The sequence below is a fragment of the Sus scrofa genome, chromosome 6 (genome assembly GCF_054392235.1).
Source record: "Sus scrofa isolate SSC_HxYL_T2T_F1_AM1 chromosome 6, Sscrofa_HxYL_maternal_Yorkshire_Landrace_v2.0, whole genome shotgun sequence".
In the NCBI taxonomy this organism is placed as follows: domain Eukaryota; kingdom Metazoa; phylum Chordata; class Mammalia; order Artiodactyla; family Suidae; genus Sus; species Sus scrofa.
In genome coordinates, this window is record NC_139388.1 from 130,044,297 (window position 1) to 130,116,385 (window position 72,089).

Consider the following 72,089-nt stretch of genomic DNA (forward strand, 5'->3'; position numbering starts at 1 on the left):
GATGCTAGAAATAACAATGCAAAAGTGAGATGGCTTGAGAGATGCAAACTGACATAGACTGATTCCTCAGAGGCATCTAAGACAAGGTCCAGTCTCATCCTGAGGCAGCTCAGGATTAGCATCAAAGGTCATAAGTAGAATACAAGTGTCTTCTCCCAGAAATAAGGTGGCCAAGTTTTTCTAGTTCTGCACCTTTGGAATGAGCCTGAGCCCATAAAATGAAGATTCCTGGAACCACAGAATGAGGAGACAGAACAAGTTCATGATGAAAATACGGCTGTCCTTTCTGAAGGGCTTTGGAATTTGTTAGTCAAATGTACAGTTTCCACTAATATTAGGAAATTTACATCCAGGGGAGAATGCTAAAAGATGAGAAGGCTAATCTCTCATGCTGTGTCTTTCTGCCCATTATCGCATTTGACAAAGAGTTGGAATTCATGCAGAAAGCATATGGCCAAATAGGGTAAGACAGAAATGAAACAATGGCCTTAAGAGTTAGCAAAAACAAATCTGAAAGGAAAAGTCACAGGTGAGGTTCATTTCATATTCCGGAAATCAAGAGTGAAGCCCAGACAAAAAACTGTTTGATTTTTCTGTTGAAACATTTGAGCGATTTATATAGTACTATTTGCCATCACTTATTGATGTAGGATGAATACAGCATACAGCAAAATGGGGCAGGGGTGTGGATTTGAAACCCTCTCTTGGCTTTATGAAGTTGTGTGTATAGAGACACCCATTTCCACAGAGAAGTAAACAATTCCTTATTGCACATGCCATTTCTACAGACATTTATTTAGCCACCACATACCAACCACAGGAAAAGTAGAGAGAGAGAGAACAGCACTTCATGGTCAAAGTAAGTGGTCTGTACTCATCCCAGAGAGCCAGCTGAGAGCAGGATGTGCATGGGTCATTTCCAGTTTTCTCAGAGGCAAGAAGGTTTAAGAAGTGTATATGCCCTTAATGGCTGCACCTGTGGAGAGTGGATATTCCTGGGCCAAGGATTGTATCCAAGCCACAGCTGGAACCTACGCTAGATCTTTTAACCTGCTCTCCCAGGACTGGGATCAAACCCCTGCCTCCGCAAGAACCTGAGCTGCTGTCATTGGATTCTTTTTTTTTTTTTTTGTCTTTTTGCCATTTCTAGGGCCGCTCCTGCGGCATATGGAGGTTCCCAGGCTAGGGGTCGAATTGGAGCTGTAGCCTCCGGCCTACGCCACAGCAACGCGGGATCCGAGCCGCGTCTGCAACCTACACCACAGCTCACGGCACACGCCGGATCGTTAACCCACTGAGCAAGGGCAGGGACCAAACCCGCAACCTCATGGTTCCTAGTCGGATTCGTTAACCACTGCGCCACGACGGGAACTCCTGTCATTGGATTCTTAACCCACTATACCACAGTGGTAATTCTGGGTATGTACCCTCTTGGAGAATCTATTCAAATATGTTTTGACCAACACTGAAACAAGTGTGGAGCTGTCACTAGTAAGGTAACATTAGTTGTTCCAATAGATTCCTAAAATTCATTCAGGGAGAAAAAAAGAAAAACCCAACTTAAGTCAGCTGAACTCACTATTTTAAGTCTTTGGTATCATGGCATTCAGAACATTCAATTTCTTTTGAACAACAACCTTTCTGACTCCCACCACTCCCTTAGATATTTCTATATGCTACCAAAAAAAAAAATCAGCTGTTTTGGAAATATGACAAAGAACAAAGAGACAAATAAGATCGAGAAGTTGTATAGCCTATCACTAATTAAAGAAACATCCCCACTCAGCAATGTCTCTACATGTTAAATAGAAATAATCTCAAAGATCAAAATAAGAATAAGTAAGGAAATACAGAGGGACTGGAATCATAGTAGTTGGCTGTTGGTTCTTTCATTTTTCTATTTTCTCACTTATAATCTTGGCTTTCTAAATTCAGCAGTGTGAATTCCAATAAAACAAATCCTGCCTAAATGAAGGGGTAGATGGATGAATGAATGAAGGAATGAATGAATCACATGTAGTGTTCTCGTTGCTCTATCTAGGCAACTTAATAAATTTGAGTTTGAAACATGATCCCTGTTTTAGACTGTTCAGCCATCCTCCCTCCCCCCGCAACATGTGACATATCACTTAGCATGTAATAGTGCCCAGGCTGAGACACATAATACTGTACAATATTTATCAAGCAGCACTATGACCCCTTAGGCTATTATCACCTGGCAATCTGGGTTTGGGCTAGCTTTGATTTCCACCTTGTATCCTAACCTCCAAATCAATTCCAATAAAAGAGTCCAATATTAAACACTGGACACTGTTCTGGATAGCATGGTTTCTCTCACCTTTGAACACAAGTGGTTGATGAGTAGTGACCTTGCTGCCTTCCAACTCACTGGAAAAGAACAGGCCCCTCTGGAAGCAATTACCAACCCTGGTGGTCAGTAGGTAAGCCATAGCTCCTGTTCCCAGACCTGTATTCAACAATATGACCAAGCATCTCTTCTCTGTAAAGCTGGTCATCTACTGCACGCCTAAAAGAGAATACTGCAATAAAGGGAGTATCTAATAACCTCCCTAGCTGATGAATCTCCAAATCGTCAATATGACATTTGAGCAAAGTCACATCTGTACTCTGTAGATTTTCTCAAGCTCAGATTCCTGCTCATGGGTTTGAAGCAGGTTTACTGTGTCTCAAACCTCTCTTGTACTTTCCCATTTTCCCAAACACTTTATAATCATTAGTATCACATAATAACACCACTTTTTTTCTGGACAACCAATGAAAGAAAACTCCTATAGTAAGTTGTGACAGCTATTTCTTCCAATCTTCCACTTTGCCATCCAGAGAATTGAGGAGATTTAGGGCAGGTGTCAATGGCTAGATAATTATGAAGCTTTAATTGATTTATTTCCAATCCAGCTGCCACATCTTCCTTTGCTGGTAAATATATTAAATTTCATTCATATTCCTCCTGCTCAAGGAACAATGATAGAGACTTAGGGAAATAAAAATTTACTTTTACTTAAAAAAGCAGTAGGGATTGATTGATTTATGAATTGATCAATTTATTTATTTTATAATGAATACAAAAAAAGGAAGGAGGCTTTTTTGTTCTTTTCTCATGGCCCATTATATCTGCATCTTTATTTATTTATTTGCTCTTTGTTTTTACCTTTTTTTCCCCTACTGCAGAGCATATGGAATGCTACTCAGCCATAAAAAAGAACAAAATAATGCCATTTGCAGCAACATGGATAGAACTAGAGACTCTCATACTGAGTGAAGTAAGTCAGAAAGACAATACCATATGATATCACTTACATCTGGAATCTAATATATCTCCATCTCTAAAACAGGAGCCTCAAATGCACTTGAGAGATACTAGTTTCTTTTACTGTTTTAGCAGTTCTCCCACCAAGATACTTTTCTCCCACCTGTGATTGAGAGAATAGCAGGATTATCTTCAGCAGATAGTCACCTTATTTGGATGATTTAAGAATAGGTGGATGATTCATGGCTAACAATTGTGTCATGGCCATGCACCTCAATTAAGAAAATAAGTCCCAGATCTCCACTGTGGAGAGCGGTAGTCTTAGTAAAATGCAAACCCGACCCTGGCCATTTTCCATGGATGCTACCATGGATTTGATGCTCAGGGGAGGCCCCTGGCCCCTCACAATCTGGCTCCTCCCTGCCACTCTGTTCTCATGGCTCAAGTTTCCCCAAACTACCTTCATGAAGCAGAACACCAAGCTGCAAGTAATCTACTGTTCCTCCAACACTCCTAAACTCTGCAGTACCTTCCATACACATGACGTCACCACTCACAAATATATCTCTGCCATGATAAACACTCCCTTTGTTCTGGTACACTCTGAGCTTATTCCAGACAAGCAGTGATAATGCATAGCATATTTTCTGATTTATATGATTCCTGATTAAACAAAACCAAAACATAGTGTCATAAGGTTTTCATTAAAAAATACCAAAGCCTGTTTACATATAAAGTTGAAGTTTCTATATCATAAGGATTTATAAATCAAGGAGGTTTACTATCCCCCTTGGTAAAAGTTTTTCTGTGTGTAAAACTCTAAACAAATTTTCCCAGACCACAATTTGTAGAAACAGGTGTTTGAAAGTTAAAAAAAAAATCTTCGATGGAAGATCATTAAACCATTATGTTTTCCATCTAAAATATTTAGTAAGCAAATCACAGAGCCCAGATCCAAAAGTATATGTTCCCTCAAAAAAAAAAAAATCTCACAGTCAAGTCAAGATGAAATCCTTGTTAATTATTATATTATAATATGGCATAGGAATGATGTATAAACAATAAATGTAGCTGGAAGAAATACAAAGGAAATTTAATGTTACAGAATGGAAGAATGACTGATTTAGAAGCATTCCCTGGTAGCCCGATAGCATTTGTGACTGAGGGAGATGAGTTTAGTATTTCAATTGATCTAACTAAAGAGAGGGCTTGTGTTGGAAAATGATGATGGTAAGTCTGCAAAGCAGAAACCTCGTAGCTTCTGTCTATTTCATACTGACTCATATTTTCATACATACAAGCACTACATTCAAGATGATTTTTTATTACCCTTTTGTCAATTTTTGACCTTAAAATTCACTTTCCCACTTGTATGTGATTGTTTAGGTATGGACCAACTGTTCATTAGCTAGTGACTCTGCATCATTTGACCATCAATAAGGATGAAGTTCATCATGATTAAGCCATATGAAAGTCTTTTGCATCACAGCACAATTCAGGAGGCGTAAATGCCAACAACCTCTGACCTTTGCGTAAAGGAAAAAGAAGGAAGGTGGTGGATTTTTGTCTACTGATTGTGAAAACTTAACTTAGAATCAGAAACCCTCTATAATCTAAATGTAATCAAAATCTAAGTAACATATATTTACATTTTTCTGCAAATATTGTCATCTAATAATCATTGGCCACACTAAAAATATGGAAAGTACAGAGCCAATAAAAAGTGGAGTTCCTGACGTGGCAGGGAGAAATGAATCCGACTAGGAACAATGAGGTTCCGGGTTCAATTCCTGGCCTTGCTCAGTGGGTTAAGGATCCGGCGTTGCTGTGAGCTGTGGTGTAGGTAGCAAATGCAGCTTGAGTCTGGCATTGCTGTGGTCTGGCGTAGGCTGGCAGTAACAGCTCTGATTAGACCCCTGGCTTGGGGTCTAATATGCCCAGGACTCCATATGCCTCAGGTGCAGCCCTATAAAGAAAAAAGGCCAGAAAAACAAAACAAAACAAAACAAACAAACAAAAAAACCCACAAGTGTTATCAGTGGAATGTCTTAAATTAATAACTTCCTATTCTATGATTAGACTAAGAATAGGAAGCTAGCATCCATATGATTATGTATTATTTGGTATCTACAATGTTTAAGTTACATAGAAGTTTCTTAGTTTTTAATTTTACTTTTTTCACCCTAACAGCCTTTAAAAATATCATATCATGTTTCAAGATATTACATTTAAAACTCTCTTCTTAAAGTTTACAACAGTTAGGCAGAGAGATGTCACTCTTGGAATACTCTTTCCATTATCCCATTTTCCATTTTCCGGAGCTACTTCACATCTCGGCTCCTTAAGATTACTTTTAGGTACACAGTAGAAAGACATTCTTGAACTTGTCCACAGCTATTTCTAATTTGTCTGATCTTCATCAGTCAGTTTAAAGGAGCATAAAATGTCATCTGCCTCATCTGTCACTGTGTGTGTTTATGTATTTATCTGATTCACTTCCCCTGATTTGTCTAAGCTTGATGCAGTTCTGAATCTTTCCCATCTCCTAATTTATTTCAGTCACTCCTCTGGTGTACTGGAGCTGAATTTCTCAGGTAGACGCGTCTGAAAAGATGCCATGCTCTGGCAATTCAATAAGCAACCATCATCCTAATAGCCCACAAGTTCTTCTTTGTATATTCACTACTGGTCTAGTGCCAGACAGAGGTCCATTTCCCTCTAAACCCCTGACCTGGGGCTTTCAGGAAGTTCCTCAGTGGAAAAATGATTATTTGGCTCCTTTGGGAACCCTGGAGATGGTTAATGATGCTGTTTGTATCAGTATGCAGGGCTTGTATGGACACGAACAATGACATTTGATGGCAGTATGGCCGCAATTGCTACTTTTGAAAAATTCAGCTCAATCTCTTGTAGCTGACGTGGTGGAACAGCATGGTAGGGTAATTTCATTATCAGTGGCTCAGAGCAGTGTCAGAAGACCTTTATTCTTTGTCACCACCACCACCATCATCGTGATTGCTTCAGAATCTAACATCATCATGATTACTTCTGAATCTAAATGCAGATTATGTTAGGTCTTATGCATATTAAGAAATAGAGTGATGTCATAAGGAAAATGTTAATATAGGTAGCAGGTGTTGTTTCTCAGGTAAATAATACCGGTTACAAATGTCACAGGATTCCAGAGCGGAATAGGACAGTCAGAAGAGACATCAAGATACCAGGCAGCTATGGAACATGAGCTGGGTCTAAAGGAGAAGCATGCGCATGGGTTTAGGAGATTGGAGAATGACCAATGATGTGGCTATCATTCTGTGTTGGGCATAATATCCAGACAAACCACTGATGCCAGGGGCTTAAAGAGAAGGACTTTGAGAATTAACATTGTATAAGTAAAAATTCAGGTTATGGAATGTTTGAATTGGGGAGTATAAACTTTGTTTTTGGCTAGAAGAAAAGAAGAAACAGGCACTCAAAAAGCCTCCTCTCCCTGGAACAAATATGTCCCTGGTATGAAAGAGTCCTAGAAGATGCCTCATCTAATCTTTTATTTATTCACCCAGCAAAAGACTCAGGTGCTTACTCTCTGCGAGGAACTTTAGTAGGTGTCAGGCTTACAGCAAGAAACAGAACAGAAAACATCTCTCTCATTATGGAGTGTATTAACTTGCTAGGGCTACAAAATACCATAGGCTGGGTGGCTTAAAGAACAAAAATTCACTCTTTCACAGTTCCAGAGTCTGGAAGTCCAAGATCAAGGTGTTGGTAGAGGCAGTTTCCTCTGAGTCTTCCTTCTTTGTCTTGCAGATGACCACCCTCTTGCTGCTTGTCCCTCTGTTGTATGTCTCTTCCTCTTCTTGTAAGGATACCTGCCATATTGGTTTAGGGTCCCACCTTAATGGCCTCCTTTTAACTTACTTATTTAAAGACTTTATGTCCAAATGTTGTTATAGTTGTGGTACTAGGGATTGAGAGCCCAACATATGAATATGGTGGAGCACAACTCAGCCCACATCATGGTGTAATATTATAGTGGTGAAAACAGCCTCATATCATCAAAACAAACTCCCTAAGGGACCTCTTCGGGCTTTTTCCATCACACCCCATAAGCCTGAACCCAGGAGTGCACACAGTCAGCACTCAGATTGAGCCTCTGTTGCCCACACACTCTAAGCCCCCTCTTCAGGCACCACACAAGCAAAATAAGGGGAAGGGTGAGCATTCACCTCTTGCATAAAGTGCCTGCTGTGACTCATTCTCCTTAAGGGTTCTCTTGATATCCACTACAACCTGATTCCTCTTGAGAGTGATGGAGACAAAGGACTAACACGGTGAGATTTGGCTTTGGATCCATGTACAGAAGGGATGGCCCTAATCACAATGCTCACATAAGAATATAATGAGAGAAATGCTTTGAAAATAAATACTCTATGTGTAAACTGAATTTCCTAGTCTCAGTAGCTTTTGGGTAAAATGAGTTCACATTAATATTAATAAAACATCCTGGACTTTAGCCACACCTGAAGAGCTACAGATTCTCATTCTTCATTCCCCTGGCCCACACTCCAAGGTCTTCGATCATCTCAGTTATTTCTAGGAGGCCACAAGGTGAATCTCATCTAGTGTTTATTCAGGAACAAATTCACACTGCCCTTCTTCTCTCAGGTCTTTGACCAGGACATTCAGAGTAGCACCTCTCTACCACAATTGATGACGTCTTCTGAGACAGTGTTCCCTTCCTGCCACCCTACTTCACCTCTCCCCAGGTTCCCCTGAACTTGGCCATGTCATCACTTGAAAACATGGAAAGAATATCCTCTCTCCAACTCAGTTTGCTCTCCCTCACCTCTGCACCCAGGCATCAAAGCTGGTGCCCTAAGTCTCAACCATCTTTTCCAAAGTGTCATTCGAAAGTAGAGAGGAAGTTGCTTTCTACACCAGCCTCCACCTCAATCCCCAAACACAATCCCTCAAAGATATCAACTAGTGAAAACAGATGGATACAGTATGGACTAGAGTGCAGGGTTAGGCATAACCTGCCCTCACAGACCCAAATTTAATTTCAGCCCACCTCATCTTATCTACACTACCATATACAAGAAACTAAAATTTCGTTTTTTGTGCAGACGCAACAATGTTTGTATCACGTATTCTATTGTTTAGACATTCGTTAGTTAATTTCTGCCGTGTGTGTGTGTGTGTGTGTGTGTGTGTGTGTATGGGCACCTGAAGCATATGGAGGTAACCAGGCTGGGGGTCTAAGCATAGCTGTTGCTGCCAGCCTATGCCAGAGCCACAGAAATGCCAGATCCAAGCTGTGTCTGTGACCTACACCACAGCTCACAGCAACGCCAGATCTTTAACCCACTGAGTGAGGCTAGGGATCGAACCTGCAACCTTATTGTTCCCAGTTGGATTCGTTTCCACTGTGCCATGACGAGAACACCAATTTCTGCCAAATATTTTATATCAAGAAAGAAAAAAATATATTTAAAAATTTTAGAACAAGTGTTTAATCTATCTCAATCATGAAATATTTTTGAGCACCAACTCTTTGGAATGTGTTTTGCTAGGAGAGTTCATTGGTCAATGTTCTATAAGAAAATCCTCCTTTTTAAAATAAGTATTAATTTATTTCTTTTTGCCAAGTATCTAGTGGCAACTAATTTTGCATATTCTTCTATACACAAAGAATAACTCTCTTCCCTTGCCTCAAAGTTAGTAGAATCAAAGATAAATGAAGTATCTAAACTCTACACATGGATTCAAGTCATGTCTTGATGAAAAAGTGAAGAGACATATATCCAGCCTATATAACCTACACCCTGGATCTCTATCAGCCACCACTCAAGTGGCCCAGAAGTGATCAAATCTAAAAATCAAACACTGTACATCAACTATACTTCAATATATCTTTTTAATTTTTAAAAAATTTAAAAACTTAAAACTCAGAGACAAAATGTTTTAAATAAATGAAAAAGAATATCAGAAACATGTGAGTCAGTATCAAGAGATCTAACTTACATATAACCAAAGTCACTAAAGAAGAAAAAGAAAATAAATGGAGAACAAGGCTGAAAAATATTTGAAGAAATAATGGCAGAATTGGTATTAAAAAAAAAAAGTCAAGTTACTGACCTAGGAATCTGTGTGAATCCCAAACATCATAAATATAAAGAGAACTACACCTAAGTACAATCACAGGAAAATGGCTGGAAACAAAGAGAATCATAAAAGCAGCCAATGAAAAAAGGCACATTGCATAATACAAAATGATGGCTAACTTATTATCAAAAACAGTGAAACCCAGATGGTAATGAAATGATATCATTAAAGTGCTTTGAAAACAAGAGTCCATCTAGAATTGTATATACATTGAAAATATCTATTAAAAATAAAGATGAAATGAAGACATATTCAGATATGTAAAAGCTGAATTGTTGTCAGCAAATCTGCACAAGAAATGCAAAAAAGTTATTCATCTTTAAGGCAAATGACATCAGATGGAAACACAGATTTATATAACAGCAGTAGGAATGGCAAATATATGGGTAAATATAAAATTTTATCATTTTTCTTTCCTCAATTTCTTTAAAATATAACTGACTGTTTACAATAAAAAGCAGCGTTTCACTGTAAGGTTTAAAATGTATGTAGGTATGAAATATTTGACAATAATAGCATGAAGCATGGAGTAGGGGAGGGAATATATGATATAATACTATTGTTAGGTTTCCTACATTTTTCTTGAAGTGATAAAATGTTAATTTTAAGTAGATTCTGACAAGTTAAGGAACATATTGTAATCCACATCAATCATTTTTAAAATATACATTGATATAAATAAAAAGAAAATTCACAATTACATGCAGTATAGTGGATTAGACTTTCACGGGTATGTTTAACCAATTTTTGACAGAGTCTCAAAGACACTTCAAAGAAACAGTCTCAACAAATAGTACTGAAACAATTGGATATCCATGTGTAAAATTTTGTATAAAAATTAAAAAGGAACCTTGAGGTACAAAAATTAACTGAAAATAAATCATAGACCTAAATGTAAAATCTGAAACATTAAAAAAGAAAGCATAAGAGAAAATCTTTTTGACCTTGGTTTAAACAAGTATTTCTTTGTTTATTATCACAAATTCACTCTTCATTTTTTAAAAAGTGGATTAATTTGACTTCATCAAAATTCAAAACATCTCTTTGAAAAACACTATTAAGAAAATTAAAAGACAGGCTATGAACTGAGAGAGCATATCTTCAAACCATATATGTGATGAAATGTTTAAATCCACAATTAATAAAGAATTCCAAAGTTCAAATATAAGAAATAAAACAACCCAATACAAAGGCAGGGCAAATAATTTCAACAAATATTTCAGCAAAGAACATTCATGGCAAGAAAAATCACATGAAAAGTTGTTCAACATCACTAGTCACTAGGGAAACACAAATTCAGCAATGAGCTATCACTACACCTCTATTAGAATGTCTAAAATTAGAAATATTTCACATGTTGCTGAGAATCCAGAGCAGCTGTAAAATACTTCTGATGTGAATGTAAAATGATAGAGCCACTTTCGAAAGTCTGAAATTTCATAAGTTAAACATGCAAGTTAAACATGACCCCATCATTCACTCCCAGGTATTTGCCACAAGAAAAAAACGAACACACATATCCATAGAAAGACTTGCACACAAATGTTCAACGTAGTTTTATGTGTAATAATCAAAAACTGGAAATGACTCAAATGCCCATCAAAGATGAGTGGGTAAACAAATTGTGACTTATACTAATGGAACACTACTGAGCAAAAAAAAAAAAGGAATGAACTATTGGTACACACAACAGCATGAATGAATCTCAATGTAATTAGGCAATAGGAGTTCCTGTTGTGTCTCAGCTGTTAAGAACCCAACATAATGTCCATGAGGATGTGGGTTTCATCCCTGGTCTCTCTCAGTGGGTTAAGGCTCCAGCATTTCCACAAGCTGCAGCATTAGGTTGCTGATACAGCTCAGATTTGGTGTTGCCCTGGCTGTGGTTTAGGCTTGCAGTTGCAGCTCTGATTCGACCCCTAGCTTGGGAACCTCCATATGCCACAGATGTGGCCATAAAAAAGAAAAAAAAAAACAATAATTAGGCAGAGTGAAAGAAGATAGGAAAAAAAAAATGGTTTGTACTATATGATCTCAAAATTCTAGAATATGCCAACTAATCTACAGTGACAGAATAGAGATTAGAGCTTGCCTAATAATAGGGCTGTTATAGGAAAGGGAGCAGGGAAAGAATGCCAAGGGGCACAAGGAAACTTTTGATTGTGATAAGTACTTTCTTAATCATGATTCTGATGTTGGTTTTATAGATGTATCCATATATCAAAAAACTATCAAATTGTACACTTTAAATACATGTATCTTTATACTTTTTATTTTATGTCAATTATACACAATAAAATATTTTTCGTAAAAGAATGTTTATAGTAACACTGATTCTTAAAGCAAAATCAAACAACAAAGTACCCCAATAGTAAAATAAATATGTTTTGTATTAAATTTATTATCATATAGTAATAAAAAATGGACAAAAATCCTTCAGGTACCTGCAAAAACATGTATGAAACATTAGAACATACATATGAGTAAAAATAGAAAATCATAGAATTATAAATAATATTATTACAGTTATGAAAATCAAAAATATAGAAAACTAAACAATATATTGTTTAGTAATTAGCTGCAGTTGTTATAAAATGATGAGAAAAACATAAAAGAGAAAGTAACATGTAATTCTGATTAGTGCTTCTGGGCAGGTTGGGCAAGAATAAAATGAAGGCAGGGCACATAGGATGTCTCAAATTTAATGATGATTTTAATTTTTAAGCTGGCAGTGGCTAACCTGTGTGTTTCCTGTATCGTTATTCTTTGTACTGTAGACATATTTCATAGGTATCTTTTTTTTTTAATCAGTATTTAATAAAATATATAAGCAAATCTTAAAATTTAAACACTAGATTTAAAAAGTAAGGATTATCATACTGGATAAACAAAGTATGACCATGGTACTATCTAGAAAAGGTGCAGTTAAAATAAAAAGACCAGCGAGATTGAAAGTCAAAGGATGGAAAAAAGATAAAACATGAAAACAAGTAGCATTAGAAAACAAATATTGTCATGTCAATATCAAAGTAGACTTCCAGACAAAAGTATCATTAAAAAGAAAAAGGAAACTTCATAATGATCAAAGGATCAATTCAACAAAGTGATACGGAATTAGCGAAATAATTATCTGCAAACAGAAGGCCAAACTGGTTGAATAACTAGAGTCCAGAGAGTCCTTTGGTCTCTCCAAAAAGCAGAGTCATGACCAGGATGGATGCAGCTTCAGGGACACATCCTTTCAGTTTTGACCCGCCTTTTTCCAGAATTCTTTTACTTCATATTCATAAACCTCTCCTGCCATAAAGAAAAAAAGAGAAAAAATGCAATAACAATAAAAAAGGAATGAAAGAATGTGGAGGTATTCATTAATCAATTGATATTAAAACTATTAGCTTTTAATAATTAATTACAATACTGATACTTTATAAAATTCTAAAGATAAGTTGTTTAGACTGAACTTATTTCTGCCTCAATTTTCCACTTGTTATTTTGCTTGGAGATTTCTTTCTCTCTTTGATTTTATGTTTGCACTTAAATCAGAAATATAAATATAGAACTTATAAATTGATAATAGTGGAACCATGTGTGATCAGAAAAATCAAAATAATTTTTCTTTTCAGAAAAAAATATTAAAATGAATTGCCATCCTGGCTAAGTAGAGACATTACAGTGACATGAGTAATCCAAGTTGCTGCAAAAGGCTGCAGTATTTGCTGATCACTCTATGGTGACTGTGTCAGAAACAGAGCTTGGGGACAGATTTCATCTTCTAAAATTATTTTCACTGAGGAGGAGAAGCTGGCACCTTGAGGACTGTCAGAAAATAAAAACAAACAAACAAAAAAATAACTCAGGCATCTGAATTATGCTGGGGACCAGCACAAATTATCAACTTCACTGACTGCTGTCTATGTGGTCTCCTCTTTTAATTTAGCCATTGATTTATACCAGGGATGGATTTATCCACTTCTTTTCCACAGATCACACTTCAGACTTTCAGATTTGGATTATTTTCCCTCATTCCTACTCTCTAGAGAAGAGACAGATCCACATAACCTGAGGTTCAGTTACAGAGGGATCCCTTTATCTGCAGAAATCTCCTTGCCTCCAGATGTTATAACCATGACAATCTGAATGGCTACACACCACAAAGAGGTTGATCAAAACTGAGGATGCTGATGAAACATTAATGTTATTTCTGTGTTATGAAAATATAGTTATGCAGGCAAATATAGTCTGTCAGTTGAGGTGTGTCTGTATCCATTTGTGTGATTTGCATAAACCATACACTCAAATCCATCAAATAATTTAGTATTAGTATGCACATGTGTTCACATATGGAGAGGAAGTTTAGCCAATACAAATATTTTCACCATTCATCATTTCAACAAATGCATCATTAAATATTTATAGAGCACCTATGATGTACCAGTCCCTGAATTAGAAGCTAGGGAGATATAAAGAAACTCTCCTTTAAGCAGCTTATAACCCAGGGGCAGAAATAAACCAAAGATTCAAAAATGTTACCTCCAAGGACATGATCTATACCACAAGAAGACAAGGAAAAACAGCCAAGGGAGCACTTTTAGGGGGAGCAATGAAACAGGGAGACTAATTCTGAGGATTCAACTATAAAGAAGAGAAATCTAATAATTAGGGATATTGAGCATTTTTTCATGCACCTGTTGCCCATCTGTATATCTTCTTTGGAGAAATGTATTTTTAAGTCTTCTGCCCATTTTTCAATTGGGTTGTGTTTTTTTTTTTTTTTTTTTAGCTATTGAGTTGTATAAGTGTTTGTATATTTTAGAGATTAAGCCCTTGACAGTTGCATTGTTTGAAATTATCTTCTCCCATTCCATAGGTTGTCTTTTTTTTTTTTTAAGGTTTCCTTTGCTGTGAAAAGCTTATCAGTTTGATTAAGTCCCATTTTTAATTTTTGCTTTTATTTCTGTTGCTTTGGAAGACCTAAGAAAACATTTGTAGAGTTGATGTCAAAGAAGGTTTTGCCTGTGTTCTCTTCTAGGAGCTTTATGGTGTCTTGTCTTATGTTTAAGTCTTTAAGCCAAATTTTTATTGAAAAAGATGTGTTCACTCCTATGTTCATTGCAGCACTAGTCATAATAGCCAAGACATGGAAACAACCTAAATGTCCATCGACAGATGATTGGATTAGGAAGATGTGGTGTATATATACACAATGGAATGCTACTCAGCCATAAAAAATAACAAAATAGTGCCATTTGCAGTAGCATGGATGGAACTAGAGACTCTCATACTACATGAAGTAAATCTACAGAAAAGAAACTCATGGACTTGGAGAATAGACTTGTGGTTGCAAAGGTGGGGGGAGTGGGATGGACTGGGAGTTTGGGGTTAATAGATATAAACTACTGCATTTGGAGTGGATAAGCAATGAGATCCTGATGTATAACACAGGGAACTATATCCAGTCACTTGTGATGGAACATGATGGACGATAATGTGAGAAAAAGAATATACACACACACATGACTGGGTCACTTTGCTGTAGAGAAGAAATTGACAGATTGTTATAAATCAATTATAATGGAAAAAATAAAAATATTTTAAAAATTAAAAAATAAAACATCAGAAATACAAGAATAAAAAAATAAAAAAAGAAACATCTAGAAATGCTTTTAAGAATATTTTTGAAATGGCCCATCTAGGAGTTCCCTGGTGGCCTAGCTGTTAAGGATCAGGCTTTGTCACTGCTATGTCTCTGATCACTGCTGTGCCACAGGTTTGACTCCTGATCCCTGGCCCTGAAAATTCAGCATGCCCACAGGCACAGCCAAAAAAAAAAAAAAAAAAAAAGAAAAAGAAAGAAAGAAATGGGCCCATCTGGTCAGATTTCAATAGGGGAAGCTGTTGGAATTTCTTGTGCAGATCTCTAGAAATAAGAGAGTGGGTTCGTTAACAAGCATGTGCATCTGTCTAATTTGAATAGAGCATAAGGAAATAAGAGTCCTGAGAGATAAAGCCTTGGCTACAGTGGTTCAGAATAAATGTGACGGTCAATGAGGATATTTTCATAGAAGTTGTGTATGGAGATGAGAAGCACTGAGAGGTAAGTTTCTTGTCTCTTTTATTTATTTCTTCTCAATGCCCAGCCGAGACTCATGCACTTAATGTGGGCCCTGTGAAAAACGATGTTTATGGCTTACATTTACTGAGCACTTATTATGTGCCTGGCCATGTTCTAAACACTTGACACATAGAAAGTCATTTAATTCTCACTGCAACCTGATGAGGTTTTTGACATAATTATCTCTCTTCTATAGATGAGGGAATTGAGATGTAATATTTAAATAAAAAACTTAACCAAAGTCACACAGTTTTGGTTTTTTTCTGTGAATTTTTAAATTTTTTTGAAGTTTTATTGAAGTATAGCTGATTTACAATGTTGTGATAATATCTGCTGTTCAACAAAGTGATTCAGTTATACACATATGCATATGCATATTTTTCAGATTCTTTTCTCATATAGGTTGTCAACAGAATATTGGGTAGAGTCCCCTGTGCTATATAGCAGGTCCCCATTAACCAAATCTTTTCTGCAAGAACTTAAACTGAAATATCCTTTGACCACTGCCTAAAAACCAACACAAACAAGCATACACACCCACACAAACACACATAGACACACACAGATTCATTATGTACTTTAATGCTTACAAAACCCTCTCATCTACAGCACCTCATTTGAACTCCACCACCACTCTATCATATAGGTGCTCTTCTTGTCTCCATGTCAGAGATGAAGAAATGGGATTAGAGCATTGGAATGACTTGAACATGGCCTCTTAGCCACTAAGAGTTGGAGGGGGATTTGACTTGGTGTGAAGAACTACAGTTGTTAAAGAAGCATGAACATAAAGGTGCTGAATTAATTTAGATGAGGGTATGTAACATGGTGGCAAAGTGATGCCAGAAGTTTAGACACACATTCCTTCCATAAGTGTTCTGTATTACTTTCCTATTGCCTCCTTTAAAAGTACCACACACAGAGTGGCTTCAAATTTGCACATTAATTATTTACCATTCAGAAGGTCAGATGTCCCACTGGGCTAAAATCAAGATGTAGGCAGAGCCTCGACTGGTCTTCCCTCTTCAAAGATGCCAGTCACATCAATCCAACCTCTGCTTCTGTCATCACATCTTTTCTGACTCTCCTGCTTCCCCCTTTCCTTTTATAAGAATCCCTGTGATAACAGTGTGTCCACCAGATAATCCAGCATAATCTCCTCAAAACCCTTAATTTAATCACATCTACAAAGTACATAATCCATTTTGCAATATATAATGTAATTGCATTATATTGTAATATATCCACATATTCCAGGGATTAACTAGTTTTCTCTATTGCCTCTCAAGAGATAAATGTTTGTTAAAGAAATAGATACATGTAAAGACTATTGTTCTGCCTACCAGTTTTGATTTTGTTTTCTATTTGTTTTTGTTTGTTTTGTTTTGTTTGTTGCCCTTAGCAGTGCATGTCACTGGGCTTCAGTCTTTGGTATTTTTCTTTTCTATTTTTTTCCCTCCCCTCCTCAGCCCTGCATCGTCACTTTTCCTCAGAGATACCATAAAGGATCTGAGATAACTCTAAGGGGTAAGCTTACCTAGTGAGGGAGATACTGTGAGGACACTTGAAAGAGGACATTGATGACATGGTCCAGGTTTACATTTTTCAGAGCTTTTCCCCCCTTTAAACCCCAACTTGGCAGCTCTTCACCCTCAAATTCTAAAAGAAGCCCACATTTGGGTAAACACATTCTGAATTATTCCATTTGACACTGTAACCTTCCCAAAGGACAGAGACAATAACGACCTTCTGTCCTTCCAGAATTTTAGCCTTGTATTTAAGCCTTGGATTTAGCACATATGAGTTGCTTAATAAACCAGAATACTTATGTTTTGGTCACATGTATTCCTATAGTCATAGCCAAAGAAAAATGGTGATAAAGAAAAGATTTTTATTATCTTTTCTTTTACCCTCTAAAATCTAATTCAGAGCATGGAAAGAAATGCCCTCACAGAGCCAGATTTCATTAACATAATTGGACATTAGTGTCATAACCACCTTCTCCCACTCCACAGCAAGAATGACCCTCTTCCTGTATTATTATCAATAACAACACCGTGATGGCCTAGCTGGGACTGACCAGACGGTAACCGAGCTCTGGGTCCCTTGGGCAACAGGGTGATTTTTATTTACAGTGACAAGATGATCTTTACACTTGTTTCTCTTTGGACTGTACACACAGCTCTATCCATAAGCCAAAATACAGCCAAGCTGGCTCTTTCCGCTCTGCACTTTACTTAGCTGACTAGGTGTCAGCATTAATTTCTAGACTGTAGGTAAGTTTCATCTCTCTTGCCGCAGGGATGTTTTCTTGACCTCCCCAGTCCTGTGATTGGGAACAGTTTGGTCTTTTCTCATAAGCTCCAAACATTGTCTTTCTTTTCCATTGCAATTATTATCTCCTGTGACATTTACAAGGACCCATTCTGCTGTAGCTAGAGCTATAAACATGCAGGGAGCCTCAGAAACCCAGAATGCTTTTCTGCTTGAACATGCCAGGTAATAACTACTGAAGCTTTCAGAATGAATTTATGATTTGAGCCTTCTGAATAAGTGTCCAGCTTCAAAAGCAGCCTACCAACAGTGCCTTTCTCAGCTGGGCTCTTCACAAATATATTTGAAAGAATTACAGTTAAGTATAATTATGTAAACGGAACAGTTAATTATTCAACTCTACAAAAACCCTCATTTGAATAAAAAAAGTAAACGGGAGTTCCTATTGTGGCTCAGCAGTAAGGAACCTGACTGGCATGCATGAGGGTGTGGGTTCGATCCCTGGCCTCACTTATAGGGTTAAGGATCCAGCATTGCCATGAACTGGGGTGTAGGTTGCAAACTTGATTCAGATCTGGCTGTGGTGTAGGGTAGCAGTTGTAGCTCTGATTCGACCTCTGCCCTGGGAACTTCCATATGCCATGGGTGTGGCTGTAAAAAACAAAAAAAATAAAATAAAATTTTAAATGTAAGTGAATGAAAGTCATACAATGACTGAAAAGGAGTTTGTACTGGAGTTGGTTCTGAGACTCAGGGCAATGGTGGGAAGAGTACCAGGCTAGACAAGAATTGAACTCAGAACATTACTGAGCCACATCACCTGGGACAAGTCATTGACTTCCTTAGAATTCTATTTCCTAATTTGCAAAAGAAAGTTATTAGCATAGCTCATCCCTGAGGTCTATTTTACTTCTGATATTTGGAATTAAATGAAGAACCACACAGCACCTTTCAATTTGTATTAATATTTTTCTGTGGGATTGCTCGTTATAGTTGAAGAATGAAACAGGCTACCCTTCTGTGTTGTGTCCTGCTGACCTCCATGCTTGCATATTTTCACTACTCAACCAAAGGCAAGAACAAGCTGGGGCCAGCAGGTGTTTGCCCTTATCCATGGGGCAATTCACTCATTCATTCACTCAGAAGTTTGAAGGGGAATGAGAAGAATGCCCAGTTGGTCCTCATTTACCAAGGTGCATTCTTTAAGGAACAGTGACTTTGGAAAATATTAATATTCTAAAGATATTTTGATTAAATAGTGTTATCTTTGGAGAGTAAAACTTTGTTCTCAAGCAAAATAAACACTATTTGTCAATGGTATCACAGCTTTCCATTTTCAAAAGGTCCACTGAAGATTTCTGTCACTATTTTTTCTTAGATTCTCCTGAAGTTAAAACAGAAATGTGCCCTGTTTTACATACAGAGTTTGCCCACATAGAGAGTTTGGACACACGCAAACTCAGAAGTGTCCCCCACTCCTCAGGTCATAGATGTCCTGTCCATTGTTCAGGCCTGATGAATTAGTGACATATTTCCACTCTGATCCCTAGCCTCTGAGAACCTCATACTGGCATTTGGTTTTTGTTTGTTTGTTTCATGGTTGTATTTGTTGCATGCTGCAAATTATTGTTACAGGACATGCACCATTCAACATAATTTCTGACTTTTTAAGAATCTCACATTTTAAAAATGTATCTCCTCAATCAGATGTTGATGCCATTGTGAACAGAAAACATGCTGTACTCCTTCTACTTTGGAAATAGTAAGTAAATAATTATTGGATGCTTTATAACTTCTATCATATTGAAGGGATAATCACAGGTAAATTGGGGTCCATGTTGTTCTCCAAGTGGAGTCTCTGAACCAGAAGTATCAACATCACATGAGGGACCTTTTCAGTCCCCCTCCCAAACTTATGGAATTGGAAATTCCAGGTGTGTGACACAGCTCTCAGTGGTTCAAGGATCCTCCCAGGAGATTCTGATAAATGTTAATGTTTGAGCATCACAGTTATAGAACAATTTCTGAATATATAGATGGCCTCTCACCACTAACTCAAACATAACACAACTTTGTTACTTATAGTGGAAATATAAATGAATTAGATTGTGGTTTCATTAATTCATTCATTTGTTGTAGTGATTGTTTCATAAGGATGAAATATTTGCCACCCAGGCCCTCATTTGCCAATGCAGTGTATATAGCAGGCATTAGTAAAGGTTTTCAAGGAAAATGTTCATTGTTCTTACAAATAAAAAGCATTGATAATATTATTATCTTACTCTAAATTAATTTTTGGTCACTTAAATGTGGTTAAAGGCCAGCATCTGAGGCTATTCTGTGGGTCACTCTATGGACACGGGCTGTTTCAACTGATTTAGCTGGAGGGGAGATGTTCTCTCCTTTATTTCTAGTTCTGAGATTTCTATAAACTAGGCACTCTGGAGAGAAGACAGGACATGTACTTGCCTGTGAAAAATCCCAAATATGATCAAAATCCATCATAAGAGAGAATTTGATTTTCTGGATTCATACTAATGACGGGCTACATGTAATCTTTATTGCTTAATTTTATGTACTTATTTTTGCTTTTATTGTTTTAAAGTAAAGATGATCTGGTTTCTGCCAGTGAATCTTTGCATATGTATTATTTTGATGAATAACCTGAATAATGAGTATAGCTACAAACAAAGAGGCCCTGAAAAGGTGTGGGTTTGTGTAGTATGTGTGTTTGGGTAAGGACAAACGTTATTACAGGAGAGAGTGAAGAGAAAGATTTATTCTCCTAAAATACACCACCAAGATTCCTGAGAATTAATTACTTTTTGGAGCAATTAGTCCTGCTCTATCACTAGCTTACTGACAGGCAGTGATTGCCTCTGGAATACACCTGGAAACAATTGCCTTCAGCTGCTTACCTGTGAGTCAGGTAAATATAGGCGCACACACACCATAGGAGTATGAGCTGTTACCTAAAGTTATACACATGCCCAGGCAGCGTGAGGCACAGAATGCTCGAGAGATTCAAGAGGTTCCTTAGAAAAATCAATTCAGTAAATCAATACATAATGTTTAAGTACCTCTTCTCTTCTTATCCCATGTTAGGCAGACAACAGATGCATGCTTCCCTGCTGCTTTGGGAGCATACCATCTAAACTGGGAGTTCAGACACTGGAGAGGAAGAAAGGAAGGATGGAAGAGAGGGAGAGAAAAGGAGGGAGGGAGGGAGGAAGGGTGGGTAAAGAAGGAGAAAGGAAGATAGATTGGGAAAAGGAAAAGATATTAACAGTGGTACCTGATTGTATAGAAACGATCATATATAAGAATTCAGAGAAAGAAGAGTTTGCATGGGATGAATAAACAAGTAAAGATTCTTAGAGAAGTGATACTTGAGTAGCCCTAAAGAAGAATATGTGGCAAAGAAGTGTTTCCTACAAAACGGACTTCTCTAAGAATTCATTCTCTTCTGACTAGGCCTGAAAATGAGAATAACAGATGCAGACCTCTTTTATTTAAAGCATCCTGACTATTTAGCTCCTGTCAGTGAACAGATAAATTATATTGCCACTTATCCCCAATCTCCCAGTAGCTTTCGATACTGCAGAAAGGACATTTTTACTACAGGCAAATTAATCCATTCCTTTTAAAAAAATAATAGACTTCTATTGATATATTTAAAGTGTCAATCCCTGTGCAAACTGCCAAATCATGTGTTAAATTTAAAAATAGAGCTGAACACTTAAAACTCATCAGACTGTAATAATTGAGCTCAGCCTTGCAAAAGAAATCTGAGGGAATGCAAGGCACAAGAATGAAGTTAAAAAGATTCCTCCAATTTTGTGGAATCCAAAGAGATCAGAGACATTTTATGGAATTAAAACTATCCACTAGGCAGTGCTATGACTGGAACACTATACAGTCAATAAGATATTTCCTTAGTAATTCTAAGATAGATAGAAATTGCAAATAAGAAATTAAATGAAACCTATAGTTCCCATTGTGGTACATTGGAAACGAATCAGACTAGTATCCATGAGGATGCAGGTTGGATCCCTGGCCTCGTTCAGTGGGTCGAGGATCCGGAGTTGCTGTGAGCTGTGGTGTAGTTTGCAGACATGGCTCAGATCCATGTTGCTGTGGCTATGGTGTGGCCAGCAGCTATAGCTCCATTTTAACCCCTAGATTGAGACTTCCATGTGCCATGGGTGCAGCTCTAGAAGGCAAGAAAAAAAATTAAATGAAATCCTTTATCTTTAATAGTGGTAAGGGACTGTGATAATCTACTATAAAGAAGCAGATGTTTCAATATTTCCAAGATCTTTGGAATATAATTTAGCAAATTAGACTTCAGAACCATCTACAGTAGAATTTTAACTTGAAACCAACAAGTTAGTCAATATTACATTTCTTTCCTCTATCCCAGTTCATTGTGAAGTTACTCCCTCCTCACTACCTGGTTGATAAGATGACAAAGGGGTTAGTATTTCATTTGGTTTTTGTTTGTTTTTTTTCTTTTTAGGGCGGCACCTGCTGCATATGTAAATTCCCAAGCTAGGGTTCAAATTTGGAGCTGCTGCTGCCAGCCTATACCACAGCCACAGCAACATGGGTCCAAACCATAACTGTGACTTATGCCGCAGCTTGGAGCAACACTGAACCAGTGAGTGAGGCCAGGGATCGAACCCTCATGCTCATGGATATTAGCTGTGTTCTTCACCTGCTGAGCTACAATGGAAACTCCCTAAAGGTTAGTATTTTAAATTAGTATCTTAGTTCTTTAAGAAACAATAACCTGTGCTGCTTTATAATCAGTTGCTAGTATCCAAGGACATAACTTAACTCTCAGATCAACTAACACAGTTATCAGATGCCCACTTTTGTACAAATCAGGTGGTTATTAGACACAATCTCCATCTTCATGGGATTTAAAATCTATGTAAGAAAGGTGAATACCTATGAGACATATCACAAGTTAAAATAAAATTCAGCAAAATTTATATGTCATAAAATATGTCACTTAAAAAGGTAAGTGACAATACAAGGGTTTTTTTAGCATCCCATATAAGGCTTTGAACACAATATGTACTCATTAAACATGTGTTGAATGAGAAACAATACCAAGAAGGATAATAATACAAAGGATATCAATTTCTAAGTAAGCTAAAATGATCAAGGGAGGCCTCATTAAGAAAAAATTACTTAGACTTAAAAAGAACAGTTTTTTAATGAGTCGAACTTAGAAAGACAATAAAGAATCAGAAAAGGTATCATAGATAAAAGAAGATAAGCAAAATTGTATACCTGCACTGTTAAATATGATACCCACTAGCCACACGTGGCTGATTCACTAGCCTCATTTGAAGTACTCAGTAGTGGTGTGGTGACCAAAGCAGACTGCACAGATGTAGAGCACATCCATCTTTGTAAAAGTTTCCATTGGACAGCACTGGCTTAGACTCTTTGAAAATACAGTGTGTGTGCGTATGTGTGTGTGTTTGTGTGTGTGCACTGAGAGGGTGGGGGAGAGTTTGGCCAATTGGCTTTTATATATCCATTTTCACCACGGGTTTTTCTCATTCTAAATTTCTGTGTCTGTGTCTGCATAGTAAAATCAGTAGTGCAGCTGATTTGTATACAGGAGAGTAGGAGAGGAATTTTAGAAAGAAAAATAGAAAGAGATAATAGAGAAGACTGAACAAGGCTTGTACCTACCCTGTAAGTGATGGTGAGCCATTGACAGCCTTTGAAGTGGAAACATGTAATCAGTGTTGCTGTCAGATTCACTTTGAAATTTCCCTCTCATTTATATCCCACCTTTCTCCCATTTCTCAACTCTCACTTGGAAATCACATCTTCTTTCTTTGAACAATCATATGTTCCTAATTTCCAGATGGATCGATGGGAAGCAGATATGTAGATGGAGTGAGGAGTACAATTGATTTTTATTGAGAAATGCACTCCTGTGAAAGATTTGGAAGTCAGGAGAGGAGGCACAATTAGGCAGAGGAAGCCTCCACTCTGTGCAGAACTGACACCACTGAAATAAAAGAGTAAAGGAAGTAGGATGGGCAGGGGAGCCTAGATCATGATATGGATCTGACAAATTATCAGATATCTGGCCAGGGAGCTTACAATAAAGATGGACCAATAGACAAGTCCTTCACTGGGAAAAAAAAAAAAATAGCATGGCTCTAGGACACTTGTTGGCTCAAGCCTTGTTTGGGTACCACCTATAAAGAACGTGTCTTGGTTCAAAAACTGAGCAAGGTCCTGAAGGTGCTACAGCTGAATGACATCTGATATCTTCCGTCCTTGCTCCTAAATGGTGAGTCCTGTCTTAAGGTGAGATCCGAGCAACACACTTTTGTGGTCAACATATCAGCTTACAACTCTAACACTCCCACCAGCATCTCTCCATTTTGCAAGTTCCTACTTGGTTTTGGTTTTGACCCATCCTCACTCTAGAACAGTGTGGGGCAGGGCAAGTAAGATTGAAAATAAACCTTTTACTAATAAAAGGATTGGACATCAAAGAAGGAAAGAATCTCATGTGGATTCTTCCATTGCCATTGTTTCCTGAGCCATTTTTGTTGAATTGTGCTAAGCCAAAATTCTGTAGCCTTTGATCTGCTGCTGGCAAGTCCTGAACTGGGCTGTTACAAGGAGCAAAAAGAACAATAGAATAGAAAAAGGCTTTCAATTTAGTTATATAAAGGCATAAGTCTCCCCTATTCACATCTATGTTAATGAACACCTCTATGTCTAGAAAAAGCAGAGCTGCCAAGTATCCACCCCATATGGGCTGCTTCTTATATAACTGCAGATGTCTCTTTCAACTGTAAAGGAAACAATAATGCCACAAATGCACACCCCTAACAGTAGGCAGAGTTGAATCTGGGAAATTAATACCAGGCTGACTGTAGGCATTTTAGACATTGCTCCAAAGGAATTTATTCCTCTCCCCTTTAAAAGAAATCTGCTCTAAATAACATGAAATTTTATCAAATGCCAAATTTTCCCATGTGGATAAAGCCTTCAGTCATAAATAGGTTTATAGTGGATTGAAGATGCAAAGATGGTTACATGTATAGAACGTAAGTTTAAACTGACATGGTACGAAGTGTATTCTAACATTATTCAATGCCTCAAGGCCAGTGATGGCCAAATTCTGATCCTCAAACCAGTAGCGTCAGCATTATCTGAAACTTGTGAACAGATTCACATCCACCTCAAACAGAAATGTGTTTTGAATCAGAAACTCTGGGGATGAGTTCAACAAGCCCTCCAAGTCATTCTGATGCTCAAGATTGAAAGCCAGTGGTCCCATTCAGGAAGACATTGATTGAAATGCAATGTCGCCATAGCAAAGTTCAAGCACCCTGGCTGAAGGGTCATAGACCATAAAAATAGAGATGGATCGAGGAAGTTGAAGTCATGACAATGAAGAAAAGTTATTATTTAAATGAAAGGATTAGGAAGGAAGAGACCAAGTAACCAGCTTCTATGATTTATTTATTTTATGATTTTACTGGTTCTGACTGGTGATGAAATCTGAGGTCTTGACAATGTGTGCCTATGTGAAATAAGGATGTGATTAGTTACTAGAGTTGAGTAGAATTTTTTTATGCAGCTATGGATGTGATAGCATACCATGTACAGTGTACTTTGGTTTTTTCACTAAATTTTTATATTAGGATTTTTTCTTATAATTTTATATGAAATGGCATCACTCCTAGTTTCATAATATTCCATTGTATGTGTGTGTGTATATATATTTTTTAATGGATATAATCAATTGCAATAGTTGACATAGAGACCTCTATGATTTGAGTAGAAAGGAGAGAGATTTATTTTCTACTGTATATTCTTTCATACTTTTTGAATTTTGTAACATGTGCATGGAGCCTTTTTTTGCTGTAACATATCAACTTTTTAAAATTAGTATATCAAATTATAAGATATTATCTCAAAGTAGTGACAGTGTGAACAATATTTTATAAGATGCCTGCAAGGACTATAACATATCATTAAAAAAAGGTAATCGTGACCTGTATTGGTGGGAAAGTTGCAGGCACTATTGTGATTTGGTGCCAGCATTCAGATTTGGGAATAAAGCTAAAATTTCTGTTCAATCAGTAAAAAACATAGTATTTCCCTGAAACAAGTTTACAGATAGCCCTGACTTCTATCCAGGTTTAGAACCCCTGCTTTCAGGGGTTAAAATAGTTGCATGGAGTTGCATTTCTGACATACTGTCATTTATGTTACCCACCCATATACTGAGCATTGAATTTTAATCTTTTCTAATAGAACAATGTTGTAAAAATATCCTTGCTTGTATATCATTTAGCACATATGCTGGTAGACCTGTACAACAAACACTGAAAAATTCTGTTCTGGCTTAAATGGAATATGACTTTTTTATTAAATAAAGGCCCTAATTCCAAACATGATGGAATGAGAGTACTTTTTCTACACAGTAATTAATATGCTGGGCTTTTTTAGTTTTTTATCTATTAAGTAGGAAATGGCAAGCATTTTAGCTTTACTCTGTACTTGCCTTATTTCAGTGAGGTTAAGTATATATATATTTTTTCTTTTTACAGCTGCACCTGAGGCATATGGAAGTTCCCAGGCCAGGGGTTGAATCAGAGTGCAGACAGGGCCTACACTACAGCCACAGCAACACCAGATCCAAGCTGCATGTGCTACTGACACCTCAGCTTGCAACAATACCAGATCCATAACCCACTGAGCCAGACCAGGGATCAAACCTGCATCCTCCCAGTGACAACATCAGGTCCTTTACCCACTGAGCCACAACAGGAACTCTGCATATTTGTTAAAAAGCTATTTATTTCTTTATAATTTATAAATTGTATATTAGTCTCTTTTCCTAGGTTTTCCATTTTATTACTTGTCTTTCTTCTTTTTGATCTGTAGAAACACTTAATATATTTAATATACCTTTTCATCTGTCATATAAATTAACATTTATAGTTATATTGTCTTTTTTCCTTGTGAATATCTTATGTTTAACGTAGAATTCCATATTACACTGACTATATAAATGTTTTCATGGTAAAACTTTTGGGGTGATGGATATGTTCATCATCTTGGTTGTGCATGTACACATCTGTCAAACATCAAATTGTGCACTTTAAATATATGTTAGTTAATCATATGTCAGTTATGCCCCCAAATTGTTTTAAATGCTATTATTCTTTTTCTTTCATTGTATATTCTAACTTGATATTATAGGCACACTTGATCAAATAGATGAAAATTGTTAGTTCTTGTATATCGTTTTGGTATTCAGCCACCTTAGTAACTTACCTATTAAAATAGATTTACATTTTATTTTAGTTTTTCAGGTAAAACAGCTTTCCTATATTTTTCTCTTTCCTTCTGTTTACCTCCCTTATCGTCACACTCATAATGCTCCAGTATTTACTCCTGATAGGTTTAGAAACACACAGGGAATGGTTGCCCATTCAGGGACAGAGTGGAATAGGGTCTCTCCTACTGAATGCCAGCTGAGAGGCAGCCTACATTAATGTGAGTGGTATAATGCTTCTGGCCTTTGTCAGGCTCAGAACAAAGGTACCAAAGTAAAATAATGAGAAGAGATCAAAAGACACTATGAAAGATGGGGTATTAGAATGTTAGTCAGAGATGGAATAGAAGAATCCCAACTCCAAGCTCAATTGAGTAAGAAAGTCAATACTAAACATAGGAAGAGGGCTGTGGAAAATTAAAATGGACATGCCCCACCAGTTTCAAAGCCCTCACCTGGTGAGAAAAAGACATCTCTAGTAACTTATGTTTAGGTCAGAATTGGAAATAAATGGGCAATGAATCTGGTCAGAATCTTTTACTGTTCACTCGTTCAGTCAGCAGACATTTATCAAGCAAGACGTGGGTCAGGGACTGGGGATACAATGTTAAATAAGATCCAAACCTTAATTAAAAATAGTTTGTAACCTACTTGGAGGACAAAATATCTGTTTGAGAAAGTCAAGTGAGACTCCCAGATGAGAAGCAACTCAATAAGGTTTCTATGTAACTGTGGCTTGGTCAAACAGCATGGAAATTAAAAACCAAGTATAAGATCCACTTCACCAATGATGGGCTGTGATGGCATTGTCTCATCCCTAATGAATGCCCCTATTGTGCTTGTTTTGCTATGGAGTTGTGCTCAGCAATGAACGTGTGTGTGTGTGTGTGTGTGTGTGTGTATTTTTAGGGCTGCACCCATGGCTTATGGAGGTTCCCAAGCTAGGGGTCTAATTGAGCTGTTGCTGCCGGCCTATGACAGAGCCACAGCAATGCCAGATCCAAGCCGCGTCTGCGACCTACCCGACATCTCGCAGCAACGCCAGATCCTTAACCCACTAAACAAGGCCAGGGATCGAACCCGCAACCTCATGGTTCCTAGTCAGAATCATTCCCACTGTGCCACGACGGGAACTCCAGCAATGAACCTTTTGATCCACTAAATATCTAGGCTCAACTGGAAGTATAACAGGAATAAGAAACTTTTTCACAACACTTAGAGCCAGCCCCATATCTGCTTAGAAATGTGAATATCAAGAATAAGAGGTGTTTTCACTTTGACACCCTCCAAAATCAAAGCAGACAAGGATTTGTTGATAAGTTGGATATTTTTTTTATTACTGAATAAGGTGCAGAATCAAAATTCAATATGGCTTGAGGGTAGTAGGAGTAAAAAAGATATGGCTTTCTCTTACTCTTTCCATCCCTGTCTTGGGTCCCCGGTGCCATGAGGATTGCTTCTGGAACCATTCCATTGAGAATGGAAACCCAGAAATGCATCTGGGCCCTGATATTGGACAGTGATAAGTCTTTGCCTTTCTGTTTAATATCCGAGGTTGTGAGAAGGAGTGGACTTGCCTAGGGACTTACTTTGGCATTGGAATAGTCTGATGCACACATAATCAGTGGTCTCTTCAGCTATCTCAGAAGGAACTGAGAAAGCACAACCTTTGTTCCCCTCTTCTGCCTCATGTCCTCATAGATTTAGAGCAAACTTTCTATGCTCGCCCTCCACTCTTTTAAAGCATTGGCAACTCTTCTGCCCTCTGCCAACTCTTCACTTTGATTTGGGGCCAGGGAGCAGACATTATAAGGACAGGTAAAAACAGAGTACGGCACATTAGCATTTCCAGTCTACCACATCGGAGATCTCAGCGTTTTCAATATATATTTAAAATAACGGAGTGAGACAAGCTGCTGCCTTCCCTCAAAATTGCCAACGTATGCTCCAAGATCTCCTGCATTTTGCATTGTGTCAGTCTGTGTCAGAGGTTTCAGGAAAGGTAATATAGAAGATGAATGAAAGTCTATCATTGCAGTGCCAAGATGAAAAAGTGACAGCTCATAATGAAAAGAAAAATAGTTTCCATTTTGGGCCTCTGTAAGTAAGAAAGTGACAGAGTCTTGGGAACTGTGAGCCTGAAAAATGGTCCTTTTGACAGACATGCCTGTAAGTGAGAGGGCCCCGGATATAATACCACCTATAATAGAGGGAATAATGATTATTTTAGGCATTGCATGATTTTGAATAAATCCTTGACTACTCCCTAGAAAATGGAGTTGAAAGGAATCTGGGAAGAGTGGTAGGTTAATTTAAGCAATAAATGACCATATTTTTTTTGGTCTTTTAAGCCTAAGTTGGTTAAATTTATTTCTGTCAGAAATAACCAAAAGCCAATAATATTAATAAAAAGAATTTTGCCTCAGCAAATAAAGAAAAAATGTCACTCTAGAATCTTCCTTCAGGATTTTGTTTCTTTGTGGCCAAATCTTTTGGAATTAAGTTATAGATTGGCTATAATAATTCAATGTTTGAAACTAATTGAAATCTAAATTTAAGTTGAGACAATAGGGTAAAATAGTGCTTAAAACAATAATAACACCAAATTTCAAGATGCTTGGGATTACATGACAAACCAACTTTCATGTTTCTTAGATGCAGCCTCAGGTGTTAGCCCAATTGCAGTGCTTAAAATGTCTCACCCTAATTTCTTTATCCTCAAACACGATCAGAAACATTCCACTAACTCATTTGGCAAATGCTAGGTTGGTAGCGCTTTCCTTGTGTGTTTGCTCTACTGAGAACCCACACTAGTATATTGATTTTCTTAAAGCAGGCTATACAAAATCTGTCTAGGAATTGAGGCTCCTAGAGTTTCCACTCTCTCAGTTTCAACTATAAACTAAAGGAAATAAATAATGACTAAAAGGAGTGAGTGCTGCCCATAGAGAGCTGAATTATGGAGCTGGAGAGAGAATATGAAATTATTAGTCACAGTCTTAGAGCTGGAAGGGGCACACAGGCCTGGGCTCTGCTCAGCACTCCTGGTGGCAGGGACTCCTGGTGTCTCCATGTTCCAATTCCTGTCCAGAGCAGATCTAATTATCCAAAGCTTCCTGGTTCTCTATCAGTACCAACCTTCCTCTGATTGGCATTCTTTGATCCTCTCTGGCCCCTGGAAATGCAGGGGAAGGACCTATCCTTCATCCAAATGATTGCTCTGCACCTGTTGGTTACCAGCTCCTTAGTCCCCCCTGGACAACCCTTTTTCCATCAAAGGAAAATTAAATTGCCACCAATAAGAGACCTGAAGGTGAAAGAACTGAGGAATCTAGATTCCACCTGCTTCCTGGGTGTTCTTCCAATGTGCTGTCCCTCCAGCCCTAGTCCTTCTACAGTGACCATGGGCTTATCCACATACAGTTTTTGTGATCAAGCCAATCCTTTTACTTTCTGAGCTTCACCCATAGAATGGGGAGAACTCCTATTTGACCTAGTTTTTGTGAATGTGGAGTTAACATGTAAAAAGTTCCTGGAAAATGGTAAGTATTCAATAAATAACAGTCTCTGTTTCCCCAAGGCTTAGAGTCAAATTTGCTACCTTTGTTTCTTAGATAAACGTCACAGAACAGTAACTCTGAAAATATTGAGGGAGGTAAGGAGGGAGATAAGAAGGGAGGAAGAGGGGAACAGGGCATTTCAATCCATTTTACAACGGGACTGGAGAGCCAGGGAAAAGCAAGCGTGTATAAGCTGGGTCCTTTATATTATTTTTGAACACACTATATCCCTAAGTTACAGCAGCTGGGTTCTGGAACACAGTGCCTAGGGCAATCACTGTCATCTGCCCTTTCAAAGAATATTCCTGAGCAAAAACCAAAATAAGAAAGATAATTAATGGCACCAGAGAAAGTACATTTTAGTATAACCAGTCTCAGAAAAATAAAGAAATTCTGGGTGAGTACAAAGAAACAGGTCCTGATGCTGAGATTTATTAGTCAGAGACAATCTGTCCAACCAAATGCAGGCAGCTTCTGCTCTCGAAATGAAAAAAAAAAAAAAGAACAGACAAAAGGAAAGGAAAAAAATTGTATTATGCTGAGAACAATGCAACTCTGAAAATGTGGTGAAGAAATGTCCTGATAGATCTTCCATCCCTCATACTCATTCAGCAAGAACAAACTGTATAAAGAGAACCAGCATTTCCACAGGATGCTGGGAATAAAGAGAATTTCTTTAATGGAGGTTACTGATAATCAAAGGGGGCAATGTATGCACTCCTGTGTTCAATACACAAAGGATTTAGCAACAGAAGAGGGGACAAGAATATTTCTTTAATGCTCAGTGTTTTGGTTTTGGGGGGGTTTGTTTTGTTTTGTTCTTTGTCTTTTGTCCTTTTAGGGATGCACCAGCAGCACATGGAGGTTCCCAGGCTAGGGGTCATACGCCAGAGCCATGGCAACGTGAGATCCGAGCCATGTCTGCAACGTACACCACAGCTCATGGCAATGCTAGATCTTTAACCCACTGAGCAAGGCCAGGGGTCGAACCTGCAACCTCATGGTTCCTAGTGGGATTCGTTTCCACTGTGCCATGACAAGAACTCCTAATGCTCAGTTTTTGCTTCACACTCTCCTGTCTTCTTCCTGTTGGTTTGTTGATCCCCAGCCTGGTAGGTTTAGCTCCTATATTCCCCCAACTCACTCTGCTCTCGCTGTTTAGAAACTAGACCCATCTCACCACTGTAACCAAACACACATATATAGAGGCATGACATACACACACACAGACACTGACACATGGACACTGACACACACACACAATTTTCTTCAAATTAATGGTACAGAAGAAAGAAAAAACATGCCATAAAAAAGAGTGGTGGGAGTTCCCATTATGGCTCAGATGGTTAAGAACCTGACGCAGTGTCCATGACAATGAAGATTCCATCACTGGCCTTGCTCAGTGGGTTAAAATCTGCATCAAGCTGTGCATAGGTTGCAGATGCAGCTTGGATCTGGTATTGTCCTGGCTATGGCATAGGCCTGCAGCTGCAGCTCTGAATCAACCCCTGCCTGGGAACTTCTATATGCCTATGCCTCAGGCATGACCCTAAAAAGAAAACAGAAAAGAAAAAGAAAGTTGTGTTGAGTGAAAGATGATGTTAGATTGTGAGGGGGATGGGATTTCAATTGAACCTTAATGTAAGGATCTGACTTAGATAAGCAAAGAGGAGAAGGAAGCAATTTCCTAAGTTTCTACTAAAGCAATTTGCCCATAGACAGGGGAATTTCCTCTTGTTGATTGAATCAAGATAGACTCCATATTTAGTAGTCTTTCAGTATACTGAATCATACCTGTGCAGGCTTTCAAGATTCGTATAGAATATCCAAAGCCACTCTCGGGCCTGCCTGTAGTTCCAACCTTAATCAAATACACAGATTCGAGTCTGTCCTGAATTTTACTCCTAGCATCATGGCTTATTAAACAGCAAAATGGAAAATTATAAACTTGGTCAATAAAAATCCAGATCATTAAGGTTTGGCAGGTGTGACAGTTATTAATTTATTAATTCTTGACCTGAAACACAACTTTTTTTTGTTCTGCTTAATGATACCAGCTCTGAGACAATACATACGACATTTGCTTCTTTCAACTGGACATGAGGGGGGCTGGATCTCAGCCTCAAGGGCCCTTTTTTACTTTTCTGAGTTCTTTCTTGTTTATTACCTTTTTTTTCAGTCTTTCAGTGTAGTTGCTTTCTGTTTTGCTACCTCTGTTATCCCTTAGAGCTATTGTTTATCCCTTTCAGTAGTTAACCTGGTATCAATTATTCACACTAAATTTACCCTTTAATAGCACTATATTTTACATTTGAAATTTGCTAAGAGAGTAAATTCTATAAGTTCCCATTACAAAGAAAAAAGTTGTAACTTTGTGAGCTGATGGATTTTAACTAAACTGATCATTTAGCAATATAAACATATATCAAACCATCATGTTGTACACCTAAATTTATACAATGTTGTACGTCAACTGTATCTCAATAAAATTGGGGAAAAATTACTTTGTTCAAAGTAATTGATGTGGTTTCTGTCTCCTAACCAGACCTTGACTAATAAGCAGGACTTGTTTTCCCTGAGGAAAGAGCACATTCCTTTAATCTATGAGATGGAAGAAGACATGGAGGTGGAGGGAGATAGAGATAGCTTTAGTCATTAGTCTGGTCCTCTAAACCCCTTAGGCATTTTATCAACTTCCGTTATAGATACTGTGTTAATGATTCTTGCTGTGCTAACGATTCACCTGTTTGCTCTCAGATCCATCCCCTGCCTTTACTCTTCTCTGCTTTATATTATAGGGTTCTCTGATTCACGCGTTTTGCCAGCTGGTTTCTGGTGAAGGTCAGTCTGGTAAGAAATCAGAGAGTAGGAAAATGGGAGAAGTCTGGACATCCTTTCTCACTCCCATGCCAAGCATCTTGAGCAGTGTCCCCCCTCCTTTTTGGTTGCACTTCTCAAAGTCTCAATTACTTCCAGACGGTTTTGGCCCTCAGGCTCTGGTAACACAACCATTTCCTTTGTTCCCTACAGTCCTGGAGCAGTAGAATTTTCTTATAGTTGCTAATATCTGGGTTTGCAGTTTTTTTAAGATCTTTTTCATAGTTGTTCCAAATAAATGTCTACAATTGAACAACCTGGTGGAGGCTCTGTTTTCCTAATTAGATTCATATATACCTGTAGATATACATACCTCTCATATAACCTTCCTTAATTCATGTATCTGAATGTATTCTACTACCATCAGATATATTCTGCTTCTGACTTAGTTTTCCTAGAAACTATCACGGCTGCCTCGGAAGGAATGCCACCTAAATTCTTCACTGAACACATCTTTTGTGGGTTTCCTATCACTTTTTTCCTGATTATTTTTAGCAAATATCATGAAAATGAGTAAATACTATATCCAGTCAGGTTTTCTTCTTGCAATTCTACATCACAGAGCAACTCTACGTGCTCAGAGAAAGGAAGAAGGAATGAAATTCTCTTTAAAGCTAACTTTTTCTTAAATGTCTAAGTAATTGTCACAAATATGTTTCTTCTTCTTTGATTTATAAATCACTAATATGAATCCCCACCTGAGATGAAAACAAGCAAGAGGACCCAGAAAAGAAGGAGGATAAGAGGAGAAAGAAGACAATAACAGCAACTACTACTAACTGAATATTATTCATATGTGTTTTTCCTTTAACTCTCATAGCAATCCATGAGTTGGCTATAATTTGGATCCATGCTTTGCAGATAAGGTAACTGAGAGTCAGGGAAGTTAAATAACCTGCCCAAAGTCACCCACTGAGCCAATGTGTTAAGCCTGGGATTTGAACACCAGTCTACCCAAACTTAAAGGCCACTTGATAGGGTTTGTTAGGGGGCTAGGGAAAAAGCCTGAGGTTGAACTAGAACACTATAATGAAGACTTCAGGGGCCCATTATGGGCTGTCATAAAAGCCCAAAGAATGAGAAGATAAAATTTGGAAGGGAGGGTCCTGAAGCAGAGTGGGAGAGACTGAGAGCAAATGCTGCCCAAGCTTAAGCCTGATCTTTGGCACAGAACATAGGGAGAGAAGGGAACACAGGCAACCAACACACAGAAAACATTCTGAAGGGGAAAAGAGGCCACACGTGAGAAATGAGCTTGAGTTCCACAATGGCATCCACAAGGCCAAAGTGTCTTTTTAGCATATGCTATCCTCCTAATAGGCGGGTAATTGCTATGGTACCTTCGTGGAGAGGAGCCTTCAGCTCGGGGTACCTTATTAAGATGTCAACAGACACAGGAGAGTTCAGAAAAAAGCAGGGAGATGATTACAGGGGCTGGAAGGGTTGATTTATGAGGCAAGATGGAAAGACTAGTGCTGCTACCACTTGGATAAATGATAGCTAAGGGAGGCATAATGATATCTATAAATATTTGTAGGGCGGAAGTAGTGAGAAGATAAGGGACCCCTGTGCTACCAATAGAATACAATACCCTCTGTTTCCCTTTGCTGAACTGCCAGGAAAAACTTTCTGACAGCAGTGTCATCAGAAGCACAGAAAAATCAGTCACAGGGGAAAGGGTGAAAGTGACAGCCCAGGATCACTTCAGACTAAATTTCAGGAGAAAACACAAAATGTATTGAAGGGGATAGTATTCCCAATTCGGGAACAGATTGGAGAGGCCCTCCTAGAAATTGTGGGATCCGTGGGGTCCAGGACTCATCTTTCACAAGTGCTTTCTGCATCAGTCAGGCTGATTCACTGCGTCTTTGCTCAAGTTCTCTCCTTACCTTGGACCACCCCACCCCTCAGCCCCAGTCACTACCCACCCATTCTAAGTCCATAGTCAATGAAGTGAGGCCAGGGTGTGGACAAAGGCAAAGAAACAATCACTGTCCTCAGGCTGATGGTTAACTGGAAAATAAGTCAAATAAATATATAAGGAAGTATAATATAATGAGTGAGATGGTAGATGCTGGCCTAGAGGTCTTCTGGGAATAAAGAGAGGAAGCTCCTAATCCACACTGGGCCACAGGATGGCAATTCTTGAAATGTGACAATGTGTCATGGAAATAGTAATCATTAAGAAATCCCCCCACAATTTTGTGTTCTGGGAATTGGCTTACCACCAAGAATCTTGCTTCCTATGATTTCAATGAGACATGGCATTTTACTCTTCCTCACAACTCCCCTGTAAGACCTGCACATGACTCCCTTCTTTACCACTGACAAAGCCATCCTCAGACCTTGCCTCTTTTGTCTGAACCTGCTGGAAAGTCAAACACAGACCCTCCACCTCCCCATCCTTTTTTCATGAATTAATAACAGAGATTATAGGAGTTTCTGTTGTGGCTCAGTGGTTAACGAATCTGACTAGGAACCATGAGGTTGTGGGTTTCATCTCTGGCCTTGCTCAGTGGGTTAAGGATCTGGCATTGCCGTGAGCTGTGGTGTAGGTTGCAGATGTGGCTCAGATCCCGCATTGCTGTGGCTCTGGTGTAGGCTGGCAGCTACAGATCAGATTCGACCCCTAGCCTGGAAACCTCCATATGCCATGGGAGTGGCCCAAGAAATGGCAAAAAGACAAAGAAAAGAAAAACAACAAAAAACAGAGATTATAAATTGTCCTCTGGAAATTAGCTAGATACATTTCCCATTCACTTAACCGAGACTTCTAATTTCAAAAACAGTCCCAACTGTAAAATGACCTCACCTGTAAATTGTCCATTCTTTTCTCAAAAAGTCTAAGGCAAAGACCCTACTGAGACACATGAATCTTCAGGTCTAGAAATTTCCCCCATTGCAAAAGCCTGAATGAAATGTTTCCCTACTTGCTCAGTATCTTGAAGAGTAAATTATAGCTAAGGAATGGAGAAGAGGAATCTGCAAAGGAGTTCCATGGAAATGAAGTATACCTTGTACATAGGCCTTGAGCAAAGAGACAGAAGAATGTTCAGTGGAACTGCCATGGTTAAAGGGCCAAGTCTAGGGAGAGGGGTATGGTGAAGAAGTCGATGAAAAAGACATCGTTTATTAAAGGACATTACCCTAGCCAAGTGTCTTTTCTGACTCAGGTTCCTTGCTGTGAAAATAGAAGAAAAGCTAATAATTGTCTCATGAAGGAGGTTATATGGACAGGCTCCTGGCACATAGAAGATGTTTATTAACTGAGCAGCACTCCTGGGACAGATCTTTGCATGTGGAGAGTAGACAAGAACTATTTCTTAAACAGTTTGTAGACAAAGGTCCCCTGGTATCACCTGCTACACTGAAGTGAATTGGCACATCCAGTTCTGTTGCCATGCAGATTAGAAGCCAGCACAGACTGACCTTGGTACTCCAGAATCTGTGTCTGAGAGTCCCAGCCTGGTTTAGGGCACTTCACTGTGATTCAAGCTTCTCAGAATTCAAACAAAAGTAGACCACTTTTCCCTTCAGAACATAAACCCACCCACCTTCTCAGACCAGGTTGGCCAGACTCTGCACTCTAGGTCCAGCGTGGGGTCAGTCCTGTTTGAGGCCCACAGCGCTCACAGAGGTCACTGGGTGTGAATGGTCAGACAGAGTGCTCTGCAGAACCAGCCCCTAACCCTTGCCACTTGTGGCAACTGCTCTGAGTATGGACAATTGGTTAGGAGGGATGAAAACAGATTTCCCAAACCAACTGTATTCATTGCAACATATTTTTCATATGTTTAATGGTACAGAAATTTTTATTTTAACCGACATTTATGGGCATTACTAGTGTTCTGCAAAGGGAGCAGAAACCTGGTGGGGAGAGATAGCAGGTAGAGGAATCATATTACTTTTATCATAAGATTAGGGCACTCTGTGTTTTCCTCCCCTAGGGCTCCTTTCTCTCCCTCCCAGCCTAGAAAAACAAGAGATTATAGATGGAGGCCTCTGCTATACAAAGCCACAGCTCAGTTAACCCTTCCTCCATTGCAATCCAGGCACCAGAGGTCCCATTATTTAATGCTAATGTATTTGTTTTTCCACTGCCTGGCTCTGAGTGATCCAGATTCTTGGCGCCACGGACTCAAGCATCAGCCAAAGCAATAAAGAGGAGACAATTCTTCATTATCACCCCTGGAAGCTACTCAGTGACAATGAGGGAACTGTGGTTTGGGATTGTTTTTGTTTCTGTGTATATTCTAAATGCATGTCCTGAAGTTGTGGTTTTAGTGACAATCGGCTTTATCTACTTTAACCATCCTGCTTTGCTTTAAAAAACTGGAGCTTTCAAGAGATCAACAAAGATGACAAACTTGAGAAGAAAGTCTCTGAGATCCCCCTCAGTTCCCTCTTCATTTTTAACTGATGCCACATCCCAGATAACTTTCTATACCTTGTCTCCTCCCATCCCTACATCTCTGTCTCAACTGTCATTTTTGTCCAGATATAAAGGAAACCCTGGTTATGGATCAGGGTCCTAAACCTCACTGTAACCTTACCACGCTGTGTAAGCCCAGGTAAGTCAACCAAGCAAGGCTGCAGCTCCACCTCCCACGGGAGTGGCCCTGAGCCCCTCAATAGAATATGAAAATAAAATTCCAAGTTGTGTCTATCAGACACAACTTAGAATAGATTTACAAGGAGATCCTGCTGAATAGCATTGAGAACTATGTCTAGATACTCATGTTGCAACAGAAGAAAGGGTGGGGGAAAAACTGTAATTGTAATGTATACATGTAAGGATAACCTGACCCCCTTGCTGTACAGTGGGAAAATAAAAATTAAAAAAAAAAAAGAAAAGAAAAGAAAATTCCATATGCTGCCTGTGTGCCCTCTGTCTCCACAGCTTCAGAAGCAAGTAGGGCACTGAGTAAGAACATTAATTTCCTGATAAATGTTTATCCATGATAAAACAATGCAAAGTAAAATGGAAGTTTCTGGTGGTGGAATCATCTTTGTAAATTGTGTAATCCAGTGTGGACTTCAATGTTCAGTTTCTAACTAGCGTTTTGTATTTGCACAGCATCCTTTGCTGAGCTTCTCTGCAGATGGCCAAACACACTTAGCTGACCACTCTTCTGGACACTGTAAATATATGAAAACTGTGGATAGAAGGAAATATAGGCCAGTGCCAGAAAAACCAAGGACAATTCCACAAGAGTAGTCTCATGCTTGAAGCAAAATCCAGATAAACTTTCCCTGTGGTAAGGTGAACAGGGAAGCTTGTAGGATTAGGTTGGCATAGAAGATGATGTCCAGTGTGTACTTCATTGTCCCATCTCTGCTCCCCATCATGGTCTGCTCTTTGCAGGTGAACTTCAAGCAGGATTTGGAGTCATGAAATATACTCTCTGGCTCAGAAAACTGCAGTAAAGCAGCCTCAGTTCTTTTTAGCCTGGCTCTGATGCTAAAAACTGTACCTCTTGGAACTTATGAGCATATCACAGACGCTGAGCAGGTGAGCTTTAAAAAAATGGGGTTCCGTCTGAATAATCTGTCAGCCTACAGATGACAAAAAGCTATTTCTGACTCCAGCCAGAATGAGTGATTACTTTGATAACAAATTAAAACAAGCTTGGAAATTGGAAATTACCAGAATTAAGCTATCTCCAGTGAATGACTGAGCTCCCCCCTTTAGTACATTTTCTTCTATATTAGCCATAAACATGAGCTCTTCATTAATAGAAATTGGTTCATTGCTACTGGCCACAAGGGGAATCTACTGGATGTGTGGCACTAACTTCCAACCTGATCAAGAAGACAACTTGTTCTTAATGTGAGTGCTTTCTTGGGAACTTAAAAATTCTTTATGTCCCCTTTGGCTTCTTGCATATGAAGCCAATTGTAATGTTCAACTTTTAAATGTTCGAATATTTTCTCTGTATGGGATGTTTATGGCACCAAATGATTTCTAGATGATTACTGATTTTAATAACCATCTAATTACCATATTAATCAGATATGTCCTTTTGGCTTATAGAAGGTACCAGGGGACAGAGGTAAAAAACAAAGATATTCCTGTTGCAAACCACTTGCACAAAACTTCTAAGCTTCCTACTCAGAATGTACAGAAATGTTGCTGAATGCAAGGCCTTGGTCCTCAGTGAAGTCCAGCCTCCTCACTAACTGACTGCTCAAACCATTCAAAATGAAATGGGTGTTCCATGACCTCCCAAATTCCTGAGTATCAGAACACATAAATGAATAAAATTTTTGTATTTTATATGGTGAAAAACATTACCATTTGGTGATGACCATGTTCTAATATTTTCCATCACTGCTTTGTTGATTGATTCCTGCCTAACATGTTATGACCTCACACAATTGTAAAACAGAGGGGTTAATATTCCGAAGAAGCCGTGACTTTATACTTGTCTTAGCCTTGCCAAGCTTCCATTTCATCAAGTAGCCCTTGACTTCCATTTAACTAGCAAGTTTTGTCAAATCACAATGGCCTATTCCCTGAGGCTATCTCTCATCTCCCTATGGTGGTTTTTGTGGACTGGTAAGATAATGAAATGATCACTATATCTAGGCTAGTTCTCCCTCGCCAATTCTTGTGGCAAGAATGTGTGTGTGTGTGTGTGTGTGTGTGTGTGTGTGGTATTTTTTAGTGTCTCAAGAAATAAAGAAAAATAGCCAGTAAGGATTTCCCAAAGATTGAGTGTTTCATTTGTGGAATTATGCCCATATTTTTGTGTGTTTTATGTGACTGTAATTTTCCTGCTTCTCTTTCACACTGAGCTTGATGGACAGGCCTTTCTTTAATGTACAAATAATCTTTTTGACCTTTGAGAGCAAGTCTGATGATACTCAGCTGAGTAATGTACCAGAACTGAAATTTCCATCTACTTGATGTTTTTCACAGAGGTTTTGATGAAGTCACTGTCACCTACTATTAACTTAATATCAAGTCTTAATAGGATTCCTTTCTCACCATCTCCATGTTGGGGTTCAAATTAATTACTAAGTAAAAATTCTGCCACATAAATCCTTACTTCGTAGGGAAGGAAAAAAGTTTCTAACCTCATTTGAGAGCTCACAGAAGAGCCTGTCGAAGAAATTCCACCTGTAAGACAGTAAGAAATTTGTGCATGGTGAGGAAACCAGAGTTTCTGCAAAGTTGGGTTCACTTCCCATGCTCAGCCCTACACCCTCTTTCTCAGCATCCTCATATTTATTCTAGAATTCACTAGATTCTTCACTTAGTTGTGGATGGTACTAAGTTATGGGAGAGCAACAAAAATGTCCTTTAAAAAAATCTGTTCATTAAGTATCAAATGTATACAAAATATATCAATTGGGGTGTGTGATGAAATAAGATAAATCTCTTCCAATCCTGATATTGTGTAGAAGTTGTTATTAAATATCCCCAAAGGGTCAGGGAAAGGGAGGAAGAGTGGGAGAGGATAAAAATAGCTTTATCTGTTAGGCACATACAACTTCATGTGAATTTGATTAGAATCTCACTAAGAGATAAGACAGGATATCCAGGGTGCTCAAAAGAACATGGGCCAGTGGTACCCCATAACGGTTGAGAAGATGCTGGGAGGTCTTCCCAAAGGTTTGGTAAAGCAATGAAGGTGACTTTGCCTGGGCCACCATTTTTTGGTTGAGTATTTTATTATTTTTTATTGAGACATAACTGGCACACAACATTGCTTAAGGTATAAAATGTGTTGATTTTATTCATTTATATACTGAAATAAGCTAACCAACAAACCCTTATAGCAAATACCTCTGTCATCTCACATAATTACCATTTATTTTTCTTGTGGTGAGATCATTTAAAGTCTAGTCTCTTAGCAGCTTTGGAGTATATAATACTGTACTGTTAACTATAATCACTATTCTGTGCTTTAGAGATCTATAACTTGTTCATCTTCTAATTGCAAGTTTGCCCCTTTTCTCCAGCAACTCTCTCCAACTCTTTTTTTTTTTTTTCCTTTTTTTTTAGGGCTGTACCTTTGGCATATGGAAGTCCCTGGCTAGGGGTTGAATTGGAGCTGCAGCTGCTGGCCTACACCACAACCACAGCAATGCCAAATCTGAGCCGTGTCTGTGACCTACACCACAGCTTAGATCCTTAACCCATTGAGCAAAGCCAGGGGTTGAACCTGTATCCTCATGGATGCCAGTCGGGCTTGAAACCACTGAGTCACAATGGGAACTTCCCCCAGTTCCAATTCTTCATTGCAGATCTTCAAGGACAAGAGAAGAAAACAAGGGTAGGGAGTAATATTAGGGTCTACAAACTGAAAAAAAAAAAATTGCAGAGAGAGATCATAATTAAAAGCCCAGAGATACTTAAAAACCCCATTAACATGTAGAGCCCTTAACCTGAATAGATTATCAGATACTAACAAAACAAACATATTTCTCATTTCATATGTCTTCCCTTTGGTTTTTTTTTCTTTTTTGGCTACCCTGCAGCACATGTAGTTCCCAGGCAAGGGATCAGATCCAAGCCACAGTTGCGACCTAGACTGTAGCTATGGCAATATCAGATCCTTAACCCATTCTGTCCAACTGGGGATTGAACCTGCATCCCAGCATTCCGGAGATGCCAATGATCCCATTGCACCACAGTGAGAACTCGTCATGCTTTCTCCTAAAATTGAAATCTACCCTTTTGAAGCTTCCCTTAGATCCCATTGCATGTCTTTTGTTGTTTCCAGCTTCCACTTTGGTTCTAACTGCCCAAACCCACAGCTTTTCTCTAGCCAGATTTCCAGCACCAGACAAAGTACTGGAAGTTTGTATTTCCAGGCCCTAGTCAACAACTGACCACTAGGGACAGGGGAGAATGAAAGTGGGATGAACCCTAAGACATGACTTATACTGCAGAACTTCCCTGGGGCCAGACTTAGGTTACACTTCACAGTCCCTGCCTGAAATCTCAGCCTTGCATGGCCTTTTTCTTTTCCCCCACTTCCCTACTAGATTCTTCTTCATAAGTCACTTGCACACAGTTCACCATATTAGAGCCTTCTTCTGGGGAATCCAAGACATACCGTTGCTAGATATATACACCTAAAAATCAGGGTGAAAACTCCCAATTTATCATGGCCAAAGCCTTGTATTATCATGTCCCACCTATCACTTCCTCCTGCCATTTCTGTAAGGCAACCCACATTCTCATAGTTCCCCAGGCAAAAAGCTTTAAAACTGTTTTCTGGTATTTTTTAGTTAATGAATCTACTGATATTTGCATTACATTTTATAATTTAAGACATTTTCATGTACTTAATAACATTTGATTTTCAAAATAAATTTTAGCAATCCCATTGGACATATATGGTTACATTCACTCAGAGTGAGGCAGCAAAGAAGAAAGGAAATTAACTAGGTAGTAAATTGAGTGATTGGAACTTGGACCGGCACCTTTGACTTTGATTGACTACTTTTCTACAAAGCCAGATGTTCTTCCTTCAGGACACCTCTCAGATGCTTCCTTTTTTATGCTGTTTCTTTCACACAACCTTGGTTTAGAGCCTTGCTATTCTTTCTCATGTGACAGCAGTCATCTCCTAATGAGTTACTCTGCCTCTGCTTCTTCTTGTTTCATGCCTGCATGTCCCTGTAGGCTTAAGATCCCTAGATCACATCTTATTCTCACTTACCTATGATCTGGATCTTGTAGACATTTCTGGTTTTAACTCTTATCTTCCCCTCTGTTTAATTCTAGGGTTCATTTGTTACTAAATCATAGCTTAGCTATACTTAAAAGTGCAGAAATGGGTATCTTGAAGTGGGGTACTGCTTTAACAAACTCCTAAAATGTGTGCCACTATCATAGAAACCAAGCAATAAGAATCAATAAAACTGATACAAAGGCTGGAAAGATGGCTATGCCTGTTATGCAGGGAAAAACTGTTGGTAGAACTATATAACTTGGAAAGCATATCACATGCCTAATGAGCTTATTACACTGGAGGAAGAGGTTGGAAAACTGAAAGTTAGTAGTGTGTGTTGAAAAAAATACTAACTTCTAGTCAATGGGTTGTCTGCACCTGAAATCCATCGTATCAAATCCTCCAGCTTTCTTTCCCTCACAGGGAGGGAAAAGAGAAAATCCTGAGATGGAAAGATCCTAGACCCCAACAAATGCTGAAGGATTTGTCTCTAAGGAAAGTTCCCAGGACCCTCATTGGACTCTGAAATGAAAGGGAAATAACCTGTTATGTTAAATACTGAGGTGTTACAGTTTGTTTTGATACGAAGGCATTCCCTAGACTCTCCTGTTTGAAACTCTGTGATGCCTACATTTACCATTCTAGCACCTAACAAGGTGGTTGATAGAAGTAAGTGTTCAGTGCTTATTAAATTAAACAAAATTAAATAGAAATGAAAACTCACATCATGAACTGATTTCAGTGAATAAAAACATACAGCCATTCATAGATACTAGTGCAAAAAATCTACATAAATAATATAAGAAATAAACATTAAGGAAGAAAATGGTGATTACGTTTAATATCTCAAAATAATTATCTTTAACAGCCATGAGTTGAATTATTCAATTATAACAAAGTGAATAGAAAACAATAATTAGTTGAGACATTTCCAGAAAATACTCATCACAATTCCCTCAAATTGTTTTTATTTACGTAAATCGTTAAGTAAATGGATGAAAAATATATGCATTACACTGTTTATAACAAATTTATTATTTTCATAGTTAATGCAATAAAAATATCCTGGGGGTTATTTGTTCCCTTAAGGGTGTAGAAAATATTAATTAGTTAGCAATGTTAGCAAACAGCTCAGGGTAAGGGAAGTTAGGCTTGCTGGAGACTGTGACATCTACAGCACTTCAAACTGTGTTCATTAAACTGCTTCTTCAGTGACTGGTTTGTAGTGTTGGGTGCTGGTGGCCCCATCCTGCTACATCAGTCAAGGTGAGCTCCCTGAACATGACAAAACCTGACCCAACAGACACCACAGTTCACAAACTATTAAAGTCACTTTCAGAAACAGACTTCCACACTCTACTGGCCTCCCCAGCTGTCAGTTTTATCTGAGCCAAATGAATGTATCAGACTCCTTCTCCAAGTTCTGTTGATAAGAATTCAAGGATCAGTTTGTAGTAAACCCAAACTAACTCACTCCAGGTCACTATCATTTTTTGCCTCCTTCCACTCACACTCTCAGAGTGGCCTTTGTTTGCTCTACTGGTACTCCAATGTCTGGTTCATTAACACTTGTGTAACGAGATCATAGCCTTTTGTCACTAGGGTCCCTTCCAGCTTTTCTACAAGCTTTTCTGCCCCGACGCTAGATTCCACCCTTACGCTGCCTATTCCCATTTCAGCCCTCCAACAATGTGCCTTGGCTTCTCAAAGCAGAAATCCCCTGCAGGGTGTTGTAGAGCCAACCTGGACTCTAAAATGCTGGATTTTACCTCTGGTCAGACCTCCATTTCCTCTTCTGACATAATGACTCCTCATGGGCACCCATCTGCACCTCACTCCTAATTATTTAGGATGTAGTCAAAGCAAATCTTTAGAATGTAGAACAGTGAAGCTAGTAAAAAGTATTATAACTGATGTGTCTACCCTCAGGCTGTCCTTCTCTGTGTCCAGACAGATCCACTGTGGTTTACAGGGTCTCTGTTCCTCTCCTAGATCCTCCCTATGCCCAAATGCAGGAAACCAAAGCCCCAGTCTTTTCTATATTTCCACTGTGTGGCCTCCAACCTTAAGTCCAAATCTTGTTCCATAAGAAACTGAGTGGATTTTATGTAAATCCAGTGCCAAGTGCAGAAATTATCCCAAAGATTGACTACTGAAGAGTTCCTGCTGTGGGATTAGTGAGATTAGTGGCATCTTGGGAGAGCTGGAATGCGGGTTCCATCCCTAGCCCAACACAGTGGGTTATGGATCCAGCGTTATCACAGCTGTGGCTTAGGTTGCAACTGTGGCTCATATCTGATATCCTGACCCAGGAACTCCATTTGCTTTGAAGTGGCCAAAAAAGAGAAAAAAAAAAAAAAAAGATTGACTGTTGATACTATTCATGTACCAAACTATCTTGGCAGAAAGAAAAAGATTGATGTCAATTGCATAAAAACAGCAATGTACATTATTTATTTCAAAAATTAGGGGAGATAATGAAGTGACTTTTTTTATAGAATTTTTGGAAGAATATTCCTGTGCAAAATAGGGCGTCTTGAATCTGGGCAATTAGCCTGGGGGATTACCCTCAATGGGCATCATACATAATACATTCTCAAAGATTGTCTCAGATTTGTTTAGTTTGTGCCTCCCATCTGTAAAAAAATTTATAAGCACACATCTCTTTGGTTATATTTATAAATAATATCTATATGATGTTGTGTGAATACATTATGAACATTGTAAAACGCCTACAACAAATACAAATTTTAAAAGATGAGATGAGAGAGAAAGTAAGTTCTAACCATTACATTAAAAGAGACAGTGACATGACCAGCATCATCCAGCAAGGCATAGATGTAGGCAGAAAGGAGTTTCAAATCCTATTTTAAAGTCCTGCTCTAAAGTTTAGAGAAAAGTTTCTCTGACTCTGGAATATGCATTATTTGAGTCTCCCTTTATTAATATAAATCAGAATGCATTTGTTATGGATGCCACAGTAGATTTCTCACAATTGCATTATAAAGAAATGTACAAGATATTCAACATTCCCCAGTCATCTATGTCCCTGGTTCTCTGGCCTGAATTCTTCCACTTTAGACCATTTCCTTGGTGGAATCATGGCTTTCATTCTTTCTTCTTCATTGGATCCATCTATTGGATTCCTCCATGGGAAGATGTAGAGGTGCTGGTGGGGAAAGAGGATCCAAGTGCTTTGGCATTTTTTTGTTTCCATATAATAGGCACCTACTGAAACCAGCTAAAGGGCATTGTGAGCTGTCCTTGACTCTCCAGAACACAAATAGCATTTATCTCTGGGCAGCGGGCAGCGCCAACGCGGGTTTTTGTCAACCTGTCAATTTTTTTTTCCTTAAACAGAAAGCAGAGTTCAGTAAATAAAGATAAATGATTGTGCTCCTTCTCTGCAGACCCTGGAGCTAAACTGAACAGGCCTCTTATGGTTTGGCCCTGCTTCATTGACTGTTCAGACAGCCCAGTAATACGACAGATGTACCCAGCCGTTCCCTCTTCCCTGCTGTCCATTAGATTATGTTCATTTTGTCTGAGATGCCATTAGAAGTCTCAAGGTCAAAGAAGTCACAGGGAAGAAAGGAGGATGACTAATTTTTTCCTGCAGCCCTTCATTGCCCAAATAGCCTCCAGACAGGTGGGCTTCTGCTTTGTGAGGGGTACAGAGAGGGGGGCTCTATGCAATTTATTTGAAATAAAATGCAGGTGTGCAATTAACCTAGACATACTTTTGGCAACCAGCACAGCCCAGCATTGAAAGTTTTTATTAGAATCAGGGGAGAGTGTTATTTGGGATATTTTCCTAAATAATAAATAAATGATTTGCTTGCAACATCACATTGTGGAAGAGCTTGGGGAGCAGTGGGGCTAGTTTTTCTTTCTTTTTTTTTCAGGAAAAAAAGGGGGTACTAGTGTTTTGGTTCCAAATGATGTTTCCCCTGGGATTTCTTGAGGATATCATGCAAACAGGGAATTTGTCTCTGCTTAGCAGCTGTGATTATGCACGTAATGGTCCTTGAATTTATATAGTGCATTACTCCTGAGCTCAAAGCACTTAACGCACATGGCCACATCATTAACACTTAGAATCATAGAATGTGAAAACTGGAAGGGACTGTGAGGATCACCTGCTTCAACTCCTCCATAGACAGAAAAATGTGCAGTGGTATTACATGGGGTTCTTTACTTGCTTTGTGCATGTCAGGCAGATCATCTTTCTAAATGACAACAGGAGCTACATTTTCTCCATCCCTAAAAGCCCCCACAGCATTTAGCACAAGCTTTGGTACAAGGGAAAAGAAACAAGCCATATCAGCGTCTGGTCATTAGAATTACAGCGTCAAATAGTCGGGAACTTAAAGACTACCCAATCACTTCAGAAATCTAAGAGTTTTGCCCAAATGTCCAGAAATAGGGTACACCAAAGGGAAATTATGTAAGAAGGCTCCAGTTTCCATCATTATTTCAATTAGATCCACTCTCACTAATTTTTAAATAATCTGTGAGATTATATGACATGAAGTTATTACTTGGAAAAAATTCTCCACTGCTTAAAATCTTTAAAAAAAAATTAAGAAAATCTTCCTTTAGCATCACCAAGAGATTATCATTTAACTTTCCCTTGTGCAAGTGTGGGAAAAATAGAATTTAACTCCAGTTCCATTTCGCTTTGTTGAGTTGGGGTTGCATGAGGCAAAGTTATAACCAAAAAGTACAGAGTGATCATATACATGCTTCTGTTATCTTTGTGCCTATCCAATTCCATCCAATACATGTTTATTGAACATCATGTTATGATTACTATTGCATTGGAATTAAGGCTGTGTGTAGTACCAGAAAATAAACTCTTTGTGAGCTTTGAATGACAACTCGAACAGAGAAAACTCCATAACATACATAAATAACTACACGTTTAAGAATATACACATCAATATGCACACTTCAAAACATAAGAGAATAAGTAAAAGATAAACTAGGTGAAAAAAAGGGGGGAAAACTTGAAGTTCATTGTACTTGGAATGGATCTCAGGTACCACTTCTTTATCAGAGAGTAAGCAGAGGCCCAGGGAAATAATGTGGCATGCTCAAGATTGCCCAACTCAAAAGCAACATAATTCCTACTGTCCCATACATCTTCCCTCCTCCAGTTTGGTGTCCTTTTGTACAGTATGCTGTCTTATTTAAACTCTGGAGAACAGAATCTGAGAAGAAAGCATGATTTAAACTAGGAAAGGAGAGGAAAGTTCCTTCAGTGCAGGAGGAAGAACCAAGATTCAGGGTTCAGTGGGCCATGGCCAACTCAGCTGTAACGGAAGCCAAAAAGTCATCAAGAGCCCCGCATAAGGCATGATGTAAGATAGTGCATTTAAAAAAAGATGTAAGGAATGCAGTTTCTACCCTCAAGGGACCCTCAATAGAGTAAGGGGATGAGAAATACAAATATCTATAACTCAAAGTAAGATGAGCCTCATAATAGAGGGGCAATCACTGTACTTGGCAGACTGAGAACATCTATAAACTAATGACTGTCAAATCTCATCCAGACCCAGCTCCTATGTTTCAGACTGATACAACCAGATGCCTGTTGGCACCTCCACCCGGATGGCTTATACTATCCTCAATTTCAAAAGTATAAAACTGAATTCATTACTGCCCCCACTTCCTACATCTTCCATACCCAATCATCTTCCTGAGTTTCTCATCTCGGCAACACACCAGTTTCCCTTCTTAGGAAATTCCAACACCATAACCTACCCAATCTCTCAAGCTCGAAACTTTGAGTCATTCTTGATTCTTCCCTGTTCTACACTCCCTCTACCCAATCAACTTCTGGTGATTTTGCCTCTTCAGTAGCTCTAAAATCTTTTCCATTTTTCTCAAGATTCACTGCCATTGTTCTAGTCATTGTCATTATCCCTGACCCATAGCACTGGTGTCTTAACTAGTCTTCTTAAATTCTCCCTTCTAAACCAAGATACACATTAGAACATAAATTATCATTCTTTAATTCACATCTGCTTGTATCTTTCCTCTTACCATTGCTCTTAGGGTTACATACAAAACTGTTATAAACATTTATAAAGCATACAAAACTGTTATAAACATTTATAAAACTGTTATAAACATGTTATAAACATTTTCCCATTTCCCTCTACTCACCTTACCAACCTCATTTTCCAATTTTATCTTAATGTTCCATTAATAGTGGGTTCTGCAGGATTCCTTCATATTGCCATATTTTATTCCATTTGCCCATGCTTTCTTTCTCCCTATTTGAATCTTTATTGTACCTTTCCCACCTGAAGTCATACAGGCACACACAGAGACAATAAAGACATAAATGCCATACAGAGCTAGCTCCAACTCATCTTCAGATTCCAGCTTAAATCTCACTTATTCCAAAGTTTCCTTGACTCCAAGCTAAGTACAGACCAGTTTTCTGTAGCATCCTATTTCCTCCATCATAATATGCACCCACACTTTATAGTAATCTTTTAAGTGACCGTCTTCCTCATGGGACTGGAAGACTTTTCGTGTGCCCTGTTTATTTCTAGTGTTTAGAACAATACATGAACATAGTGCTTAATAAATACTGAATGAATGATTACTTGGTGATATCAACAGCATTTAATATCAGGTAAGCAAGTCTCCAAAGGTTTAAAGGAGGACCTTTAACCGAAAATTAGGTATATTAGAAGCAATTTAAAAGGTTCTTATCCCAGCAGGCTGGTGCCATGCCTGGATCAGACCACGGCTGAGATCGTCATTTTTCTGAGCATTAAATTCATTCACAAATGTTAATGGGTCTGAAAAAAATTAATTGCAATGGTAACAAATTAGGGGTCTGTTACACTAACTAACTTTTCTCTATTAACACAGAATTTACATTGAAGAGCAGAAAGAGCCAAGTGAGCAGATTTCATAATTGCAGAACTTTATTTTCACTTTGCTCTAACTTTCCCAGTGAAACAGAACATAAAGAAAGCCTTTTGCAAATGGATAATTACACACCACATCTCAGGATTATGAGGTACGGTGTAACCTTTTCTCCTTCTTTTCTAATGTGACTGAGCACCATCATCAAGCTATTCTTGCCCTTATGGGAAAAAAGCACTTTGAGTCACTTTTCTTATCTAATAGCATGATTTCATGTTTATTAACACATATGCATAAAATGTACAGTTTTTTAGTACCTGAAGGGACCATATGGATCAACTGACACAAATGTCTATTTTAAAAGGCTGAAACTAAGGTCAAAAAAAGTTAAATGACTCCTTATAAAGTGAAAATTCTGGAATATGAGAAATATACTTCAAAGGAACAACTGCTCTTATGGAAAAACAAAATGGAGGGTCATCCTTAGGTGCAAAAAGAAGATAGAGTGGAATCATGTGCCAAACAAAGGGAAAACAAAACTTGACTCAGAGACCTGCTTCCTCAATTCAGATGGTTTAAGACCTGCTTCCTCAATTCAGACGGTTTAAGACAAACCATTTCTTTTTTTCTTTCTTTTTTTTTTTTTTTTTTGACATCCTCTGCACACACACAAAGATAACTAAAAAGTTAGGAACACAGTTGATGGAATCACACAGACTTGCCTCCAAACCAAAATGAATCCTGACCACATCACTATAGAATTTCTATGGTGGATGATCCATTTCTCATCACAAAAAGATCCCCCTATACCTCATGCATGGCTAACTTTGGCAACTCTCCATTTTCATAATCAAAGTATCCAGAATTAATCATGCCTGCAGCAAACTTTCAGAGAGCTCCGTAATGATAATCTTTCAAATGGTTTCTCTCCCCCTTATCTAAGTGTTAAGAAAATTTCAAGTAACTTCAAATCTTTGTATATAAAATCCCATTTCTCAGGCCTTCACTTATTGTCTAGGTCATGCCTAGACTAAAGTCTATTATGGGTAAACTTGAAGTTCAGTTGGTTGTATGGAATAACACAGACCAAATAACAGGTTGACTGTGTCTTACCTTTTCAACATGTTGTATTTGACATGGTCCACTTGAAAAATTTTCTACTGTCAAGTAAATTAGTTCATGTGTCTTACTAAAAGTAAAAAAAAAAAAAAGTCCCTTACAAAACATCAGAATATCAGAATCAAGATATCAGAAGAGCTATAGTAAAATTCAAGAAATGATACGCTCCATCAGAAGATACCTTCTTCACTAATCTAAGAAAGTAACATTTGTATCTTTCAAAAATAAGAACAAGAACATTGGAAGACTTTGATAAGCCCTCTGAAATAATTCTTGCTAAAAAGTTATCAATGATCTTTATGTTGCTAAATCCGATGGTTAAACTTTAAGTTTTCATCTGGCCCCTCTTAGGAGCAGCATTTGACACTTCTATTTGCTTCCTCTATCTTGAAGTCCTTCCTTCTTTTGGCCTCTGGGTCACTATTGTCTTATTTCATCTCCTAATATACTGGCTATTCTTTTTCAGATCCCTTTACCACTTTCTCCCCCTTTTACTCCAAACATTGGGCTGTCCAGGACTTACACTTTATGTATCTTCTGTATATGATGCACATGTGCTCAGAGTCACTGCATACAAGTGTGCAGCTTTAAATATTAGTTAAAGGCTTTTGGCTCTCATCCCACACCTCTCTACTAAACTCCAAAATCTTATAACCAACTTTCTTCTCAACATCTCCTGTTGGATGTCTGATAAGCATTAAACTTTACCTGTTTAAAGTAATACTCTTGATGTCATCTCAATCTTCTCCTCCAGCTGCCTTGTCCATCTCAATAAATGGTAGTCTAATTTTTCATGTGCTAAGTAAGGTCTAAGAACTCCATCTCTCTATTTAACACGTAACTTCCTCTCAACCCCAAGCAGATCCTATTGGCTCTACCTTCAAAACAGGAACAGAGTGTAAGCATTTTTTGCCATCTCCAACTACAATTTAGTCCAAACTGTCATCATTCCTTAGCAAGAACATTGCAATTGCAATACCTTTTATATTTGCTCTAATTTTACCTAGAGAAACTCAAATAATTATTGAAACTTTAAGTCTGATCACAACTCTCCTGTTATCAAAATCTTCTATTTCCCATTTCACCAGAGTAGTAAGCAAGTCTTCCCATGGCTGACAGGGTTCCACATCACTGAGTTCCCACTATCTTATCAGACACATCTCCTAACCTCTCCCCATTCTTCACTGGATTTTGTATTGTTTTTTCAAATGTATGAAATCCACTTCTGTCTACAAATCTTTTCCTTTGCTATTTTCAGTGCCAAAATGAGTCTTCTAGACATATAAATTATTCACTGCTTTAGCCCTCCACTTCTTCACTAGCCTCCCCAAAATATTATCTCCCCAACTCTGGTTCCTTTGTATGCTCCTATGCTCATTTTTCTGCTGCATTTATCTCCATTGCACTTGTCACCATCTGATTTACTGTTCGTTTATTTATTTATTTATTATCTGTTTTTCCTCATCAAACTCCACCAGAAGGTAAGTTCTATATAAGAAGGACATTTATTTTGCTGTTAATTCCCAGTACCTAAAAAAGTGCCTGGAACATAGCGAGTATGTAATAAAAATTGGCATGTTTGAGTAAGTGAAGGGATAAGTGGTAATTGTATTAAATAAACATTAATTTGACCCTGAAAAGATCATGGCTAATTTATAGTAAATACTGCAAAGAACCAGGGAACTGGGGCTCAAATCACTAGTCAAGCTATTGGTGGTGTAATTTAAGGAGAATTGAGCGAGTTCACCAGCCCAACAAGAATCTTGAATTGAATGGCATTGGGGTTTCTATTTCATTTCTAAATATTAAAAGTCCAGGAAAAACATATCTCCCTCAGGAAGTGAGTGAAAATGGAAGCAAAAACTGATGTTTCTATGCATCCTGTTTGGCTTAGTTTTTCATATACCATAGTTAGAAAAAGAAAAAAGTATCTAGGTAGGGTGGCCAAAATAAAAGAAAATCCTTAACAATTTCCATAAACATGACTCTGTAGCCCAAAAAAACAAAATAAAAAATAAAAAAAAACTCTGTTTTCCTGTGTGGATGTATAAACATAAGTCATATCATTGTGAATATGATAATTACATGAGGTTATTGCTGACTATTCACCATCATTCTAAAGTAAATGTGGTGATCTTGGTTAATTTTGCATGTTTTTTATGTTTTAAATACATGTATTTTTTTTATCTAGTGACCAGTTCTGAAGTCTGACTCTCTTTGCAAGTAAAGAGTCCCTTTTCTTTTCTCTGAGTCATCGTATACAGCCCTAACCTATGATATAGGTTGGGTTAGTGTTGGGTGGTGTCACCATTAGTTGCTCCTTAGAACTCCTCAGCACTCTGGTCAGTACTATACAATTAGTAGTACTAAGACTAATAACTACTTATATACTTTCTGATAGTATTTACTATAATTCCATGTATTCCCATCATAGTGGTTAACACACTGCCCTTCACATATTAGCTACAGAGTAAATGTTTATTTATATGCACTATGGTATTCTTTAAACAGTCTTGGATTTAGAAGTTAAAGGAACTCCATTCACATCCAGGGTGTTCTGCTTATTAGCTAGGAAATCCTAGACAGCTTTAATCTCTCTAAATTTAGAATTTCTCATTATCATTGAGAAAATGATGCCTATCTTCATTCACAGGACTCCCTGAAGAGTAGAAGAGACAATTCATGTGAAGCTCATAACAATGTACTACTTTGTACATTGTAGACATTTCTGCTGTTAGTTGAATCTAAATCTGAGTTAATCTCCCATAAGGTTGTAGCTTCTGGAAACTGAGTTCTCAACCCTGGCCATGTGGTAGCATCTCTGATTTTATGAAGCACTGGTTCTCTGGACCCACCCCAAATTAATTTGATTCTCAAAAGAGAATCAAGTCTTAGGTAATTTTTCAAAGCTATCCAGGTAATTCTAATGTACAACTAAGGCTAATAACTATACTTCCTAGGTCAGTCTGCCTAAATTCAAATACCATGCTACATGACTTTGGACAAGTAAATTAATCCCTCTAGGCTTTAGCCTTCCAATCTATAAAATGGAGTTAATAATGGTACCTTTCTTACAAGGTTGTCATGAGGATTCAAAAAGAAAACCCATGGAAAGAGTTTAAAAGACCATTTAGTATATGCTTCAAGCTCAATGAGTTAGAGTTAATATCATTAATAAAAATAATCTCTATTCCATTCCTCTCAAGAGCAGGAACTGCACCTTGTATTCAAGTCTCATCACAGAGATCATGTAACCAATGCGTGCTCCATTCATAAGTGTAGACCAATTAGGGATTTCTTTTGGCTATGTTACAATGCATGACCCCACAGAACAGAATCTTAATGTAAACCATTATCCACAAAACCACACCCACTCACAGCTCAAAGAAGATAATTGGGAACCACTTAGGACAAGATATTCACCTGGGCAATATATGAGAACAGAAATATTACAAAGGGAAATGAGATATCATGTAACTTCACCATTTTGTCCTTGGCTGGCCTCAGTGGGGGGAAAATGGGAATTGAAGAGAAGAATTTTTTACCATATTTAAATTATGGTAAAAAAATTATCATATATAAATTACCATATATATTACCATATTACCATATATAAATTACCATATATAAAATATGAAGAATATTTTACCATATTTAAATTATGGAAAAGAGCAATTTGAAAGAATTTCAGTCTTCAAGATGAAGGCAATATAAGCTATGAGGTAGGTAATCCTTGGAAATTTACCTGTACTCTTTGACATGAAGATTGAGCATTCAATTACATAACCAGAACATTACCAAGATGATAAAAATCCAGTGGTGATATATGTTACAAGACGTACACACTATATAATGGCTCAATGATGTTTTCTTCATTATAGTGGCACTTTACAAATTCAGAAACACTTACCTAACATCTCTTGTTTTCCTTCAACAGTTCCAAAAAGAAAAATGCCAAATAGTTATATTCTTGTTATTCTCCTGAATTTTCATTTGATATTCAATAAGAAGACTAATATGAGGCAGTGAAAAATAATTTCTCTTCACCTATTTGATACAGTTTACTTTTACTTCTATTATCCAAAGTCTTTACTGAAAATTCAATAGACTGCTTATAGCCTACCATTTAATCTATGAACTTGGCATTCTCTTAATTCCCACATTGACTGCATAATAAAAGGAATGAGATTTTTCTAAAAATGAATTTTTAGTAACTAAGTTGACATGTGGTGAATTGTTCTATTTTCTGACATCTTTTATTAGAAAAACATGATGTTTGCTACATTATAGTAATGATGATGATTATTTCCAACATATTTAATAAAGTGCTCAGATTTGACTATTTCTATTAAATTAACCAGATGGTGATAGCACATAATTTCACCCAGAAATGTACATTAATTATTAACAATAAATGTAGGGCAAAACAACAGACTTCAGTAATATAACTGCACATCTGCAAAGGAGATTGTTGGTGATTTGAAAATGCTAATTCTGTGATTAATCTTCCATTTGGCTACTGAGCAGCAGAAGTCATGCAAACAAGAATGCTAAGATGAATGATAGAGTATGCAGACTTCATAATGGACTCTGATTTCAGACAGTAGAATGAGACTTTGGCAGGTAGTAGAAACATCCCACCAAAAAATGTAGTTTTATCACAAAATCATTTGAAGAAGATGTGTTCTGTTGTCTCTGTTTGAGACATCTGCCCCGGGATAAAAATAGGAAGCCCTTTCTTCCTTGTTTCCAAAGATTTCAAATCCACCATCCTATAAACTCTCTCTTCACAAAATTACCATTTTCACATGGCTTTAAATCTCCTTTCCACATGCAAGGAAGACTATTCTTTTTTGTTACAAAACTATGGTGCCTTCACTTCTGGAATACAACATGCAGTCCTGGGCACTTCTTCTCAAAGGAGGTATAGCATCAGTGGAAAAGTTTTAGAATCAAGTGGACTGATTAAGGACCTTCTATGGGAGGACAGACTGGGATACTGGACAAATTAAGGACCCATCAATTCCCTAACCAGAATGGAAATACAACGAAAATCTTTAATACTACAAACGATGAAGGTGTCGGCTCCACACTGGATGAGTAAATCTTAGATGTCGAGAATACAGATAATTAAGAAAATATCATATTTTCATCCTTGTGAAATGGACATAAAATATTTTATAGTTTAAAAAAAGCAGGTTGGGTAGGGGCAAATTCAAGTAGGGACACTTTATAGAACTTCCTGATCTTAACAACTCAAGGAGAAATATATATTCAAAGTGTAATTTTAAAAAGTTTTCATCTTAGCATTGCCATGAGCTGTGGTGTAGGTCGCAGATGTGGCTCAGATCCCGCTGCTGTGGCTGTGGCGTAGGCCAGCAGCTACAGCTCCTATTAGACCCCTAATCGTAGGCCAGCAGCTACAGTTCCATGTGCTGTGACTGCAGCCCTAAAAAGACAAAAAGACAAAAACAAAATAAAACGAAAACAAAAAGTTTTCATCTTAATTCCCAGAGAATACTTCATAATGAGTTATGAGCTGTTTTAGGAGAATACTTAACTAAAGAGAACTAATAATTTACTTTAATAAGGCATTGTGTGAACATCTTAGATTCTGTCAGTCAGAAGGTATATTCAACAGAGTCCCTGTATTTCCTATTCAGGGTAAAAATAATAATCACAGACAACAAAATTGACAAAATTTTAGACTGACAATAAAAAAGGACAGAAGACTAAAATTGCTAAAATCATGAATAAAAAAGGAGACATTACTACTACCTATGAAAAGGATTATATCATTATTAGAAATATGATAAAGGTGTAACAAGTTCAATGTAACAAATTAGCTAATCTAGATAAAATGAACAAATCTTAGAAAGAAGCAATGAGATCCTGCTGTATAGCACAGGGAACTATATCTAGTCACTTATGATGGAACATATTGGAGGATAATTTGAGAAAAAGAATGTATATATATATATATATATGTATGTATGACTGGATCACTTTGCTGTACAGAAATTGATAGAACACTGTAAACCAATATAATAGAAAAAATAAAAATCACTAAAAATGAAAAATAAAACATAACAATAAAAAGACAAATAACTCAACTGAAAATTTGACAACCCATTTTGAAGACATTTTTCCAAAGTAGATATGCAAATGGAAAATAAGTGCATGAAAAGATGCTAAACATCATTAATCCTTAGGGAAACACATATCAAAAGCACAATAAGATACTTCTTCACTTAGGATGGCTGTAGCCAAAAAGATGGACAATATCTAGTATTTGTGAGGACGTGGAGAAATTGGAACACTCATTAATTGCTAGACGGAATATAAAACGGTGCAGTCATTTTGGAAAGTGGTGTTTCAGTTATTCAAAAAAGGTAAGCCAAGAGTTAGCATATGACTCAGGAATCCACTCTTAGGTATATATCCAGGATAAATGAAAACATGTTCACACAAAAATATGTATACAAATGTTCATAGTAGCTTGACTCATAATAGCCCCAAAGTGGAAATGTCTATTAATTGATGCATGGATAAATAAAATGTAGTAAATCCACGTAAAGGAGTAATACATGGCAATAAGTACAGACACATGGTACAACATAGATGAACCTTGAAAGCTTTAAGCTAAGTTAAAATTACATGTAATGTATGATTCCATTCATATGAAATGTTCGGGAGAGGCACATCCATAGAGAAAGAAAGTAGATTTGTGGTCAAGAGCTGTGGGAAGGGGGCATTGGAGAGGGACAGCTAATGAATACAGAGTTTCTTTTTAGGGTGATTAAAATGTTCTGTAATTGCGTAGTGTTTTGCACAACCTATGAATATACTGAAAACCACTGAATTGTATGCTTTAAATGGGTGAATTTTATGGTATGTGAATTACAGCTCAATAAAAAAAAATAATCGCATATTACTTATGCTGGTTTCTACGTTTACAATTTCATGGGTACAACCAAAAATGGACCTCCTTTAAGACTATTTATTGCTATCATTCCCTTCTTAGGCAACTAGAAGAAAAGCAGTTCATCCAAAGTCACTCTGACATGGCCTGTCTCTTAAGTTATCTGCCACAGTCATTATAGCCATGAAAAGTAATGTTGATAACACAAAATCGCAACTGTTCTTTTTACCTTAGGGACAGTGGATGATAAAACCTCTTTATTTCTGATTGCAAAATAATAACTAAAAAGAAAATTGTAACATGGTTCAAGACATAAAGACTTTAGAATATCCTTTGCTTATGTTCTCTTTCCTTCTTGTAACTTTAAATATCCTAAGGGGAACATTGTGTTGTTTTGTGCTGTCAGTGTATGGTTATCAACTCCATTTGCTTACATATTAAAATAAAATTTCTCCTCTTGCTTGCTGTTCTGGTTTATCTTAGAGGATATTAGCTAATCAATAGTACCATGTACCTTAACAGTAATGTTTTTTTTTTAAGTTTTTCTGCTCAAGATAATCATAACTTGTTTATATTCCTAGTCTTTTGTCATTACAGATAGAGGATTGCCTTAATCTCCAGATAATCCCCACAGTGAGTTATAATCCACACTGTTTCAGTGTAAGGAACTGCAAGGACAATGCAGGCAAAGGAGAAAAACAGGGTCATGGGAAATTAATTAGTGGAGATTCCCATTTCTCTGAGGAAAATGTGATGTCCAATGGGCTGTTTTCTAAAGGGAACACAGTGAACTTGGTTTGGGCAGGAATCTTTCTGTTTGTTTCTCTATCCTTCCATTCATCCTTCCATCCCTTTGTTCAGTATCCCACCATGTTGTAGGCACTAGACTAGGAATGAAGTATTCAATAACTGAAAAAGCCAGAGTTGAGGGGATGAGGCATGGAAGCAGAAATCCAGGTACCTTTGAAGCTAAACAGGAATGGGTCCAAATAATAAATCCGTCTTTACAAGATCATGTCAATAATAGGATGCCAAAACATGTCAAGCCCTGTGCTTGTTCCTTCTTGCACATTAACTCATTTAACTCACAGAATGAGAGATATGTATTATAGTTTACAAATAAGGAACATAATTATCAAGAAATTTAAGCACCTTGCCCAAAGTGATTCAACTTGTAAAAGACAGAATGTGGATTCAGTTTTCGAAGCCCATGATCTTTCTATTACACTACGCTGGGAGCAAGATTCCCCCACTACGTGGGGAGGCAACCGTATCCAAGCTGAAGTTCAAGACAGAGTTATAATTCCAGAACAGAAAAAGATTTCTATTTATCAAAATTGAAGTCACGACGTTCTAGGCTACTGAGCATATCTGCATACTAGAAATCGAATGCCATCAACTGGTTAACTAAAGTCCCTGATGCTGGCATCTGCTGGTCCAGACACTTCAGAAACCAGGTAGATGAGTGAAAGGCATTATTAAGCAGCTGAGATATGGTGGCCCATTGGAAATAAAGCCTTAGAAACAATTCATTGGGGGTACTTGTAGCAATGCTCAAATCATTTAATCACACCAAAAGTGGAGATTTTCTTATCTGAGCCATCTTCTAGTATTAAAAGGGACATTTACCTTTCTTTCTCCAGTGTAGAAACAACTCTTCTTCAACCTGACAACCAAAAAATAAATGCTTACTTTAACGTATTTGCTGGTTGCAACAAATATTACTTTGATAGGATAACTCTGAAGGAAGACAGCAGACATCAGTGTTACAGAAAAACCTTTGGGCTGAAAATAGAAATATCAACATAGGCACAATCTCCTAATTTCCTCATCTTTCGTGTACATTAGTTGGTTAATGGACTTGAGCCAAGATATCTATGCAGTCAAAACAAAAGGGATAATCATGCAATTATCTGATGAATTTAAACATTAAAGAAAGTGATTTTGGATAATTAAGATTTCGTTTTAAACTGCTGGAACATCTTCTTTAGGGACAATTCATGAAGGCAAAAGAAGAAGTAGGTGTGTATATTTGCTTTTTCCCATTGCACTATATAAAAAGAAGCCCGAAGAAACTAAGCCAGGCTTGGAGACAGATTCAAACTTTTGGACCGCTTTCTAAAGGCTACATGTTTAGGAATGCCTTTCTGCTGCCATCACGGGAAACAAAGATATAAATAGAAATAAAACACAGCAGAAGTTTAGTGTAAGCCCTTTTCTGGAAGCTTAATGTTTATGATTTCAGAGAGAATTGGTGTCCCTCTCCTGATGCTATCTGGGGTCCAGGTCTTATAGTTGCAATGATGTGCTATGTCAGGATAGTGGCAGGACCCATGTGTACACCTTTAGTTGAAGAAGTGCCATCCCACATGATATGATGAACATGGTGAGGGGCTACGATCTAAGCATAGCTATATGGCACTTGGCCCATAGCTAGTTGCCATGGAAATTTGAAGGCAGACAACCACTTTGCAAATGATCAGCTTTGATAGGTTAGCACTTATCTATTGGTATTATTATTCATGTTTGATAGATAAGAAAACTGAGTTCTGGAGACATTCATGAACTCAAAGGCAAATATCAAACAACTGATCTTTCTGAGCCAAATTCTAGGTCTGATTGACTCTGAAATTGCTATATTCTAATGACTTCATATACCCTTACGAAAACCTATTCCTACAAAAGTGAAAATAAAATCCCTCTTTATATAATATATTACCTCTCCTGGGGCTATTTTCATTGTAATATGGGGTAAGGCGGTTAGCTTGGTGCACTGCAATAGGCATCCCCTATAATCGCATCATAGATTATCCAGGCACGACTAGCCCACTGGACCAGAATCATCTAACCTGCCAAACAATGTCCCTCAGAATTTAAAATAAAAGGTAAGAATTAAAAGCAGACACAGAGAGAATGGAATATGTTATATTTACATAGAAGACAACTACCTGAATTATTCGAGTAAACATAATCACACACAATACTAATTCAAATATTCCAAGCTGGTCAAAATATGAATTTTAATATATTTTCATGGATCAAAACTGGTTGAATGTGGGAAATTCTACATGATTAAACATTAGAATAAACACTAAATCTTATAGGAAAAAGTAAACTTCCTATTCACCAGGCAGTTTCCAGTCAATTTCAACTCTATTGAATATTACATTATGTCAACACAGCCAAGATTCTTCAAAGTTTCGATACTCTTCCAAAAACATTACCCAAAACCTAAACAATAAAATATGCATGGTTTTGTATTTCTGAATACATTTAGTAAAGGCTTTTTACACATTCAGTAACTAGTTAGCAAGAAATCATATAGCAAATGTGGAGAGGTGAGTGGTTAGAGATGAATATCAATTCTGACAAAAAAGTTTACTAGCTTCTAGGATTTCCAAGTGAGTAAAAGCAGTTCAAAATAGTACATCTATACATCTAGGGCCAAGTATTACATACATACAAGTGTAAAATACTTTGTTCTAAATTGCAAAATGAAGAGATTTGAGTGGTTATACTAGCTGAGGTCTTTTCATATAAAGGGGGAATGCTGTAAAATTTCTATATTAGAACATGTTTCCAAGGACAGCTCATAAGTTCTCTATTTTGGAAAATTGTGGCCAATGGATTTTAAAAATTAAAATATCCTGATTTGAAAAGCAAAGCAATAAATGAATCACACGTAAATTTCAAGAATGAGAAAGAATTATATGTCATATGTAATATAAAGTGGCAATACCAGGACACTAGACTGGGCAAAAATTACTATGAAAAATTGCCTGGTTTAAATAGCAATTAAGGATTTAATGGGGGAAAGTAATCAGGAATATGGGTGATCTAGCCAGTAAAAGAGCATTAATTGGGTAATACAGTACTCAAAATATGTCCTGTGAATATTCATGAGTTGATCTTATTGTGACTTATCTACACAGTGACATTTTCCAGTAGGAAAACATTTGACTGGAAGAAAATAGCTCCTGAACTTCTGAACATTATAAAATTCATATTGTAAAGGAAGGAAAATTTAGTGCTATGATTAGATGATGGACAGTTGAATAGAATGTTGGAGAATAGGGACCGTTCAATTTAAAATGGTGATTTAACACTTCAGGAAAATCCATGCAGTTTGATATGTTCGTCCCAATAAATAGACAGCACATGAAAATTGGTTGGTTTAAAAAGATAGAAATGTCTTCCAGGATTACCTCCCAGACATTGTTGCATATATTTGTTCACTGAAGATAATTGCTTTCATTAAAAATGGAAAGAGACTATAAGGAAGTCTTAAATATGAAAAAAAAGTTCATGTCCAAATTAAGGAAAGTCTGTTCTTTTGCTCTTGTGAGCAAAACAGGAAAGGAAGAAAACAAATAACAGCAACAGAAGCAGCCACAAAAGTCCACTCAGTGAATAAAGGATTAACTTAGGAAAATGACATAATTTCAGAGCCCCCAGTGGATATGGAAATCAGGAGAACTAAAATATGTGCAGGTGAAATGTTGGCTGCACTTAACTCATGCAAAAGAACCTGCTGAGAAAATGCATCGAGTTTGACCTGAATTAGCCAGACAGGCTGTCTAAAGCTGTGTCTGCATATCAGCAAATGGTGTGAGAAGATTAAATAAATATATATGTAGTTTGTTTCCATATAACTTCCTTGTGAACATACTGTCAACACCATTTTCTTTTTACATCTTGGCCCAAAACATGACAGTCAGTTAAACTGAGTGGTTTTCCAAGGTATATTTGTTTTTCTTTAGAAAATAGCTGACTATGGATTCTGAATCCATAGGAGATGATCCCCCTGCTTGGGTAGTGTTCACAAGCCCATCATTTTTTTTTTTTTTTTTCCTGAAGCTTCTCCTTACAGAGGTGCTAATGACCACTCACAGCCAACTTCTCTTTCCTTTCTGGCATACAATCATGGTTACATTCAACATCCAATGTTTAAATAAAGGAACTCTCCTCCAGCAACTTATAGAAAGAGACTGTTTGATCATAGCCAAGAAATTCTGTCACCTTCAGTCTCCAAAATAAAGTCCAATGTTTTTCCATTCCTATTCATTGAAATTAGGATTCACTCCAAGTTCTGTGCATTGCCGTGAGAAAAGGTACCTTCCCACCCCGTTCCCCCCACCTTTTATACATAGGTTTGAAATGTATAGAGATCTCTGCTGTTATTGTGAAGATAAATTTAACATAAAGGTATTGAAACTTAACAAGAACTCTAAACATTCTTCCTTTCCATCAAAAGTAAATTCTTGGTCTGTTTTCCTCCTGGGGGAAAAAAAGTACATGATCACTAGGGAGATGGATACTCATAATTAATACACCCTGCGAATGTCAGCTTCAGCATAACTTTTCCCTCCACACTTGTCATGGTGTCGCATTCATCCTTGAGGAATCCATCAATTCAAAGAAGCATCAGGAGGCCAGAAGGAAAGTTTGTCTTCATTTCTTCCTTCTTTCCAAGGTTAACTACCTTCGGATCACATTCAAACTAAAATAAGGAACTCCATTTTTCTAGGGTTTTGGTTTTTAAAGGTAAAAGAAAAGAAAGAAATATTAAGCCTAAAATGAGTGTAATGAATACCCATGAAGATCAAAGCAATACTCAGGCTGTTGCAAACTTGGTGGCCTTGAGCTATAGCAATTTACTGACTCGATTTGTGAAGGACCTGAAGAAATGTATACCAAAAATACTAATACCTGAAAATATAATGATAGACCTATACATTTCTACTAGTAAAAAAAAAAAAAAAAAAAAAAAAAAACCTGTAAATGTAGTCATGAAATGATAACAGGTTTTGATTACAACAAAACAGGAACAGTGACCCATGTACTACACTGAAGACTTGAGCTTAAAGAACAAGATCCACCTGCTGGTCAGAAAGCAGGAAAAAACAAAGTAGAGCAAAAGCTGATCTCTTCTTTGCTACCTTTATATTCTTGTCCACAGGTATTACACCAATTCTTTTCTTATTCTTGATTTGTATAAAACATTAAAAATCCTTGGTACTATTTTAAAATATTATTTCTGTGAGCCTTGGTTTAGCCTGGAACTTAGATTTCTTCAAATTCTTTTTTGGTTTCAGTTTTATGGTTCTCGTTTGCATTTGCTCTTAGCCATGTGTTCCTTTTTTCTTCCATCCATTTAATCTTCGACTTCATCTGATTTTAAAACAGCATAGTCAAATTTTCTCTAAATGACTCTTCATGCTCTGAATTTATAATATGAAATTTATTTTTCAGACTTTCTTATCCCCTCCTCAGCTACATAAATACTTCAGTACTAATCTAACAGTGTTGCTTTAATTTGAAGCATGAAGAGACCCTGATCATTTCTTCTCTACGTTATTTCTGTCCTGCCCTTTTATTGGACTCTGTTTCCCCCATGTCTTCATTCTCCACCAGCAGCAGCAACAACTACAGCACTTCTTCCTGGATTTACCTCTTGCCTTGACTCTCCTCCTTAGCAATATTATCCTGTGCCATTTCTGACTACATGCCCCATCAGCAGCCAAAATCTCTATGTGTCCAAAACCTAGTTAACCAATCCTCTGCCCAAATCCACTCCCCTTTTGCAAGGTCACATTTCTCGTTACCAGCCTAAACAGCTCCACAAATTCAGGTTTCATATACAGTCCAACAGTGAGGGCTGGCTAGAGATTCAATATGCCTGCAAAAGAGGAAATTCAGGATTTCAATTTTGAGATACTCTCTTCTTGAATTGTTAAAAAAAAAGAAGCCCAGGGGATAGACACAGTTACAAATGGGGATCATCCCAACTTTCACTCTCAAGTGGAATCTAATAAGTCCTCTTGCTGACATTACTACACACTTTTTGTTGTTGTTGTTCATATAATGAATCTAAAACTGGGTCTCTTGGAGCAAGTCCTTGCTGAGGGTCTAGTCAGTGACTAAGAAAGATCTGGCATTGCAGATTCTTTAAGAGAGATTGACCCCATCCTCAGGGTCCTTCCCGACCCCTTAATACCAGAGACTCAGCCTCAATTCTTGTTACCGGCCGCATATGTGATTCACGACTCCCTGCAGGACTTTCTGCTGCATCTCTACCTTCTCCTTGCCCAGCCACACTGGGCACCCCTGGTTGTATTGTCTTTTCTTACTCTTTGTTATGAATTCCTGCATATTCTGATTACTTTGTCCCCAGGTTTTTGCCACTTCCTTTAAAATAAAAAATAGTCTGTATAATCAGTTTCCTTCAGCAATTGATAAAAAGTAAGTGGACAGCAGATTATGTTAAGTATGGAACTCTTACTTTTAGCCAAATTAGTTTATTGTGTATACACACACACACACACACATATTTTTTAGGGCTGCACTTGCAGCATAAGGAAGTTCCTGGGCTAGGGGTCAACTTAGAGCTGCAGTTGCCAACCTACACCACAGCAACACCAGATCAGAGCCAAATTTGTGACCTACACAGAAGCTATAGCAATGCCAGATCCTTAACCCGCTGAGCAAGGCCAGGGACCGAACTCACATTCTTACCGATAACTAGGGTCTATAACCAGCTGAACCAGAGTAGGAACTCCTTCCTATGTAGTCCTCTTTTTGCACAGACACTCTGTGATCTGTATTTGAAAAATATTGTTCACGTCTTCCCTTGGCAAGAATTTTGCAACACACTCCTGCCATATCATTGATTCTGTGTCTAATTCTTCTTATCTGAGTTCAAATGCTTCCCACCACATCTATTACCCCATTTCCATTAATTTGTCATAGCTATAGATATTTTTAAGATGTAAAACTTTTTTCTTCTCTACTTACTAAACTATCTTAAGGACAAATTATGTCCTTCCATTCATAAACCTTGCCCTGCTAAGTCTCAACAGAGACTTCGGCAATTATATTTCATGTATGTGTGTTTAAATATCATTATCTTTGTTCTCTTCCACTCAAAGTGATTTCTTTACTTTGAATTCCCTACATTGTCTCAAATATATCTTATCTCTGGTTCCTTTTGTCAGTTACTTTTAAAATTCAGTTTCATGATATTTCCATTCTCTCTACTATCCTAGAATGCAGAAAGGTAGTCTTCAAGTCCATTTAATGTTTCCTGTAGCAAAGGGCACAATTTCACTCACAGCAGATTAAGCTAGTGTCGGGCTTGGGGTAAAACAGACATCTAATGCATCATTATACATTCTTGAAACAGTTCTTGTAGTTTCCAATATTTTTTGAAGTGTCAGAGGAATATATATCCTCATTAGCATCCCTGCAAACACCATCTATAAAGTTCCATGAAAATTCTCCTATTTCTGGAGTTTGAGATATAAATCCTGGAGAATAGAAGTAGGGACTTGTTCAATAAATGCAATTTCTGATTCCCTCTCTCCCATTTAGGCTGAGATAACTTAGTTTACTAGGCACTCAGGGCAGAGTATTTAGTCAAAGTATTTACTTCAAGTTGTCAGAAGCAAGAGGCTAAGGAAGAGATTAAATTTATTGCACAAAGACATGTTTTTACATAATCTAGCTAGAAAATCCTTGAAAGCAGACACATGTTAAATACAACACCGCCACTGAAAATACTTGAACAGAGGGTGTTAAGTCCTTCTTATACTATCGCCACTGTAGTTTCTCAAAGTGAATAGACTTAAGGGTAAATTTGCAGTTAGGCATCTGAGATATGCTATCATGCGCAAGTGAAAGGTCTGGAAGGAGCTCCCTTGTGATGCAGGGATTAAGGAACTGGCATTGCCACTGCGGCCACGTAGGTTACTGCTGTGGTGCAAATTTGATCCCTGGCTCAGGAACTTCCACATGCCACAGGCATGGCAGGAAGAAAGAAGCAAACAACAAACAAAAAAGAAAGAAGGAAGGAAGAGAAAGAAGGAAGGAAGAGAAAGAAAGAAAGAAAGAAAGAAAGAAAGAAAGAAAGAAAGGAAGAAAGAAAGAAAGAGAGAAAGAAAGAAGGAAAGAAAGAAAGAAGGAAAGAAAGAAAGAAGGAAAGAAAGAAAGAAGAGAAGAAGGGAAGAAGGGAAGAAAGGAAAAAAGAAGGAAGGGAAGAAAGGTCTAGAAGCCAGACTTCACATGTTCAAAGGTGTGAAGGAATAACCAGGCCTTATGGCTAAAATAAACGTGAATCTCAAAATCCAGGAAATTAGACAGGCAAGGTGCTGAAACCAATCATCACAAGAGTGAATTTAATTCTGAATCCGAGATGACTACCCTATGGCATCTGTGATTGTCATATATGCTCTTTGCCTACATGCAGTTGACTTGGGATCTGAAAAATACACACACCTGGCTGGGGATCAGAGCAGTGCTACCCAGGCACAATCTGATGATAGCTAACTTGAAGGCAGGAGCTTTGTCCTCAGAAATTTTGTGTAGTGCTATTCCTTGCCATCAAGGAGATATATGAACCTAGTTGATACAATAAAATAGCCCACATGTAAAATACAATTGCTCTGAAAGTAACTTTGAGAAATTTCAGAGAAGAAAGTGATGAAGATGATCTGACATAAATACTACAACAATAATGATAATATTTACTAATATAATAAGTACTATTACTATTTCCGGAAAACTTTCTACATGTCAGAATTTGCTCTATGTGTCCTATATTATTTAATTCTCACATGATGACTGTGAGGCAGAGACGATTACTTTCACTTTCAGATCAGGAAATATGTTAGAAGAAGTAACATAAGGTTAGGCTGATAGTCAGGTCAGCATAGACACTGAAGCCCAGAACAGTCAGAGACTCAACTTAAAGCTTCATGGAGCTCTTCAGTAGGATCCTGGAGAGTATACAGGACCTGGGACAGCAAAGGGGAGAATAGTAAACTATTGAAAACAGAACAAGACTAGCTGGAGGGGCTCAGAGTACCTCTCCTTGGAAAAGGAGAGATACACTGAATAGATGAGGTGGGCCATATTCTAGAAGGAGGGCTACAGGATGTTCCTGTAAGTACAGAACTTACAGAGTCTTGGTTTCCCCAAAGATCCAGCCTAAAGAATTAACAGAATTGATTTTCTTCAGAAATATAGCAAATATTCCTTATCAGACAAACATGAATTTAATTCTGGTCTTCCTACATAAAGAATGAGATGTTTGACAGGTCACTTTAACTGGCCCAAGTCTCAGTGTCCATATCTGTCAAATGTGGATAATAACAGCACATATATCATGGGGCTATTGTGAGGATTAAATGAGATAATCCCCACAACACATTCAGCCTCAGGTCTGACATATAGCAATCACTCAATAAATATTAGTTCTTAGCATATCTACTCTGTGCAAGGCATTGTTCTAAGAATAAACAAAAGCATGCATTAAGGTGTCAACCCTTAAGTTGCTTAAATTCAGAAAAGGAATAAAGATAGAGCTGCCTTTCTGCAGAATGACATAGCAGTGTTGGCTCAGCTTTTCCATGAAGCATTCCAATAGTTGCAGTCAAGCAAGGATGACTCCCCTGTTCAGCTCCCTTAACACTCAGTGTGGATCAAACATAACATCTACAAATTAATAGTTTTTCAGTAAGGACTGTGTAGAGGGTAGGTGTTAGTCTCCTCTAAATAAGGGCAGCTGTGAAACATGGAAAAAAGAGTTTCAAAAAAGAGCAGGTTAGATGCTGAAGAAGGTGGATAAGTGGTGTGTACACCAAGCTATGTTTTCCTGGGAATGGTACACAAGGGAGGAAGAACAGAGTTAAACTAATTTATTGAATCAAATTAAGGCGTCCTGAATATCACTAGTCCTCCTCTAAGTGGATAAATTTAAAAGTTGGCTTGGAGTGACTCCTGTATTTCCACACAGCTCTCCTTCCATCTAGTGAACTCAACACAATTCTTTTCCAACCACACAAATCCTCATTGTCCTTCTTATAGAGAATGGTTCTCTATTAATCAGGTTTGTCTTAGAGGATTACTTGCTCAAAATCACTTTTTGCTTTCTACTTAATTTCATTTTGCTCTAACCCATGTTATTAACTATACTCCTTAGTGTAGCTTGCTCTGCTCTATGTCAGGAAGGAAACAATTTAATTAAATGAAATAAACTTATCTAAGTTGTGAATGACTGATACCTTTTTGATCTTACCATCATTACACGCATTTTGCAAAGATATACTTAAAATATGTACATTGAGTGATAGAGTGTGTTTAGCATCCAAATTAAACTCTAGTCGATAGAAATCATGCTCCTATATATTGAAGGCAAAAGGAGATTTTTAAAAATATAGGAGACTGCAGAGTTTTTTGGCAATTTGGACAATTATTCCTTCTTGTATCATGTTTGACCTAGAATTTTCTTATTTTATTGGAAAAGACCCACTTGTAGAATACTATTAATGTGACATATGATTTAGAACTAGAAGGAATTTTACTCTGAGAATATTTGCCAATGGTGTTGAACTATGCCTTCTGGGAAGATGATGATGATTCCAGGAAAATTTCAGCAACAAAGCAGCACAGGGACCAATGACATTCAAATAGGTTTTACATAAAGATAAGCAGGTGGACAGACACATTCTGACTTTTCATTTCAGCTAGGGACTTACAGGCCCCCTGATGAAAAGGACTCAAGCCACAGCATTGAAGACCGCTCGATAAAGATGTTTTCCCAGCATGTGGCAGCAGTTAAAAAGCAAATAGGTTTCCAGGATATAACAAAAAGGGTTGGAAGATACAGTACACAATGAACAATGAAGGCTTTTTTCTTCAGAGAGACTGGACGCCTGCCATCTTACCACCTGAAAGCTAGGAGGCAGGTTGAAAGAATCCCCAGCAATGTGTCTGCGACAGCTCAAAGTGAGGATGATCTATTCTGAATGTCTGGGAAGGTGAATTACTAGCAGTCAGATGGAAGGACTCACAATTATGAAAGGCATGGTGAAAGCTGATCAGATTCTCCTTTCTACTAGGCTTCATGCTTCAAAACAACCAGAACTTCATTTTATTAAATGCTCATCACTGTCAGTTAAGGAGATGGGCGTCTGCTTGACAGCACTGCCTAAAAGGCATTGTTAGAGATGCTGGCGAGGCTCTCAGGCCACCTGACCTAAACAGTGCTCTTGCTTATGCATCCTCATTGCACAGCCCTGGAAGCTAAAATACATTGCAAAGACAAGACAGGCTGATTTCTAGATTATATTCCCCTGTCCACTGCTGTGTGCTTCACCAAATGTGGTAAGCTGAGCGTGAACTTCAGCAAAGGGCTGTTGAGCAAATAAAGGCAGATAAAGAATGTTAAAGGGACCAAAAAAATTATAAATTGCAAACTGTCAGACCATCCATAGCCTAGCCAAGTCCAAATGGCTTAATTTTCCTTTTCTAGGCTGGCCAGTCAGCTTGAGTCTCTCCCACTGGTATTTTTGGGATACAGTCCAGGCCATTATGAACAGATCCAACAATGTGCAGTGATCTTGAAGCTTGCAGAAAAGTTTGAGACTACTTAAATTATACCCCATTTATCGTTACCAGGGGATTGTGTAGTTCTGTCAAAAGTATCCTCAGTTCCCTGGTGAGCTAGTGTGCCATACTTCTGTGATGTGGGAAAGATTTAGAGGTACAGTTCATACTAAAAGCTCAGGATTCAGTATTTCCTTTTAGTTGAATCTTGTTTCCTTCCATTCTGATCACTCTTTCCTTTTGTAACATATGACAACTGATCCTTAGTGTCTTTTCAGCTAGATATGGAGTCATGTCCTTTTGTCAACCTTGACCTTCCAGACATGGAAGGCTGTTTGTATACTTAATTGAGCCATTTATTAAATGTTCATTTGCCTGAAGTACAGCTTGTTCAAACTCCTCCGTTTCTGCACTTAATGTCTTTCTTTCTCTGATTGGCACTTAGCTAAAACAATATTTTAGGGGAACTGCTGGAGTTCCCAAGACATCAAGTGCCAGAGTATGTGGCATTGTGGCAGGAGCCCCAGTTCTAGAGACAGAGGAGCTGGACTGGACACGGAGTTCCACCCTTGATAACTGCAAGTTTTAGAGAGTTCATCTGGCTCAGCCTTGGTTTCCTCATCTGTTAAAAAAGAACAGTGCCTGTCCCAGAAATATTCTAATAATTACCTGATGTGATACATGTGAGAGTTATTTAACATATGCTCTGCACTAACACCATACCTTTTCTGTTTTACACTTTGCCTTGTGAACCAGTACATACCAATCTCAGCTTACCATGGCAATTCTTACAATGAGTGATTTCCTGTTCTAGAATATAAGATCTTGTTTGTCCAGGCAGCTCGAAAATAAGTTTATTCTGTAAATTTATTTTACAGAAATAAAATGTTATTTTATTTTAACTTATAAAAAGTTATTAGTTTCTTCCTTTGAAACTTAGAAACCAAGAGCTGTCCAGGGACAGAGTTGAAATTTCCATTTTAGGAAATTTGTCTCAGAATTCCTGCCTAGACTGCTCTAGGAGAGACTGACATGTTCATTCCTCAACATGAAAAACAGAAATCATCTGTCTACATCTCTAGAATCAGAGCTCTTCTCTACAATACTAGTTTTGCTTTATTCAGACTTTAATAGGTGGTGCTGTTTATGAGCATGTGTTAAAGGAGTGGGATTCACTACTGCTTTCATGTTGAACAAGGGTTTGGCATGTAGGATTAGCTTGGTACACTTACACAAGCAAGCATTGCCTTTGTCATTTCAGTTATTGGCCTTAATTACTCAAAATTCGACCTTTCTCAGATACAGTTCAAGTCAACAACATTCTGGTAAATCATTTCTCCTGGGATGTGGACTCTAGCATTCTTCAGCATGGCTGAGTTCAATCTTCCAACATGATATCAACCAGCTCAAAACTCAAGGAAAATGTATTAGTCAGCCCTAGTGAACTTAGACTCTAAAACAAAAAGAAGTCATATTTACTATTCTGTCACCTCG